Raw genomic sequence first — 72,089 nt, 5'->3', positions numbered from 1 at the left:
TCTCATAATCGTCAGGAAGAGATGGAGACTGGAGATCAAAATACTTGAGGATGTACCCTCAAACTCATGAAACCTGTGTGCAACTCGATCTTGATTTCACTGAGACTATGCATGCAAAACTGAGGGTAAAACAAGGCCCTGGAAGTTCTGCTCAGCCTTATGTAGCTGTGAGGCCTCTCTCTGAGAGGAATTGCTGTAAGAAGCAGAAACTGGTGACCAAAAAGAATCCTTTTGGATGATGATTCAAATGCAGTCCGATTTTATATGAAACTGATTCGAAAAAGGTTGATCAGCACCCTGCAGGTGTTTCGCTCTGTATTCTGACAGATAGGCACCGCTTATGAAGTGAGACATGTTTTTTTACAAGCTATGGATGGTTAAAATAGGTATGTAACATTTTCTTGTTTAATAGGACTGGCCTGTGGAAAGAAACGTGCGGTAGGATAAGCAAACTGGAAATTAATTTTAAACCTCAACAGCAGAGAGGTTCACTTGCTACAAAAGAGAAGCACAGTGATAAATGATTTGGAGAAATGGGAAACCCGGGCAGCTAAGTGGCTTATGCAATTCATTTGTAGAGAAATGTAAGGCAAGCTTAGGGACAAAAGGAGCAGAGCAAAGCAAAGAAAAAGAAATAGACCCTGAGCGTTATACAATACAAAACAATTTTGCTGGGATTTAAGAGCAGGTAAAACTTTGTCTCTGACAGCTTTGGCATGGTGTTTAATGCAGTGGAAAGAGCAAACAACAGTCTGGCACGAGCAAGTAAAAAGGTATCAAAAAGAAGCCAGTGAACTGGGTTGCTACAGCACTGGAAATGTTGGCAAGCGACACCACATTTAAGAGATAAGCTAGCTGCATCAATTTCTAGTCAGCCTTTGTGTGGCCTTTTGACAAAACAAGATATTCTCAAAGTTGAGGATAAAATTATAAAGAAGCGGTTGTGAATGACCACTCCAGGGTATAGGTGAGCAAAAGCCAGTGTAACCAGGCTTCTGTGTGAGGAGGGAGATTCTGATTAGATTTCAGTGGAATAAACAGAGAGGAGCTGAAGGGGAAGCAAGCCCCAGGCTGAGTTAGTGACTTGTAGTCACAAAGGAAAGGACAGTTGTGGGTTCCTTGGCACTTAAAAGGAAAATTGACTTTTATCAAAAGCCTAGTAGAAGAAATGAAATGGTACAAACATGCACCTGAGTTGTGTCTCTACCGCTCTTGGTCTCATTGCTTTCAGTACAAGTTAGATAGATGAGCATGGCTTTGTTATTAATCTGAATTTGCTCCAAGCTAACTTAAAATTGACTGACTCTCAAACAGAGGCCAAAGAAAGCACAAGACAAGTAGGCTTTATTGAACTTTTTTTCCTTTTTTTTGGTTGTTAACTTGAAAAGTAGCTTTTTTGCTACAGTATGTGTATTCTTTGAAATGGGTCAGAATTTTAGGGACTGCTTTGCTCAGATTGTTAAAAGTTCTCTTCAGTAACTGACTGTTATTAAAGATTAAAATATACGAATGAAAATAGTGTGCTGATTCTGACACCTGGATATCAAGTAGGTCCAATCTTACTTTGCTTTGGAGATCTAACAAAACATAGGTCCAAAAGTAACATAGGTCTACAAAGTATCTGTAGGTGAAATATTCCATTTACCTAATAGGTTTCAGAATTCAGTCTCATTGTGATGATCCCTTAAAAGAATACTTCATTTCTAGCATTTTTGGCTACATTAAGTCATTTTTGTCTCTTATTTCTTTTTCCTCTGTATCACCCAACAGTTAGCTTTTCAGGTCTGCTGCACAGCAATGTAAGCAAGTGTACTAAAAAAACCCAGCTGTTGTCCCAGATGCCTATATTTTTGCTTTCACATTATCTAGCATCAGAAACAAGGATGTGATCCTATGTTGACATAACTAAGAGCATAAAGGGACCAATAATATGGTATTTACTCATGCATTTGTGTTCCGTAACATTCATTTGGTTCCAGTGCCTTACCTGGATCTCTTCCCATGAGATGAAGCTTGGCTGTGAAGAAAGCAAAGGGAGGTAATCCTATTTCCTCTGCTTACTTTTAAATATTTCTCTACCACTAATAATATTTTAGCTACTGTATATCTAAAAGGCCTGTAGTCTTGGGAGCGTAAGGGTAGGCTACATGATGGTTATCTTGGTGGAACAGAAACATGGTCCAGCGAAGAAGGCGAGAGGGGCATGGGCAGAAATCCTGGCCCATTTGCTTTCTCTCTCCCTTGCCTGCCCTGGCGTTGTGCCGGGCCGTACGTCCTGGCAGTAGCTGCCGGGGTGCAGCTGAGGGCTGGTTTGTGCGTGGCTCCTCCACCACATCGCGTTGCGCGCTGAGCTGTGATAAATTCATACCAACACGGGCCCCACAGAGTGCACGGACAGCGCCAGGCTCGTGGTGTTGCTGCTGCTTTGCTTGCTCACTGCTCATGTTGCTCCGCAGGGGAACATTAGAACTATTCACAGTCTGTATCGTCGTCTTTTCTGCTGATGATTATCCATTTTTGAGAATATGAACATGCAGAGGGAACAAAACCAAACAAAATCGTAGTATGAAATGCTAATTTACAAGCTAATCTGAATCTACCTTGTGGGGTCCCCTGCCTCTGCAGAAACCCACTCAAGAGCCTATTTTATTGTTTCTGAGAATAAGTCACTTTCTCACAACTCAAAATTGCGAAGGAAAAGGACTCAACCTGGGCTGCCTTCTGCTTCTGGATGCTGCATAATACTCTGTAAATGAGGTCTGAGAGCCAGCTTAAAAAAAAAAAAAAAACATTGGCCAGGCTTTCCAAGATGTAGAGAATGTCAAGTCGTGTTTATTCTGGGGAAGTTGGATGGCTGATACCACCCAAGTTGCTGTTGTTGTTTTTCCAGTGGAGCACCCAGAACTGCTGCCTTTTACAGAGTCCGGTTCCAGAAGTTAAGCTGTCGTTTGCATCTGCATATCATCCGTTGGATATTTCTCTGTACTCATGCTCACTATGGAGAGTGCAAAACCCTGCACTGAACTCCTATTTAAAGTTTGGCTTGTAATGTATTGTGGCAGTATTTCAGGGAAATCTACAACAGCAATCTATCCGTTAGTAGTAAACTGATTTCTGTGGCTGTGCCATCTGCTGTATTTTAGCTGCAACTGCCAGCATGTGGTGAATGTGGTGAATGAACAGTTAAAAAGATCAAGTTTAGCTGGTGTGCAAGTAAATGTAAATCCCATTGTGTCCAGATTAAGTCATTTATACCATGGTGGACGTTGGCATTTTATATGTAATAAATTCATTTGTGTGTAGGTCTTTTAAGTAATATCTGTTCATGGGCAAAATGCAGATAACAGATTTTATTTAGTACAAAAGTAAGAGTCAAGACGAAAACAAAATAGCTATTAAACCCTACCATTGAAAAAGTATATGTATATATATACATATAAAAGTATATTTATATGCATATGTATTTATAAAATAATGATTCTGTTCACTGATTTACTACCAGATTTTGAGATAACCACTATAGAGATCATTGTAGTAGCACATTCTACCATCATAAAAATTGGTTATAAATTCCCAAGGTTTAGGAAGGAAAGAGAACATGCAGATTTTGAACTTCTTGATTTATTTGCTGTCCTGACAAGGAAAATGCATTGTTTGCCTTGTAAATACAACAAACGTTAATAACAGAGAAAGAATAAATATGGAGACTGCAATGTCGGTTTATCTAGCCAGTTTCCTGACTATGACCACGCTAAAATGGAAGAACATGTCTCCACTCTGCTATGAAATGTCATATTAAATTGACAAAGATATTCCCATGATAACAGTCTCAGAAAATAGCTAGTATCACCACTTTACTGCTGTCTTTTGTTGATTTACTGTTATTGCGGCAACATGTTACAAGGTACATATTTCCAGAAGCCAATGTCCGCTGACACACATGTGCATCTGGCATGGAAAATACTGATATGAAGATAACTGATAAGTCTTGACATGTAAATCAAAATTTAAAAATCTCTGTGAATATATGTGGACTGTCTCTGAGAAAGAAGAAAGCTAGGAAGAGAGTTGGTGCATGCTATAAAAAGATAGGAAGCCCTTGTTTATGTTTTTATATGTGAAGACAGCATTCCTTGCAGTGACAACGGTAGCAGAGTGATTGTAGTTGTTGCTTGTCCACTCTCCGTGTGCATCCAGCTGGGAAGTAACCATGCTGCCGACTACAACTCCGTTGTTGCCCAGAGTCCAATGGGGAAGCCAAGCCTCCACACGCTGCAGTGTCAGTGGAGCATGAAGGCCCTTGTTTCCCTAAGTACTCCCAGCTCCCTGAGATTTAGTTTGAGCCCCAGGAAGAGTAAAGATGGAACAGTGGAAGCACAATGAAATTTTTGTGCATCAATGATTGCTTCTCATGGGTGCAAGTACTTATGACTTCACTGAAGTCTTGAATACTATGTAAGCATGCTGACCGTGAAACTACAGAATTTATTCTAAAAAAAAAAAGAAAAAAAAGAAATGGTCATGTATTCAAAAAAAAAAAAAAACCTCACTAGGGAAATGCATTATTTAGCACACTGCCTCATGATGGTGTTTAGTCTGAAGCTAAATATAGCTTCAGTTGTAATTATATATGTGCTTTACCAGTGGGGCTCCCTAAATGGATTTCAAAGCTTTGCTGAGGACAATGTTTAATATTAGACTGTTTTTCTATTACTTTCAAAATCACTTTGTTTCTGACAATGTGAACTGACAGCAAAATGAAAATATGTCCCACCCACTTAGGGTATTTTGTTCTTTCTTTTCCCTTTAGTTTCCCCTTGATTACAGAAGTGTCTTGTGTGAGGGACTTGATGTAGATGTTACGCTTAATAGGAACCAATATCCAACTGCATTTAAATTATTGCAGATGTAAGCCTGTGGGGCAGGAGCGCCAGGATGACAGCAGGGAAAGAAGAGCACTCCTTTTATTGTTAGACAGGGGTTAGTGCTGCCGTCAAGATATTCATTTACAGAGTCTGTCTACACTGAAGTGGCTGTTAGGAAGGCTGTACATGAACTTGGATTTGGAAACTGCATGGTGCTTCCCTAGAAGGTCTTGTAATCTGCATGGATGAGATGGGGATGAGAAATACGGTAACCCAGGGAAACTGAGCATGTCAGTGCTGTTATTTACGTGGGCTTGCATGCAAAATTAGAAGCTTACATGAGTTACAATAAAAGTATACCTGTACTTTTGACATGTAATGTTTCAAGTTTTATCAAGTGAAGACAGCAAAATGATGCTAATTCAGTCACAAATTCTTCTCAGAGTGGTGAGTTTATCAAAATTATCTTCCTGCCATTGAATGGAATTAATAACCAGTGCAAAAAAAAAGTTTTTAACACAAGATACGTCATCACCAAAATGTTATGTGTATACTGTATTTTTACTATATTTTTCCAGGTTACATGAGATTTAAGGGATCAGAACTCATTTATTCCTTTGAGAAATATAGGTCAATAGTCATTACCCGTATTTTAGAACCCCTTATTCAAAAACAAGCAATTAGGTGATCAAATAATCTACCATTATATGACAGCTCATTAGTCTGTTACTTGAAAAGCAGGATTACTAATAAGAAAAAGCAGAAGTTTAGGGAAGCTGTAACTAGAGATGGGATTAAGCAAAATGTCTTAATATTTAAACATGGTATTAGAGGCTGAAGATAAATGACAGACAATTCACAGTAACTTTTGTACACAGATTGCCTTATATCATGTCATGGCATTGAAGATGAGTCAATCTGAACCTTAAAGCTGATTGACACTGAACCGATTTGCTCTTCGCAGGTCAAATTTATGCTGTGGTGCTCTGTTCTTTTCCCATAGGTACTACTGTGACTGACATTTATAAATTTTTTTATAGACAAAGTGGGCTCTATTTCCCTGTGGGCTCCATTGCCTTAAGTTGGAGAAAGGGTCTCTTTCTTGAGTTAGATGACATGAAGTAAAATTGTAGCAAAACGAGGCAGATGGGATTTAATGAATTTAGGTAGGAACCTCACAGTTTTATCTGTAAAGAAGTGGACAAGTGTGTGTGAGAGTATTATTTGGACAGGTAGAGGTTTGACAGGAAGATGGATTTGGGATCTTGGTTGGAGAAGTTGGGACATAAGGGCAGAGAGAAGGTGTGCAGGGGGGAAATGGAGGGGATGATTTGGACCTGGGTGTGGGGCAGTACGATGTGTGGGAAGATGACTGTAAAGCCTAAATCTAAACTGTGCTAGAAGTAGAAAGGCCTCTAGTTCTTTTTCGGCCTCTCACTATCTAGTATCAGGTCTGGGAAGAGTGTGTCTCTAGATGAGCCCAGCTCATACTGTCTTAGTCCTTCCTTTCGCTATTTTTGTAGAAATATCTAGCGAGTATGGAATTTTCTCAGGCTTCTTGGTAGGGTAAGTGTTGCCACTCTTTATTACCTAGCAGAAAAGAGTTACCTAGGTGCCGCATAATCACATGGTCTGGATTCAGGAAGAACCCTTCAGGTCCCTCATATAAAATGAGATATGTAACAAAGATATGCTGATTTTAGATTGAGTGAAGCTCCTCTAAGCTGAACCTGAAAGTCATAACTAGCAGCAAATGGCAGGAAAATGGCAATTGTGCTGTCTGGAGATAAGAGCAACTGGTAGGTGGAGCAGCAAAAAAAAAAACTATTAAAATGAGTGCATTGGAAGGAATAAGATCAACTGCTATAATGTTTTCTGTGTAGGAAGCGTGCTTAGTTGCTCTTGCAGACTGAACTGTTCCCATTACAGCAAAACATTATTGAAAGGGCTTGAATAGCTTGCCTAGCAGAGCAGCCTATAATAGTATCAGTGTAATTAAACTTCCACCAGCATTTCTGTGATAAACTTATCTTCAGAGTCCTATAACAGCTTTCACGTCTTTATTCTGAGTCTGCAGTATACCATGCCATCACTTACCTTTCATCCAAAGACTACAGTGTGAAACTGTGCTCTCGTAGTGGTGGAACCTCATAGCGCTTAGAGTGAAATATAGATTCCAGTGTCCTTTGGACTACACTGAATCTTTGCAGACTGCCTTGCCTGTTTGGAAATGGGCAGCTGAGCATGTGGGTACAGTGAAATCACAGAGTTCGTGTTCAGTAAGAGCCTTATCCCTGCATGATTAAGTAGTTAATGCTCAGAAGAGGACAGGAAAATCACAGTGGTCTGACAGTCACCATCTGATTCCCATTTCAATCTCTTCTGCTTGAGGAGGAATGTAATTCATGTCAGCCCCCTTCTCTCCAAGTGCTGCATTGGAAAGTCTCTTGGGGTTAAGAGGGTTGAACTGCCTCTGAACACGCATCTGCACATGTGGGTGGGCTCTGCACTCCTCATACTTCATCTGATAAAGGACGTGCAGAAGGTTGCTAATTCATAGCTGTGACAAGACAAAACTCAGTAAACTTCCATTTCTGCACACTCTGAGTGCTTAAAAATGACTCAGTCCTCCTTTTTATGAATGTCCTATCTTTTTTTGAGAAAGCAAGGAAGCCTTAGGAAGACTTTAGCTTCTGAAGGCAGAACATTAACTGCAGGCAGTACTCTTTTACCTGGTGTGTGAATGCAAGGATGCTTTCCTGTGCTGTTGAAGGTGTTAAGCATTTAGAGCTGTCTCTGAGAGTCAAAGGATGTACAGCTAAGTTCCCTTTAGGAACTAGGCTCTATCAGCTTAGCTGCTCTGGTGTTCAGTCTCTCCCATCTCTTTTGGGATTATTGTACCTATTTCAGAGCCCCAACAATAAATAAAATAAATAAAATGTTCATTCAGGGTCTTTGCTAGCCATGAGTACAAAGGCTTAAACTAAACTAAAACTAATCTTAAGACTACAGCAATTAGGGACTAGAAATTCCTTATAACTTGGCTGTATATGAATGCTGTTGTGTGAAGGCCTATCCTTTCCTAGCAGAATTAGTGAATGCAGAAAAGAAGTTTTTGAGATATTCCCTCTTTAATACTGCCCGACATAAACAATTCTTATCTGTTTGAGATGAGTACCCTGTGTTACCATGCATTAAGGGCATACCATAGTGACTCTTTTCACTAGCTTTTGTGGCTACAGCTCCTAATTCTTCAGTGAGGACTAGAGGTAGGTCCTAGTTATAATGATGCAATTCTAGGCACCTTTGAGAAGCGTCAAAATAAAATGCACTGCATGAACGCATATAGTGTAACACCTTGGTTGTGCATGTTACTTTTCTTTCTCTACCTTACTGGAGTCCAGTTTAGCCCCATTTAAAGTGTGTTGGCACCTAAGCTTAAATTCTGCTTGCTAATGCTTCCAAGGTTGATCCCTTGGATGTTAGCCAAAACAGCTGCTGCCATGTAAATGAAGGCTTGTTCAGCTGTTCAGCTGTTCTTCGTGGTCTTCAGAGCTGTCTTGGGATGAGCTTTCTGTGATCAGAGGAAATATTAACTAGAGATGAGTGTGTTTCATGAGTCCTGCTCTGTGCTGTAAAGGATTTGAATTAGAGGGCTTTTGAATCTGATGACTAAAAACATCAGAGGTGGGTAGAAATTTAAGCAGGTTGGTCATACATTTAGCATGTCATAAAACAAAAATAAAATCTGTGCATTAGTTTTCACCAGTGTTTTCTGTATGTAATATTCCATGGGGCTATGCCATTTATTTTTAGTGCCTAATATGTAATTTTAATTTCCAAAGGTGTACTGCCTTGCTCTAACCCTTCCTTTCATTCTCATTCCCCTGTTATACCACCACCCTTGCTCACAGCAACCTCTGAAACGTAAGCTCTACTCCTCACTTATGCTACCGGTGCTTTGTTAATGCAATGGGAGGAATACCCTGCACCCTGCAGAGCTGTAAATGTTTGCAGGGGAGGGTGTTTTAATTATAAATCTTTGGGGATCTCTTGTTCGTGAAAGTGTGCCGTAAATTAATAAATAGTATTAGAGCTTTTATCCTTAATCTGTACAACCATTAATATTTAGAGAATGTTAGTTATTCAGGATGCTTTTATGGGCCTTGTGATGATGTAGGGAAGTATGTGTGTGTGATTGTTATGGCAGAGGAAGAGGAAAGCAAAGGCCAGATAACCTGTCAGAAGTGCTCCTACTTTTGAGCATTTCAGGTTTGAAATCAAAGATCTGGACCTATCTGATGTGTCTAGATGAAAATAGAAATCTGTGTCACAGTCAGGATATGAGCTCAGGGTCCTGCTCTTGCAGATAGGCTTTGTTACTACATGCTCTTTGTAAGTCACAAACATTTCCTCCTGCAATAAGGCCACATCAAATGCAGTCAGCTTTGTATAGGTGTGTTTGGGGACCATTTGGTGTCCTGGCAGGTATCATTCTCTTTGAGAGATTAAGTTAGAAGCCAAGGTACTGAACTGTTGCAGCAGCAATAGCACATAGATGATGTGGAAGAAGGAACAAATAAGAAGAATATTCCTGTATTGTACTTGATGTGGATTTTCTTTTTAATTTTTTCCCCTCTGAATCTACAAAAAGCAATAAGAACTTGACTGTGTGGGACTGCTGTTCATTTGAAAGAGATGTATGTGACAACAGATGAATTATACAGTTATGCTCATGGCATGCGTGTGTCTGCTTGCCAAGTACTTGCATCAACATCAAAAAAAATCCTAATGTTGCATCAAAATCCAAGAAACCCAAGTCTGCTTGGGGTTGGTACTTAATTATCTATTTATAGGAAGGAATTCACTGTGGAGATTGTTTTACTGGGATTTACTGGGATCACTTAAGTTTTCTGGATAAGAACTGAAAGTTCATCTAGTAAAGGATGTAATTTTTTCCACCCTTTTCGATAAGGGTGTAATCTTTTTCACATGTTCAAAGCGGTCACTCTGTGCTTGGCTTGGTGAGCGGTTTTGCCAGATCTTTGCAGTACTGAGAGATAGACCTGAGTCGGTACAAGATGTGATTACTCGGTGAGGTGACAAGTAGTCACTGCCAAAGAAGCAGAAGGAGATAATGATTTTGTGTCAGCATGCACTGTGTCTAGCCCTCTGCTTGCTTTCTAGGTGTGTTCCTGGATGTGAGCTCTTTTGCATAGTTGGCTTTCTTGGCGGATCCCTGCTAGCCTTGCCTTCTGCTTCTGATGTCCGTTGCTGCTGAGTACTAGAAGGCAGCATCCTAGGCATGGTCGTCACACGTTTCTGACTCCTGTTGGGCAGCAGCGGTCACCAAGGCTGTAGTCTTTGCTGTTCTGATCCTTACCTGGCTGGGATTGCAGCGCTTGTGTCATTCTCCAACACAGCAGTGCTGGGAGGGAAGCGTGCTGCTTGGGTGTGTTGCCCATGATGTTTGCAATGGCAAAATACTCCCAGTTGGGGAAGCTGGCAGCCACTCCAAGCTGAACTAGTTAGCAGTGACATTCAGGAAGTTTCAGTATCCATGTGGGTTACTCTCTCACCCAGCATTACCTCTGAGTGATAGTTATGGAGAAGAGGTCTATAGGCTCCCCAGCTGCATTACATACTCATTTACTCTCTATCTCTCCTCCCACCTCTTCAAACAATTATTCCTCATCCAGGAGGCCACCACCTCTGGTGTACACCAAGGAACAGTAAATCCCAGTGGCAACTTTGCTGATGTTCATGCGAGCCGGTCTGGAAAGGTGCGCAAAACTTTCCCCTTGTGCCCCTGCAGCCTGGCCGAGGCTGTGCAAGCCGATCCACTTTCAAGTGGTGCGGGACGTGCTGCCATCAGTGGTGTTTTTGTCTTGCCACTTCTGCTTGGTGATCGGCCAGGAATGTAATGTTTTCAGTTTGTGTCAGCGGTACGTATTTGTGACATGCGCTCTGGTTCTCCGAAGGAGAAAGGAGCCTTTTGGGAGGACCTGAGGCCAGTCTGTGGTGCGCTCACAGAGCCCTGACTACCGGGCACTTTCTTCGTGGCATCTGTGAGAGCAAAGAGCAACAGATGGGTTCTGCGTGCTTGCAGGGAGCAGATGTGTGAGCTCAGTCGGCTGAGGGGATTCAGCTGCAGCCGAAGGAACGAGGAAGCCTTATCCATGGGAGAGGCTCAGGATACTCTCTACTTACAGAGAATTTGCTACAGTATTCTACTTGTATATAACATAATTTTTTTGTGAATGGAGGGAGGAGAAATGACTTTTTTTTTCTGTCCTGTTTTTGGCCCACACTTTCACTTGCTGACTTTCTCTTTCCTTCTCTCTCACCATCCTGGTAAGCTTTGCTTGCTTCCAAGGAGCTGTGTTGGGGCACATTCTTTACGCACAAGCATGCAATGAGTAAGAACAGCCCTCTCTTTTATTTAAACTGAAGCACAGACAGACTGTGTGAACTATTAAAAAATGTACAAGTTATGCAAATTATTATATTGTCACCAGGCATTCAATGGGAAGGGTGCTAGTGGGCAGGGAGCTACCTGAGTGTGGTGTCTCTGCTGGAGTCCGGCCAACCCCTGTGGAGCGAGTGCATTACAAACTGTTCCTGCTCCTGGTGGTGACAGAGCATGGGGCACATGTTGTTGGTGGGTATCGCTTACAACACAGATGGGAGAGCTCAGTGTGTAGCATGGGGAGCTAGTCACTGAGGAGTGTCCAGGGAGTGACTGGAGAGGCAGTGGCTGCTGCAAAGTCCTTTGTCACGGTGCTGCCAACACCACTGACACACAGGTGCTCGGAAAGGAATATGCTTTTCACGTGGGTCATTCTGCGTGTTCCTCAGGAAGGATTGCTGTGCCGTGGTTCTGAAGCAGCGTGCTGTCAGTGTAGTTCAGGACAGGTTGTATGCAGTTGTGTGGCACTGGGTGACCTGGAGTGATGAGCATGTGGCTTTTGGTGGACCTGCTTCTGGCTCTGGATCTTTTGCTTAGAGAACAGGAGTAGTAGGGCACCACAGTTGTGTCATGCAGAGAGAGGAAGAGAGCGAGGTTTGAGCTGACTCTTAGTGTGTGAACAGTGGCCAAGGCATGGAGTGAACCAAGAAGCACTTCTGTGGGTTGCTGTGGGAGGTCCAGCACAACTCCAGTGTGCACAGTCTCTTAAGCTGCCATAAACCTTTTGTCACGAACTTAGCCCAGTAAAATATCTTGAACAATTTTTAACTGGTGTAGGTGTTTGCTCCTATTGCTTTGTGACTAGCTCGATTTTATCCTGCAGTTCTGCAAACAGCATTGCTTTGGGCCACCGGGGCAGAGCCTGCATGTCCTACCTTACCCCGCACTGAGTTTTGCAGAGCTGGTGTTTTTGCAGAGTTACAGTGATGTGTCTAGAGGAGTAACAGTAGGAGAGAGGATGAAGGCTGATTAAAGTATTGTTTACGAAAAGTGAATTTAATCCACTTGGAAGGAGTCTTTGACCTATTAAGCAATTCATCTGTAACTGCGTGACAAGTGGTTTCTGTAAATACTTTCAACTTTTAGGTTGTCACGGAAAGGTTCTGGGTAATTCTTTTTCCCTGTTTGTTTGTGTGACTTGGGAGGGTTTTGCTACATGGCTACCTCGTGGTTAACATAAAAATAAGGAACAAATAATGACTAGTGGGTAATGCTTATACCTGTTCATCCACAAATACATTCATTCAAGGCAAAACCAACTGTTTTATAAAATTCACTGATAATAAAAATGATTTGGGAATACTTGAGAAAGTTCTGATTAGTAGTTGCAGTTCGGTTTGGTTTGGAAAGATATTCTAAAGAAGTAGGTTTGGACAACATCCTTATCATCAGAAAAAGAGGGCAGATTTCAATGTCTGGGGACCAACTAGTAGGATTTAGTATTGGCCCCTTCTTGCGAACAGGCAGACATGCCCTAAGTAGTGTGATTTGGACTGACAGGGAAAGATGACACTTGAATAAAGCAGACATCTAGAGCTCATATCCTTTCCCCAAAGCTATTTCCCTGCCCTTTATGCCCTTCAAAACTCCTGCTTGAAGGAGATTGCTACTTTTTTATTTACAGAATGTAACAATTCATTTTGTTCCCTCAGTAGATACTGAAGTCTAAAAGAAGATAAACGTCCCATAAAATCCAAGCTTAGTAGCCTTTCCAACTTGAACAGGTCTGAATATTTTTTTGAAGTCAGTATTAAGACATGAAACTGATTAAATTAACTTTCTGGAATCATTAATTCTATTGAGCATGAATAAGATGTTCATGTGAGCTGCCAGGACAGAGAACTGTGAGAGTCATTAGGAAAAACAGATCCGTGAGTATGAAACGGGGGACTGGAGGGGGAGAGGGAATAGCTGCCTCTTGCCGGTCGTGCTGGCATCGAGTGCCACCCCGTGTTCGCATGTGGGCATGACAGAGAGTGCTACGTGTGTTGGAGTCTGCATTTTGCCGTGTTTCAGTTTATTAAATGACACAGTAGTGACAGCATTAACAGATTCCAAATTCGTGTGTGCTATTCCGCTAGGGTGCATTTTAAATATGTGTGGTGTGGAGCACGTGTGCAGTACCAGTGGCTGTGTCAGATCTGACTTTTCAGGCTCTTTCCGTTTTTTTAGGTTCTTCAGCTTTACTCTTTAAATTGGGTGAGGGGAGCGTAGAAAGTTGTTCAGAAAGAACATTTTGAAATTTTGGGGTTTGGACTCATAGTCCAGCTGTGTTCTGGGTTCTCTGCACTGCCCCAGTTGTGTAGAAGTACTTTGAAATGGCTAGATCTTGTCCCAAGGAACATCTGCAACAGAGGTTTTCTGCGGGCCTGAGTAGCAAACAGCTACATGACGCCTCCTTGATTGATGTCTGGTCTGAGAACGTGCTGGTTTATAGCGGGCATTGGCGGTCCAGCCCTGAGCATTAGAGAGACTCCCAGAAGGGCTCTTTGGACCATTTGCAGCCCAACTGTCACAGACTTTCTAAAGATCTGTGATGCTTAATTGGCTTATTTTTCAGATGTGTTTCTCTGTGAACTCTGCCTTGCTTTGGTCTGCTTTTTTTGCTAACTACATTTGGAGCAGTGGCTTTCAGTAAAGGTTAATTTTTAATGGGAATGAAAGAATTGCAGAGGTTTATAATTGATTGTGGCGTTGACAAAGGGGTTAACTAGAATGAGTTAAAAGAGTCTGGTGAGAAAGCAGGTGGGCAGCCCTTGGCTGCAGATAAGTAGAAGGAAATGCGATTTCTCCCTTTTCTGTCAGGTCACGGAGGAACAAAGTCAGGAAACTAAGAGAGGTCAGGAAAAATCCATGCTTTATTATTGCTCACAAAAGAGTTTTGCTGTTGTTGTTTTCTTTTCCCACTTTTGATGCAGACTAAAAGGGTATCTTTGCCTGCAGTTTTGTTTTCTGTGTTGCTTTTTCTACGGACCAGATTGAGGCTAAATCATGCACTTTGATCTTTGTAACACTTGCTCAATTCCTGGTGAGATTTGATGACTTGTGCTACAGTAAAATTGTGATAACTCCTTTACATGGGAAAGATGTGGCTTGGGTGATTTCTTTCGTTCCAGGAAGCATGATTCCACAGTAGCTTTATTTTTTACTCCTCAAGTTTTGAAATATCTATAAAAAATTATGAAAGGGAAATAGGTCAGGAAAGATGACAATTTTTCTTTTTTTCTGTCCTAGCCCCACCTGAAATATAATGGAAATAAGTAAAACTGTTATTTCTAGCCAAATAATATATCTGCATGTGTACTACTACCATGAGCACTTCCCTCCAAGTGACGTGCGTAGGAGCATCAAGAGTGACAAAATTTGAAATAGTTATAGGTGGATCTATACTCCAAGCTCTAAGCTCCAAAAGGCCAATGCTGCTTTCCATGACGTGCTCACTGTGATTTGGCCTGGCTGGAAGGTGGTACCTATGTCCGGGCAGGTCTGAAGACAAGGGTGGCTGGGTCCCCTCTGGAGCTCCCCTTGTTGCTGAAGGGAAGAAAGGGAAGAATCCACTAATAGAAGAAAGAAAACAAGAACTCAACAAGAACAGTTCATTTTTTTTCTCCTTTTATAATGAATCTTAATTTTTGCAGTTTTTGCCGTTATGTTCTTCCTAACGGCGTATCAGTGGTGCTGGACTGTAATAGCTGATATAACTCTTTTTTCTCCGAGTAGTGGAAATTCATTTTGATAAAGGGAACTTAGCTCCCCTGACTTATTTGGGAAGTATGGCAGGGTGCCAGGTGTTAATATTCAAACAGCTTTCCCTTGCTACTGTGCTACTTATCAAGGATTCCAATCACAAGTCATTATTTCAGAAAAAATTCTAATGGGATGGGAGTAAAAAACCTTTATTAAATGGCATGGACTTCTCTGAATGTAGTAAAATAATAATTTATGATATACTTTTAGGGATAAGAGATTAAAATGCATATTAATTAAATGAATAATGAAAACCTTTATGAAAATCTGTGGTACAAGTTACAAACAACTGTTTAATCAAATCTTTGGAAAAATGCATTTCATTATAACATAATTAGCACATCTATTGTGTTTTTCATACAACTTGTGCTAACGTGTGTTTGATTCTGAGTTTGCTCATGGCAATTAGAACTTAAGGAATTGAACTTTTTTGCTTTATTCCAAGCTTTGTAAACTGTGAGTGCCGTATCTGGGGAAAATTGATGGGATTTTTTTAAAGCATTAGCATATCTTGGGAGTATATTGGGGTAGTCATTATTAGTAGAGAAAGGAGATATTAAAGAACCATGCTATCTAAAACTGCAAATGTAGGGATCATTTTTTATTTCCCTGTCAGAGGTGTCTACTATTTTTGGGTCAGATCTAATTCCTGGATTGTGAGAAAGTTGGAGCTTTTTGTGTAACACAGTTTAATCCTGCTTGCTTATATCTGTAGCAGCAGGTAGGAGAATAAGATGAAGGTAGCAGGCCGGTCTGCTGGGGCTTGGTGTTTCCCCCTGCCACGAGACGGGGAACTGACCGCGGTGGCGGTGGCATCGGTGTAGCCCCCACACGTGGGGGTAGATGCTGACCCGAGGCTCTAGGACTTTGGCTCCTGCCCGGATCCCTTTCCATTTGAGCAAAGTACGTTTGCAGTAAGGACAAAGGGCAGGATGTCAGTGAAAATGGTGCTTCCAAGTCCCTGTGGTGCCCGGCTGCTAAAATACCAAACACGTGGGAAGGGATATAATGTGTCCTGTAGGGCTGGCCAACACTCGGCCTCCAAAGGCAGAGGATTCAACCTCTGCAGCTGCTCAGGCCAGACTGCACTGTTGGGCTTTTGCTCTTCCCCACCTCATGAGCCTTCCTGACAGCTTTCCAAAGAGCGGGACAAAATGTCTTTTGTGGTAAATCCGTTTATGAATTTGTGTCTAATTTCAGTTTGATTTGAGTGTAGATTCCAGTGTTTTTGTGGTTGAATTCACTCTGACACAAAGCCTGGTAGTGTCTTTGTGGAACTCACTAATACACAGGACACCCAAACTTGAAATTCACTTTTATGTAGTTAAAAAAAAAAAAATACAGTACAGCAACATAAAAAGAAAATATCCAGTGTAAACTCTTTATACAGTGGAAATCGATACAGTGTTTCTTAAAATAGCTTTATAAAACAGATTTAAAAATAGCGATTACAGATAATACTATCAAGATGATGCTTACTGAAGTACTTTATTTACTGCACTAAATAATTTCATAACTAACTTTACCTGTTGATTGCCAATATCTTAATTACTGATGAAAACCTTAAACTGTAAGTATAATTAGTCAGAGTTCTTTATAACATACTAACATGTGGAACCTCAATAGCATACACTGTTGACTGGATTAAGCAAAATAAAAGTGAATGAACACAATAAAAATAAACCAAGACTGTCATCCCAACATGTGCTTCTTTTATAAAGGGTCTGATCCAAAGCTGATTTGATTGATGGGCAGGATGCTACTTATTTTTCCTTAAGTTTATATTTGAAAATTTGAGTGATTTGAATTATTGATGATAGTATGCATTAGTGTCCTGCTAAATGTTGTGTTAGACAACTTTTTTATAGTAATGGAGGACTAATGTGAGACCATATTATAATGCATTGCTATTTCCTGCTGAGAAAGCCTTTTTTGGGAAGGGAGTGTAAATTAGAGATGTCATGGATAACTGAAAAGCAAATTTGTGAGGTTCCACTACTCTGGTTTAGAAAAAAAGAAAAAGATTTAGTGTTATCTGGTTAGCTACCAAATTTAAATAATCAAATCAACTAGACTGATACATACAGCTCCAGCACAGATTCTGCAAAACTGGGTATCTGCGTGGTTGGGTTCTGTTCCTATCGAAGGCAATGGGAGGCTGCATTGCCAGGAGCCAGGGACAGGCCATTGTCCTAAGACACACGCTTTTTTACAAAATGTATATGGCTGGATAACTTCACGCACGGGAAGTTTCATCCTTTTCATTGTGTGGCTCTTCATCAGGTGAGAAACTAAGCACATGCTTACCAGGGACATAGTGACTGCAGCTCCAAAACCTTTCTTACATTTGTGGTTCTTTCATGCATGCAAATGCATAGGTGTATAGCATTCCGGTTTGGAAGTCTACAATATTTTCCTAGATGGAAAATACCCGTTTTACAGTACCTGCTTAGGAAAAATCAAAACAGTTTCACAGTAATGAGGCCCTTTATTTGTTTGTCCCTGAAATAATAAAATTCCTTTAATAAGGTTGAATAGAAAACTTACTCAACCCTTTTAGAGATCTAGAGACACCTATGTTGCAATCTGGAGAAATCTACAGTATTGGAGTCTTAACATTCCCCTGATCTCCAGGTTTCCTGCCCTGCAGGAAGGATACCATTGAATAACACTGAGGTCCTATTTACAGCCAGAAGAAATAATTTTGCTGATAGCTAGAGGAATTCTAGCACTCCAGAAAGGTGCCTGAAATCATCATCAGGCTGTTAAAAATGACAGATGAAACCAGATTGTGCATCTAAAAATCCTCTCTAATTTTATCTTTAACTCAGATTTGTAGTAGAAGACTATAAAGCAAGAATAATTAATAGATTGGAAAGAAGAAAAAATCATGCCTCTTTTTGAATGTGATGGAATAATTTCTAATATTAAGTGATAGACCATATGTTCCTCCTTGCCTCTGCTGGGTAAGTGTAAGCATGGAATATAAATGCAAGATGTTACAAGAGGGCCAGGCAAACCAGTGGGCCCGAGATCCAGGAGGTTATACAAAACATGCCTTCCCAACACCACCGAGCCTCTCCATTTCAACGGATGCTGATCCTGAACGCATGTTGATTAAAAGAATACAGGAGAAGGAATGAAGGAGAAACTGGAAACAGAGCCACTTTTTAAGGAGAAGTGTTCATCTGGATGGGGAGTTGTGTCCTAGAAGACTCAAGCAGGTCCCCAAGCAGCAATTTGGGGGAAAGAGCAGAATGCTAGGAAGGATGGCAATGCTAGGAGAAGTCAATATATTTAACTTGTGTGTTTCTTTTTATCCCTACTGCTGTCAGGATTTTTTCTTGTCTGTCTGAAATCCTAGTACTGCTTGGGTAAAAAGCTGTGAATCCTTCTTTGGCCACTGAAAGGCTCTTGATGTCTATCTGTAGCAGGAGGGAGAAAATTGGCTAATTAGAAAATGGCTAATTTGAACTCAATACACAAAATCTTCATTTGGTTCTGACCCATAAAGCTCAGCTAACATTTTAAACCTTGGTCCCCAGTCATTTAGAAAGTCATAATCAATATCTGAGTCTGAGGAGCCTGATGCCAAAGAACTGAGAGACTCTGCAATGGACTCAGCACCTTCGTAGCCGTAAATGTGAAGTGTGTCATATGGTAGCAAATCCCTGTCATTGTCGGCTTCATCCTTCTTAACTTCAATCATAATTTCCATTTCTCCAGCACCAGAAGTTATATTTCCAGAAGGTTTTTGGATTTGTGCATACGGAGAGGGCACTGCTTCTGGCTTTATACCATTCTTACGGACAGAGTTGAGTACAGACACGTCATAGCTCGTGGTATCCATTTCACCACCACCTTCTTCATCGTAAGTGACAAGTTGCTCATGAATCTCTGCCACGTTCCTCCCAAGACCACTCAAATCCTTCTTGTGTCTCTTTCTTAGCAGAATTAGCAATACAATTACTGCAAAGAAAATATACATCGGCAAATGTAAATAGAGATGTAAGGAAGCAGAGTAAAACAAGTTGCATTTCAGATACGTAAAATATGAAGGTTTGTTTTTTTCTTGAGGGGAAGAGATTATTAGACATTGTAGGTTTTGTGTGTTCTCAAAGCAGTTCAGTCTGTACAGAAATTGTGACTCTTGAACTAGAGTCACAAATTCATTGAATAGCTCTATCAACTATTGCCTTGAATTGGCAAATCTTTTCATGGCAGGCATTAAATGCTACTTATATTGTGATATTTGTGATGGGGACCTCTTCTCAAGCAACAAAAACCCCAACAGTTGCCCATTCTCTGGTAGATTCCAAATACAGCAAATAGATGATCTATCAACTTGTTACAGATGTATTTATATAAATATGTTCACTGGACTGTTTAAAGGGTGTCGGGACTAGTTTAGCCTTTGGAAACAGGAATTTGTTGTTTGTTGTTGCTGCGTTGGCACAAATTTCCTGATTTATAGCTCCATGTGAGCCTAGTAACAATGAGTCAAGTATATTATGTAGACCTGCAATAACCTTTCCAATGGCTTAACCTCTCCAATAGAACAAATACAGTTTAATAGTTGAAAATATGCTAACAGGCCAGGTAAAAAGAGCAAATTAAATGACTCAAATAGTTAGAGTATTTCTGCTTTCATGACCATTTTATAGGCACAAAGTTTTTGTGGACTCAGTTAAGAAAAAAACAAAAATTCCCCACATTTTAAGTCAGAGAACATTACAAAAGTCAAATACTTACCAATGATTGTGAAGATGCAGATGAAAATTGCCACCAGTGCTTGAATACTAACTCCAACTTGTTGAACTTTTTCCTCACAAAAAGTGAAGTTGCCTTTTTCATTACACTTGCAGACACTGATGACAAGCGTATTTGTGCTGCTGAGGTCAGGATCACCATTGTCTGAGATGATGACAGGCAGGTAGTGGATTTTTGCAAGTTCACGATTAAACTGTCCATATTTGACAGTGATATTAGCTGTGTTATCTGGAAGAAGTAACAACATATAATTAAGTGATAATCTCTACCTGATTTTCCTTATAGATTGTTGGTACATCTTCTGCTGAGACAGAGCAAGCCGTTAGGAAAGCCAGTCAAACTTGGGTGGCAACAAACAACATTTCTGTAGTAGGTTAAGACTTTCTAAATAACAATACCTCAACTGGACCAAACTTGGGTTATTGCTACACCTTTTCTCCCCTGTGTCCTAGTGTCTCACTTAGGCTATCTGAGAAAATCCACTGCAGAGATACACTACCATAGTTCTCAATCAAAGAGAAGTTGCTATCTTCTGTGGCCAGGGAGTATTTGAAGAAACCTCTAGGTGATACTTCATCCTTGTCAGTAGCTGAAATCCTGACGATTACCTATAAAGAAGGAAGAGGTCATAATTTTCAGTATGCATTGCCTCTAGTGGTAAAAAGGCTTAGAGTATCTAAGTTAAAGCTGGGCTGTGTATCCTGTGTAACAATTTCAGTAAAGGGCAGGGCAAAGAAGTTTCATGATGCTCCTCTTCCAGTTCTTCCAAGGGAAGTAATTTCCTTATAACTCTTCAAAAAGAGCACTGTCTTTCTCCTAAAATAGTGATTCAACTTCACTGACAGGTGGGAGACAAAAGATAAAGTCTTGGGTAATTAAAGCATAAAAAATGTCTTATGCTAAAAGACATAATGAATGTTCATTGAAATACATAAGATGGATATCTTCTGAAGTGTTCAACTTATTTAGAGATGAGTCTCAGTCATTGAATGTCATTGAGACTTCCACTCCTGAATGACCTGCTTGTTTTTGAAAACCTCAACCTGCAGTACAGTAGATGTATAATACATACAAGATGTGTATAATTATATCCCAAAGGTAGTTTAAACATTAAGTTAAAGGTGAAATAGTACCTTGTGTGTTCTAACAGATTCCTTCAAAGAGTCCAATCTGTTCCAAAGATTGTAAATTAATCAAACATTATATATATATACGCTAAATATGTGTATCTGAGGCCGAACATCTAAAACCACAAATGCTAATACTACTTGTGTATGCAAATAATTGCCCACTCATAAATACTACAGTAACATTGCATGTGGCAGTGTGGCAACTGAATTGCTAATTTTTGCTTTGCAAGTATTGTCTTTACTTCCCAGTTCAATTGCTAATGCATGTACATACTTACAAACCTGGAGGGGAGGCACTGTGCAGTCCATGTGTGTAAGCAGATAAATGCCTATAACCTATCAGTATAAAGTCCTAAAGAGAGATTTCTGACCTCTGACAGTTTGGAAATTGCTGAAAATAATTTCAGATCAGGTGTTTGGCTGTGAAAACTGAGACTAACTTTTTAATAAAAGACATGTTTGCTTAGACTTGGAAGTAGATAATTCAGGATTAAGGAAAAAACCTCCTGTCTCACCTTTCCTGGTGCAGCATTTTCACACACTCTGGGTTCCTCGAGATAAACAAGTTCTGGAGCATTATCATTTACATCCATAACTATGACATGAACTTGGGCATGTGATTCTCTGTCAGAAAGCTGGCCTGAAAAAAACCACCAACAACACATGTCACTTAGATGTTGGGAATCTCAGTGGTGTATTGCTCCCTTTTTCCCTTGCTTGTGTCCATCTTTGTGTCTCCTGCATGATGAATAAAGAGAGTTCCTAGCTCCATCATTCATACTGACTTTTCCTTTGATAGATTCAGAGTTTTTTCTAACAACTTTCATATTGGACTAAATTATCCAGGCTCTGTGAGGAAGAAGAGAGGAAAATGGTAATTGCTTATGGCTTCTTGGTTCTTCAGACTCTGTGACTGTGGTGTCCAAGATCATCCTCTGGCATTAAGGCCACTGGCACAGAGGCAGGGTTGTGATGGTGAGGCCAGTGCAGGGCCTGGCCCTGACACAGACATTGTCACTCAACAGTTGGAAACCCCAGGACAACGTTTGCTATGGGAGTCGGGCTTTAGTTTTACTGCTGTGCTGGAGTAAGAGAAAGCGATAAAGGCAACGGCAGCTGTGCTTGGGCAGCTGGAGCGCGGGGCGGGAGGCGAGCTGCACGGAGGTGCCGGTGCAGCCGCGGTCCCCCTGCCCTCGCTCGGCAGCGACGTTTGTAACTGGGCGAGGGCGGGAGGCAGCTGGGATGTCTCTGCTCTAACCATGAGGCTTATCCATTCATCCCGAGCTTCTTCCTCTCCCCGTGCCCTTTTTATTCCTTTAACACACTGAATGTGTGAATGAATCTTTTTTAGGTATTTATTTGATTTGGAAGATTATTGTGCAGAGCCTGTGAGCATCTGCTTCATTTGTAGCTCAGTGTGAACAAGCTGTCAGGTTGAGGCTTTCCTTTTTGATAAGCTATAGTCTTGCTGTACGGTCATATTCTGATTTCTTTCAAAAAAGAAAATAGATAGCACTTACCATCTTCAAGGACTTCCTGGGCTGCTACTGTTATGTTGTAAGAGGCACTGAATTCTCTGTCCAGAGGTTTAGGAATTTGAATAATTCCAGTATCGGATATTCTAATGTAGTCTCCATTAGGACTGGCTCTTCGGCGACTAAATCTGGTTTTTGTTTAAAAAGAGATATGTTAATACAAGGGTGATAATACTGTGTTTCACTTCTGTTCTTCATAGTAGAAGGCTAGAGAGGAGTTGTATGACAAATTGCATTAATATGATGATCAGACTCTTCCAGAATATTCCCCTAAAATTATGCAAGCTGTGAGAGTGTAATATATCATCAGAAAAGGTCCCAAATTATAGTCCTTTGCTGGTTAAGAAGTCTGTTTTATTTTCCTTTCAAAGCTCATGCTCAAGAAAGTTATTACAATAAAAATTACAACAATAAATTATAGCCACATAAAGGTATCCAGAATTATACATTTTCCCATAAATGTGCAAATGTTTTATAAGTGATTCTATGTGGTAATTACATGGGTAAATGTAACTTATGTTCATATTTGTTGGTTCCAGTATATGTCCATGGTTGAAGTGACTGAAAAATTAAATTGGATTTTTTTTTCAGCTTGTGGATTTCTGAAAAATTGGGCAAAATTCTCTTAGTTACTTATCAAATTCTGGGGATCATTAACAAATTCTCAATTTTCAAATAGAATTACTAGAGCTAGTGTCATGTTACCTGATTTTCCGTTTAGCTGCGTCAGGGTCATGTGCCCAAACTGAGCCAAGTGTTCGTTTTTCTGGATCATTTTCTCTTACTTTAAAATCATATGGCAGTTTAGTGAAGACAGGAGGCTCATCAACATCGGTAACTTCAATGGTAACAGTCGAGATGCTCCTAGAACCACCAGATTTAAAATAGCGAAGATCAACTGTGGGATCTGTTGCTTCAATGTCAAACTTGTATTCTGCTACTTTTTCGAAGTCCAGGGGCTAGAAAAAAGATAAACAGATATTCTTCTTTTGTTGATGTCTAAGTAAACTTTGCATTGGCTATCTATGCAAATTAAAGCTCTGTGCTGGCATTTTTCTTTGGAAATACTAGCAAATTTCAAATTAACTACATTCTTGGGAAAGCACTTCCTCACTGAACTTCTCTTTTTCACAGGTAGGGTGGCTTGAGCAACTTCTGGTTTTGAATAAATTTTTTCAGTATTCAAAGTTCAGCAAAACTTCTCAGTTTAAATAATTTTCTTTTTACAGTTCTGTAGCTGTAGGCTTCTGTCGGAGGCTGTGCTCTCTCCCCCTAGGCTACATCAGAGCTCGTCCAAGCTTGTTTAGCTCCTTTTTCTCAAAGGTGAGGGCCAGATTCTCCTCCTCCTGGCCAGGCTTTCTGTTCTGCAGTCATTCAAGGCTGATTTCCTAGCTGCACTGACCGATAGCTGGGACAGGTAGTGATAAACAACATCCACTTGCTTGTTTTTCTCATTGCCTGATTGTAAAAGGCATCCCGTAATGGAAAGAAGGCCAGGAACTAGGGCAGTGAGAAAAAACCCAGCTATCTCTTATTTCAAAGTTTGGGTCCATATGCACTGTTGTCTGAGATTGTATATGTACTGTGAAATATACAGTAGTTAACAGTAGTGACTGTTTTTTTATTTGAGTGAACACAGTAAATGGAAATGATAGTGCTTATCTAGCAGTTGAAATTTTATCTCAAATGGTTGTATATTTATAATTATGGAGTACGCATGCGGCCCCTTGCATAACATTGGGGTGAATTTTGCCCACTGTGTGTTAAAAGATGAGCTGGTTCTTAGCAGCACAAACTCCAAAGGAGCCCGCTACGCTGGGGGGTCTCCTGGTGCTGGTCCTCGCGGCGCAGGCTGCCGGCAATGCAGCCTGCAAAGAACTGGCACTCCTCAGGGTCCTGAAAGGATCGGGGAAGGGCTGCGTTTGGGGAGGAAAGGCTGCTCACACCTAATGTTATCACATCTCCAGACTTCACTGGAAGTACTGTAACATTTGGTGCTTTTTTTCCTTAAAGTTTTCTCCTCTTCTTGACGACATTGCTAGTCTTAATAGTTAGAGGGAGGCTTGGAAGTAAAAAGCACATTCATGTCAATCTGAGTATTCCAGGAGATAATTTATAGTCAACGCCCTTTTTTTTACTGTAAGTCAATGAAATCAATGCATGCTTGGCAACACTCCATGTAATGCAGGAATGTCCCTTGGTACAAATTAAGTTGCTCTGAGAATTAAAAAACAAAGAGCAAACTATGATAAAAGCTTTGAAGAGTCTGGGCCCTCTTACAGAGCTACCAGTAAGTAACTGGGAAGCTCTGAAAATGCGTTGAGGAAGGTAAGAAGGCTTTCACTAGGACTGGACCAAGTGCCAAATTCTAAAGAGCACTTTCAGAAGAGCGTTCAGGTGGACTCGTTCGTGTTTTCTGCTTTGTTTTCACTTTGACTGCAGAAGAGAAAGATTCTTTGACTTGGTTGGGAGCCTAAACTGCTAAAATCATTGACTTTTTAAAACATGTGAATATCTGAAGCTTGAGAGGAGCCTGACATGCAAACCTGAACATCTGACTTAGTCTCCAGTGCACTCTTTGCAATAATTCAAGGTTTTCCCAGTACTGGTGGCTGAAATGGGCTAGTACATCACCAGCTGTTCTCATCACAGAGCTCACAGTTCAGGCTTCTCTGGATAAGCACATTTCATGTTGCGACTTCCACACATTTCCATTTTTTCCTACTCCTAGTCCTGTGCGGAATCACTCTTGTTACAAATGGAAAAATAAGATAGTCATCTTTGTCTGTTACTAGGGAAAGTACCTTCTTTGGCCTAATGATTCCTTCGTTTGTGAATGGATTTGCTACAATTTCAAAGGTGTCCCTGTAATCTCCTCTGACAAAACTGTATTTCGTATTTCTATGTTGTGGTTCATCAACATCTTCCACTTTGACTCTGCCAACTTCTCCTCCTACTGAAACGTTTTCAGGAACTTTAAAGTGAAACGACGCTGTTAAAGAAAAAAAAACAGCAAAAAAGAGAGTGTGCTCATGAAAGCTAGAACTTAGTTAAAAATTGTTCTTAGTTTTTAGACATACAGAACAATATTTCCTTGAGAATTCAGTTATCTGTCTCTACAGACAGTACTTTTGATGTATTTTTTATAAAAGTTTAATTAATTCTCAACATTGTCAAGATTTTGTAGAAAGTGATGAAGTTAGTATCAATCTTTTTCTGTTCTAGGTGTGCATCAGCTGGGTAATGTAGCTAGGGCTGAAATACAGAAGACCCTCTGAATATGTGAGATTCTTTTGTCCATTTTAAAGAAATGTTAAATTGTGATGAATTCTGATATAAATCTGTTTTAATCATGCCAACCCTTGCTTTCCAACTGATACACCACTTGCATTATACTTACGGTGTTTGAATACTGGGAAGTTGTCATTGATGTCAGTTAAAGTGATAATGACTGTAGCAGTGCTTGAATCCCCAGAAGACCCTGGAGCATCTTTTGCTTTAACAATAATTTCATATGTTGATTGATTCTCTCTGTCTAAATCAGCCCTGGTTGTAAAAATCACACCTTTAAAAAAATAACATTGAATATGATTAGATTTTGTAGCATGTCTGACATCTCTTAATTTTGACAGCTCATTTTTGCCTTATGCCATGCATTTGGCTTTAAGTAGCATTTTAACAGTGGTGTTTTTCTAATGTTAGAAATGCTAGAAATCTTTCTATATGATGGCGTATTTGAGAGGTTTTTGTACAATACATTCCTTTAAACTGATCTTTGCTGCTTACAAGCATAGTTAATTCTAACAATGCCTAAGCTTGATCCCTATAGCACTTAGAGAGTTTGTCTGACCACTGCTTTGTCTGAGCTTCAGAGAACCAATATGCTTTCTGCTTACAAGAGAGATTCACATTATTTGTAAGCTTAAAGAAGAAAATTTAGGGACAAAAAGTGTTAAATTATTGATTATAAAACTGGAAACCACATTTCAAAATCAAAATCAAACCAATAAAATGCACTTCAGTTCGTATGTAATGAGCTGCTCCAGGTCTCAACTAATTGGGGAAGCTGGTTACCCAGCCCTCCTAACTCCAGAGCTGCGAAGCTGTAGGGAATTCTCTAGGCATGGAATCACCATCTACCTCTTGCTTATTTTTTCATAGCATTTCTGTGAGTTTTTCTTGAGCAATGCAATTTCTGGATTTATGTATTCACCTTTTTCTGTTTGGTCACAGGAATGATATCCATGCCAAACTGAAAACATAAACTTAAATTAGCTCCTAGTCAGTCTCTTCCTCAGTGGGAAAAAAGGACTTGTTATCTTGTCATTTAGTTCATGGCACCCAATATCCTGACTTTAATAGTTCATTTTCAGATGCAGACAGTGGCACTGTGCCATTATGAATGAAAAATCTTTCAAAATTACAATCAATAATTGTATTTGTAACTTATTCTCCACCTTGTCCAGAAAGAAAAAGGCTTAAAACTGTGTTTCTTAAAAGCATAAGATAGAAGTTTGACATTTGCATAGCTGACCTACCGGAATCATCAACTGTGAAATATTCGTCTCCTTTAATGACTTGGTAGGTAACCGTGGCATGACCTGTAACTGTTGGGTCGTCAGCATCTACAGCTGTCACTTTGGTGACCGAGGTTCCTAGAAAAGGATTATCCAGCAGTACGTTTAGCACAAATTCTGCTCTTTAGTCAGGGTCATGAAGGGAAATGAGTGAATGAAGAACGTACCTACTGGTGACATTTCTGGGACAGATCCATTGAATACCTTTTGTACAAACACGGGGACATTGTCATTAATGTCATAAACCTTGATAATAAATTTAGATGGTGGTTCCAGCGATTGGTTGTTTCTTCTGTCAATAATGAGAGCTGTCAGCTCATACTCTGCTTTTTTTTCTCTATCTAGCCTCTCAAATGCATATACATCACCGCTGTCTTCTTCCACTTTGAAGATGATGTTGGCATATTCACCCTCAAGAATATACTTAGCATTGTTGTTCCTTACACTCGACATGATCTAGAAGGCATAATTCAAAGAGATAAAAGTGAGCTTTGGCATCTGGATGCAAAACAGTTTTACCAGATGTTGCACATAATCATAACCTCCATCAGATTCAATCTGAGAGCAGAATAGTCATCAAGAATTTTGGTGGCTGCTGGAGTATTGCTGAACAAACAGCACCACAGTAGCTACTTTACTACATCCTATATCCAGGCCTGTAGGATGAAACTCGGATTTAGACTGAAATTTGCTTGCTTATATACCAAGAATTTTTTTTTTGATTAAATCTCACAGTTTCTAAAAATATAAATTGCTCATGCAGTTACAGATACAAATTGTTAACCTCATTATGACATTCAAGCGCCGCCCTGTTCCATTCGAGCTATTCTTGTTTGCGAGTAACCTTCCGAACATAGCAGAGAGTCTGCCTAGGTTTCACTGAATTATGGTATCATATCCGTATTCACAGCTATTGACATTATTCAGCTTTATTATTTATTACTTAGCATTTAGCAGAACTCCTACCATAGCTGACAGCTTTCTTGTGAGTAGTCACATGTAGTTCCTTTATGATCAGTCTTTTAGGCTTATGCTTATGACAATAAGATTAAATTTTCACCTCCTAGGGTTTAAAAGTTAAGATTATATGCAATGAGAAAGGTATGGGGAAAAAAAGAATAAACATTAATCAGTTTTTAAATGTAATTTAATCCAATTCCAAATGGTCTTGCACATTATTTTATTTAATCTGGAGGTAATCTGATGATTCTTCCATTTCTGTACTTTCACCCATCTCAGTACACTGATAGCAGGTTTAAACCACAATTTTCTGTGCACTATATTAGCATTCTTACTTCATCAGGCTATTTATCAATAATTGCTGGGTTTGACCAAGAATTTCTAGTCTTTTGTTACTGATGTTATCATAAATTGCAGCTGTTTGTTATTCAGGATTTGATTTATCCTGTAGTTGTCATTTACTGCTGAACATCCTTTCATTTAGGCTTTCTATTTTGAAATGTGTCTTTAACATTTTCTTCCGTCATTTCACATAGTTAATCATGCTTTTGGGCTGCTGGGGCTGCTGAAGAACAGCTTACAACTCTGGAGATGTAACATGAAAAATAACCCCACCTTCATCTCAAAGATGGGAGTATGGTCTGTGCCTTCTCTCTCAATTTTTATTTACTTATTCAGTGTAAAAGAGGCAAACTTTGAAGACTGCCTTTGCTAAAACTGAGGATGAACCTACAAAGGAAAGCATCCAAGGTTGCGAAAGATAAAATCAAAACGTATCAGCATATTCCTGCAGCTGTCACTCAGTTCTGCCATGCTGCTGCTGTGGCCTTTTTAAAGGGTTTATCAAGTGTTCAATCCTGCAAATGCAATGCACTGAACACAGACATTGCAAAAGTAATCAGAAGCATTCCTCTGCTGAAAGGCCACAGAGCACAGTACAAAGTGAATTACTCTTATTTAGGGCAGCTCCAGGAATAGAAGCGTTCTCCTCAATCTCCTACTGAATTGGTCTGAGAAGAAACAGAGATACCCTGTGTTAGCTGAGAGTACCCTATGGCCTCTTCTCTCTCTCGTGCTTTCTGCCAGTAAACAGCCCTGATCCAGAAAGGTCTGTTTCGCTTTACCAAGACAGTCTTGACAGATGCTGATTGTTGTACGTGGGAGGAAAATGTGCAACTGCGTTTATCTGAAAAGTGTCAAACTAGTTCGATTTGAAAGACTAGACTGGAAGAACTTTGTCTGGGTGATGTGCAGTTAATCATAGGATTCTATGAGTGCCGCCCTGGAGAAAATGAGTTTGCAAGCAGGTCAATGCTCATTACATTTTTTTAACAGTTAATTGCTTTCACTTTGTGAAACAAAGTTATTTGATTGTGTAAGACATTTCCTAAACGTAGCATTTTTGGTTTGTATCTAAGCTGGGAGATATAAGCTATGTTTTTTAAAGCAAACAAACCAGCAAACAAACAAATACTCCAAGTACACCAAAGATCGAATTTTCAGAACCAGAGAATGCCTCATTCCTTGAAAGCAGTGGGAAAACTGACAGTAATTCTGGTAGGAGTAAAGATAGGCCAGTTCTAAAATTTTTTACCCACTACTTATTTTTGCATATATAAAATACACTACACTTTCGTTGTTTTATTTAACATCTGTATTTTCATCATTACAGTTTGACAGCTTGATGAGTAAAGGAACAAAACAAACTGAAAACCTTGTTGTAGGTTTAGATAGCCAACAGACAGTTTCAAGAGAGGCTGTAACATTAGAACTATATCTCTTAAATTCATACAATATTTTTAATGTTCATAAAACAAATTAATGTACTTGAAAGGTCATGATGAATGATACTTTCTAGTAGAAACAGACATCACAGCCATCAGTCTGTGGATATGTACAACAGCTGTTCATCACGACAATCCTGTTGGAGGGAACTGCCCCGCTGATCTGTCAGACAACCTGCCTGTGTGATCATTTCTGAATCTGATTCAGTAAAACTGAGTCAGATCAAGTTAAAATATTAAATACCATGTTTTTCCTAATGAGATTCTTACTGATTGATAAGGGTTGGGAAATTTTCGCTGGTGGAATTTAAGGAGATGGCCATTTCCAACATGTGGTGCTAATGGGAAGTTTGGAGTTCAGTGATTTCTCGAACTGGAATAGGATATATCTTTGCAACCTTTTACTACTTACAGTATCTGTGTGTTCTTTAGGTGATGCATATAGGCACAGATTATAACATATTAGATTAAATAATCAAATAAAAGCTCTTCTTTTATATCCACTCTGGTTTGAGTATCTTGAATTTCAACATTTACAAAAAAGTCCACAAATAAAGCATCTTTCATTCAAATTACTTCTCATTTTTTTAATCTGCAGAGATTTATACCTGCTACTTCTAATGAAATGCAGAAACACGAAACTGCAATTATACATTAAGCGTTTCAGAGCTTTATTGTTGTTAGAAATGAGGTACAAGTTCAGTAATTGTATATGACATTTTAAGGGGCAACTGTGGCACGATGGACAGATTTTGGGGGGAAGACAGTGTTTTCTGGAAATATACAATAGTGCTTCTTGGTAGAGAAAAAGTGCCCTAAATACCATGTGGGAGGAGTTTTATTGTAGTTGTTGTGTCAGTCTACTCAGGTTACAGGTTGTAAGTGTTTTAAACAGAACTGCTTTTGATTCTGAATAAAATATAAACTAGATTATCTACTAAAGGGCATTAATTGAGGAACTACTTCCTATTGCTAACTTTTCCAGTAAAAGGAAGCATTAAATCAAAATTTATTTTTATTTATTTATTATTACTGATCTCCCAAATTCTTGAAAGACAGAATCTTGAGCTGCCTGAAAATTATTGACATACATCAGCTTCCAGATTTCCTTCTAACTTTACACCAGCAGGCAATGCAACTGTTCCTTCACTTTGGATGCTCCATGCTTGCCATTCTCTAAAATTTATTTGTATTCTTCCAAAGAATTCTAATCCCTTTGACATCACTCTTGATTTATTCTATCTCCACGTTCTTAAGAATATAGCATGTTATTAAGTCCCATTTTTATTTCCTTGTTTTCCTTCTATTCTGCCTAAAATGCAAACAAGTGGCACTGTTCAAGACGCTCATTTGCTGTCTGCATTTCTAACTATTCATTGCCAAAAGACTGTTATTTACCTTTCCAACGTGGTGTGGTAATGGTGTATCAATCTCTTCTTTGATATGCATTTGGTTCCATATCCAGGCTCTTTTAAGTCGTTTATGACTGGTATCGTTTGAAGAAGAAAAGTTTTGTTCTGTTTTCTGACCTTCTTTATAAGCAAATGCTGGAGCCAAGAACAATGAGAAAAGTAGAATAAGATGCTTCATCTTCTGTAGCCTAGAAAGTATAATAAAATATGAAAGCTATGTAAATAACAACAGAATCACATTAATCAGAGAGAGCACACATAGAAGTGCAAATGGACTTTCCTAGAGGGATGGATTTTTCTAGAGGAAATTTGATTATTTTCTATACTTTTCATCTGATCAAATTGGAAATATGAAGCTTCTTCCTTGCACAAAACCATTTTAACCAGATGACATGACAACTGTAAAAAAACAAACAGACTAAGAAACTTTGAATTAAACAAAAAAATTGCAAGTTATTAAAACTGGCATCAAACCCAGCTTCTACGTGAGCTACCATAGTTAATGAGAAGAGAAGATTCAGTAGCAAAGATGGCCATTGTGTGCCATGGAAAACACTACAGAGCAAGGCCGTGGCGGGGAGTAGCCATAGGCAGCAACTCTGTGGCTGAGCCAGATCAAAGTTTATGTTAACTCAGCTTGAAATCATATGTTCCGGCCTGACAGACCAAAATGCAATGTTTTGACTTTCCCTGACACAGAATATGCTTTAATCAATATCTTCATATGGAAAATATTGATTTAGAATAAAACCTGTTTTTGGATGGAAAAAATGATTCATGTGAAATTTTCAATCAATTCCAAGTACAATGTAGAAAATTATCTTGCTCAGAGAGCTCATTTATTGATTCAGTTCCTTCTCATTTGAAAAGTGTGAAGACACATATAAAGTTCCTTTATCCCTTATTCTCAGGTTTTACCATATATAAAATGATCATTCCTGAAATTATGCTCAGGTAAAACCATTTTTTAAATCATATGTTAATATTAGCAAACTTTAGACCTGACTTTCGTATCAGATTGAGAAGTTCATTTAATGTAGCAAAGCTGATTAATTTTCTTTCTAAATTTCCCCTTTGCAATGTAAAGCACTGTGAAGGAACTTTAACACTCAGATAATCAGACTTTAAATTACACATAAATGACTTTTCATTAGCTCTTAGGAGCTGTCAGCATGTACATCAAAAATGAAACAGTTAATTGCGATAGAGCTAAGTTGACATCACACAGTTTGCTAAATGCAAGATTAAATTAATATTTTGGGCAGGAAGGCGGTGAGATATTTCCAAAATTGCTCTTTGGTAACGAGGCAATCAATGTTATCCTGTGGTGCAGCATCATTAACAGTAAAAAGATTTTATTACAACGTGAAATTTTGCTTTCCTGTACATTTCTCTTGTATACATTGTACAGAAGCTGTAGAACATTCCTTATTTGTGAATGTGTAGGAAATAGCTAAGTAAAAGAGTTTTGAAGCTGCTTTTTAGTACCTGAGCTGTGTTTTATGCAGTTTTTTGGATTTATATAAATCTTTTTGATTCAGATAGTTCTTTTGTATTCCATGTAGTTACTTGGGCTTTGAATTTTTTGCAGGAAAATGAGTGAGATTTAATTGTTTTGCATTGTTTTGTTTGGGTATGTGGGCCTTTTACAACTGGAGAGTGTGAGGCATTGAGTATGATTCTGTGTTGTGATCACTTCAGTCTGTCTTTTATCCATAAAATTATGAAGCATGGTAACCAAAGAAAAAGCCAGTTGGTTAATGTCAGCTAGTACAGACTATAGTTTTTGAAAATGTGTTCAAAAAGTCATTTCTTCTTGTTGCAGTGGTACAATGGGGATCTCATGTATTGCTGTAGTGAAGTGATTAGCTGGGAAAACGGAGGGCAATACTGCACACTTAAATTGCAGTTAATTTCACCGTAACTGATACATTTAAAAACACCCTTGCAGAAAGCATTATTAACTTAAAAAGTCAAATCTTCATTAAAGCATGCTGGTGTCGATATGGATCTGCTTTGTAAAGAGAAGTTTTGTGTCTTCCAGGTAGTCTGTTTGCAGGAACGGCTCTCTTGTCTTTAATGCTCAGTTCAGGGCCTGTCGCGGCCTCCGTCCGCCTCCCTGGGGGAGTTCTGCCGCTGATGCTGAGAATGAGTATGAGAAACGGCAACTCCAGGGCTCTGGTATGCTCATAGAGGGGAACTGCTTATTAGAAATGGAAGGCTCAAATTCCTAAGGAGCATACAATTATCTGTCTAGGAGCTCTGGGACTGAGGTAACATCCTGATTATTCCTAAGGATCCACTGAGCAAACACAAACTCTCCTTTTGAGTAGGTGGCCTGTATGTGTTTCACAGTTCAGGCCTTGTTTGAAAGGCTGGCTATTAATATAGAAAGCATTTGTGAGAAGACTAAGATGTCCCTTGGACATACATGTGATACTGCTGGGTATTATAGTAATATCCCCAACCCCCCTGTTTTAATTGAAAGCCTTTTTTATGCCCTCTTCACTAGTCTGAATCTTCTTAAATAGAGGTACATTTCTGCTGAAACTTAAGGAAGCCCTTTCAGTCAGCAGATCCATCATGTTCTCAGATTTTAAGGTGGTTTCACTTCCTTCAAGCACTCATTAATGAATTCTCTGTTGATGCTTTTCCGGTCTCTTTGGGAAGTTAAAAGTCCCTTTACGAACAATTTGTTTGGTGGAGTTTGGGTCTGCCCCCGGTATGCCTTGCAGGTCAAACATAGACTAAGACAGAAGAGCCCGTTGCAAAAAATGCCGTCTACTTCATCTTCGGCATTTTTCAGAATTTTTCATTTTGGTAGAAGTGCCACTGCACACCAGAGGGCTTTGCATGCCAGCCTTTTTAGGAATATTTGATTAGCATGGCTCCACAGGACAGTCTGACTCTGAGAAGAGTTACTGCATGATACTGTGAGTTTTCCATTCTGCAGTGGGGAGTCTCCATAACTGTTGAATCAGTAGTTGAATTTGTCATGGTGTTTAAGAATGCCCTTCTTCGGCAACATGTACGAACACTTCAGAAGCAGGACCCTGCAGAGCAGTAACTGGATAAGGGCACTGCCTTGGTGTGAAGGCCACGTTCCATGGATGCTACCTCCTGACAGGCTGTACTAAATGTCTGTCTTTTTCTGGCCATGATAGTTTTCTCTTCCAGCAGGTCTCATTTGAAATGCCAGAGGTAGTAGCAGAAGAGAGATATTCGTGTGCCTGAGCAGGGGGATGAATTCCTGCGGAGTCGGGAGCGAGAAAACTCGCTTTATGATGGATGGCAGGTGAATGACATGCAGGGGGTGGCTTTTCAATTCGTTTCATGCCCGCTGGGGGCAGCCAGGACTGAGAAGAGGAAATCAGATGCACCTTTTCAAGTAATGACTCCCGCGGCCATACGCAGAAGAGGACAGCCGAGTGCGTGCTGCGGCTGACGCACGGTTCCTTCCCGTGCGTGGCTGTCCCTGGTGTGCCCCCGTGATGTCCCATCGCTGGTCTGCCTCGACGTACATGCTCCAGCTACCTTGCTGGCTCTGATTAGCCCAATAGCTCAAACCTCCTTTTTGATTCAAGCAGGGGCCACAATGTTCCTTAAAGACAGCAGGGGAACCGTTTATTCAAATAGCTAAGTTTCATGCTAAGCTCTTAAATTTTCTTTCAGCAGGTGATGATTTTTCCACCAACATTATTCATTTTATGTGTTGAGTTATTTTAGCAAATAACTCTTGGTCTTCAGGGTACCACAGACAGTTAACTGAGAGATTTTGGTATTCAAACTGATTTATGGGGCACATGACTCATATCGTATAGGTTCTTCTTGCAGATAGGGAGTAATTATTAGAATTGTTTGAGAGAGCGGTACAGACAACGTGGTACTAATGAACAGTTTGCATTTCACAAGTTCTTTTGGTAAGTAATCAACTGTAACACTGATGAGCAGCAAATGTAAATAAGGAGTCCATGGAGTGAAAACCCATTTGATGACAAATTCATATGAACTTTTGTTAACTTTTTTGTGGCGTTTGCCCCATATCTCGTGGACTTCTCACTTCAAAAATACATATCAATGCTTATGTGAGGTTAATTTAGTTAGTAATGACACTTTTTCTATGCTTGCATGTTAAATAGAAGTGTAAACCAGGTTTCTGTATGGAGACTTTGGAAAATGAGTAGACAGTTGTAGCTGAAATGATGTATTTTTCTGGTTGATCAGACTAAAATCTTACATTAATCCTAGAAATTATTTTTCCAATATCTGAAACTGATTCCAGGCAAGCTAGAAATAGTGATAAGGAAGATCCTAAGAGAGAAATTTACTTAGAAGTAAATATTATACATCAGAAAAACAATAGATATTTCCTGATACATTTTAAAAGATTTTTGTCGGTATTATTCAGGTAATTTGCATGCCTGATTGTCAGAAAAGCTGGAAATTAAAATGATTATTTTTGCTTATGGTTTCTTGGTTGGAATCTGAATGAATGTGAAGGAAAATTAAAAACTCCATGCAAAAAATTGTGTTTCATCAAAGCAGAAGAAATTAACAAAATTACTGATAAATGAATAATACAGACTAGAATATATTCCATTCCAAAATGCTGGAAATTCTGCCGTTTCTAGTTGTTAATCAAAACTCAGCTGAAACCCCGACAGCGGTGTCAGTGTGGGGAAGAGTAAATACTGGAAACAGTATGTTCCGTGCATTGGGAGACACGTAGGGCCTGTGGGGAAGCGTTTGGCCGGGCTCCCCGCACCCTCGGTGGGGCGGGGGTGCCCCGGGCCGGGGCGGGCGGGCGGCCGGCAGGCTCTGCGCGGCAGGACTGGGCTGGCGGTTTTGTGAACCTCGTCCCCGTGGGGTCCGGGCCGAGGGGCGCTGCTGTCGGGTCGGCTCTGCCCGGCGGCACGGCGTAGCCCGGCGCGCGGCTCCTGCCCCGCACGGCCTCGCTGCCCTGGCAGGGCTCTGCGCAGTCCCTGCGTGCCGAACGCAGGCGCAGGGCTGGCAAGAACTGCCTTGCAAAAACCGCAGAGATGTTCATTTTAGCGCCTGTCAGGATGAATGCAATAGAGTATGCATCCATGTGTGTTGCTGCTTCGATGTTTCCTGAGAAAGCAAAGACTCGCTGGAAAATGATGACCTTTTTTCACTAAACTGAAGGCAGATGTCCAAGGGATCTGCACTGAGTATCTTCTGGTGGCTTGACACTTTCAAGCCTAAGAAAACTTTCTTGTCAAAATCTTGGTCAGAAAAGTGGAATTTGTAGAGCTTTAGTTTAGATTAATAAGTATTTTCTGACTATCTTCCCCCCTTCTCTCTGCTGCTCTCACTCCAATATTCCTAAGTAGCTCCATGCAAAGAATCCTGTTGAATTTGCACTGGATTAAACCCTATGATACAGAGTAGCTAACACTTCTAAATTTGATATCTTTTCAGAAACAGATAAATTTTACTTTGATACACAGTCTAAACTCCTCCAAAATTGCTATGCCTAATGAAGCCATGCTAGATTTAATCCGAGAGGAGAATCTGACCTAGTGTCAACTAACCGAACAACACTGCCTTATAGAACCCTCCGGTTTCTAATTAAATCATCATCTCTACCATGTTTAACACCAAGGGTGAATGTGTGAATATAATAAGCAGTGAGAAATAGAAAGGTAACCTACCAAGCACATGAGAAGGATAAATTACCTTTTTCTTTGCAATGCGTATAGCTTAATGCACGTTTAGCTTGCTTTGCAGCGGCGGCATGTTAGTACAGTTCTTTGGTAAGCAGGCAAAAAACATTATTAGGAGAAAGTAGTCATAGCAATCCTTTATGCTGCCTTTCAGGGACCTTGGATGGCTGTACAAACATGAATTGATAAAGCCTCCTCAGTTCTCGGTGGAAAGTACTGCAGTTAGATAAAAAGCTATATTCCCTTCAAATAGTACATGTGAAGCACAGAGGACTTGAATGTATTTGCCATCTCCGGACAGCAGACCAGGGGCAGGTGTCACAACAGAGTCTCAGATTTTGTTCGCCCAGTTTCTTCATCTGATAATTAGACAACATTGCTCTAACCAGCTTCTAACAAACCCCGAGGAAAAAGGCAGCAAAGTACTAGAGTAGGTAAAATTGTTACCTGCACTGCAGTTTCTAGTTGGCATCTAAGTTGCAAAAATGTGATCCTTCTTTGCTCCCTTGAGCTACATGTGTCCGAATAGTTGAGGCCATACAGTGAGTTCAGTGAGAAATGTGACCTAGGGTAGATCTTCAAACTCTAGTAACTTCACTTAAAAAAAGTTCTCCAAGTAAATTGTGCAACATTTGATTTGGAGCAATTGTATTTTTTGTTGCATTCTCAGATATAACATTTTTTCGGATGGTTACTCAGTGTTTCTCTCATTTTTTATTAAAGCTGTCCTGTCACGTGTTCTCAACAATGTTCAACAATTCGTTTTAAAATAGATCTTTCCTAAGAACAGTGTGCTGCTTTGTGTTTTCCAGATTATTGAATTGATTTAAATGTGCATTGTGCCTGGCTACCTGGTATTATATTTTTGATTGTCCTTATGTCAACTTTATGCATTTGAGAAGTGGTTTCCACTGATAAACTAAACAGTCTGGAGTGCAAATGTCTACCTGAAAACTGATTATAAAATGACTTTTTATATGCATGATAGTACTTTTGAGTAAATAGCCACTTTAATAATTAAACAGTCTGGAGTGCAAAGGCCTACCTGAAAACTGATTATAAAATGACTTTTTCTATTCATGATAGTAGCTTAGAATAAATAGCCACTTCTATAGTATCTTAACTATATTTGTTACTTAAAAAAAAGTCACTCAGTATTGCGAGAGCACTGCTCTGTGCACTGGGTGCTGTTCAGATGTTGGTGGTGCAGCACTGTGTATCAGCACAGCTGAGGAGATAATTCTGATTCTGGCTCCTGTTTTGGCTCCTTATATTTTTCTGTTGTCTAAAATACGGAACTGGTTAAAAATTGAGGGGAGGCAAGCACTGTTTTGGCTTTTGGCTTTTTTTTAAAAAAGGAAACAAAACCACCCTCCAATCTACTGAGTGAATGTCCATGCACTAAGGACAGGTGAGAAGCAGTAGTAAAAACTACACAAACGACCTCCTACAGCTTCCAGGACACCCCCCCCCCCCCCCCCCCCCGCTTGCATTTTAGGAACTGTCTTGCTGAATCCAGGATTAAGGAACTGCAGTAAATAGTAAGAGAAGGGCATATGAAATGGCCGAATGAGTCATACAGGCAAATGTGAACTGAAAGTACCAGCTGTATGGTTGAAGAGGACATTATCTGCACACAGAATGATCTTAGAGAAATGAGTGAGGAAGAAAGTTATAAGAGGTCACGAAGATTTTTTTTTGTTCCTTGCCGAGAAGCTTTTATGGAAAAGGAAAGTACAGATTTGCAAACAGACTGTTTTTTAGAAGATGCTTCATCATAGATCTGAAGGAAAAACAAGACAAGGCCAAAGTCAGGTGTAGGATCTGATCTTGTATCAGTGAGTTCTCCTGACTTCACGGGAGCTTGTTTTACATCAGTGGTGTGCCTGATAATATTATAGCTGTGTAGATTAACAAAAAAAAAAATGTTAGCATGAGTGCAAAGAGAATAGCCTACAGCAGGCTTTGCTTATTTTGATTTATGAACAGTGCAGTGCTACTGATGCAGTCAGCTGTCATTGTAAGCCAGAAAGATTGTGTTTCATGTTCTTATCCACCTTGGCTGCACTTTCTTTTTAGGCATATGAGAGTCTGTTTAGACAGTTCACATCTGTCTCTCTGCGGACACCGTCGCTGCATAGCTGCTACAGTGAAGGAGCAGTGGGTGCTCCCCACTGGGACGGGGCCTCGTTCGGTTTGTCTGTAGCTCTTTACTGTGATGAGGTGAGGAATATGCCGCTGTGAACAAACAGTTGATGGCAGATAGAGCAAACCATAAGGGAATCTTTACCGTAAGGTATCTCTTACTGATACTTAGGCCATAATCCCTAATATTTCTAAAATCCAGAGAAGCCTTTTTTTTTAAATTGAGATCCCAAGGGTTTTGAACAGGAGCTTGAAAATTCCTTGCATTGCTCTGAATCTGACCCGTTATTTAGAGGCATGACCTCCAGGAGAAACAGCAAAATGGTTTTGGTGTTGGTGCTACTTCAACTCAAATACTGTTTCTTTCAGAAATAACCTTTAAAAGGAGCCTGATAACCATATCAGTAGAATTATAACATTTACTGTTACATACTGCAGTATGCAAGACTTAATCAAATTGGTCTCTGTCTCACCCCGGCTCACAAAAATCCTTCACTGACGAATGCAGATTTTGTTGAGAGAGTTCAGAGCCAGGTCTCTTGGACAGTCAAGCACCAAGGCCCAGAATCTCAAAGGCAGGAGGACATTTAACTTCTGTTGATTTCTCTTTGTTTCTAGTTAATATTGTCTTAATGCATATTTTCAAAATACATAGAAAAACATGTTTGCAGTTTAGAGTGCTGTCTATATTCCTACATGAGTCTTATCTGATAAAGTAGGAATTAGTTATACAGCTATTGAATGTGTTTTGCTGGTGTAGACTCGGACTCAGTTTCCTGTTAACAAATAGGCATTTGTTCAGCTTAGATCTTGATTTACCTATCTATATAACACACACATACCTGCTGGCAAGCTGATTTGAAGCTCTTATGCTCTGAGAAGCCTAGTAGCTGAAGTCTAGCATAGGTGGGGTGTTCTTTGTATAAGCAAGAATAAAGCATTGGTGATCCCTTTAGACTAGCAGACTGCATAATTTCTCTCTCGGTATAGTAGGTCAAATTCACCTTTGCCTAATTCCATCCATGAATATATGTTTCAATCAGTTCTGAATTTGGCATCTATTAAAATGCAACAAAATCTTATCCAGCAATACATTTTTCTGGGAAAATTTGGAAGAAATGAGCTGATAGATGGTGTGTTGTTTTGCATGCTTTAGGGAATCCCAGTGCTGCTGTTAGAGCGAGCGTACACCTCCTGCAGCTCCAGTGACACATTTGCCAGCCTTGTGTGGATGTCTGGTGCCATTTTAGATACCTCAGGGGATCTGAAACACTTCTGTTTGTGGAAATGAATCCCATACATGATCTCATCAAACGTGAGCATATTTCTATGTATCTGTATAGTATGTATGAAAATATGCAATGTCCATGTAGATCAGAGGGAGCCTAGGGTTTTTTTGTGGGGCACACCAAAAATCTTACATAGGAAAGTTAGCAAACCAAAAGATGAATACTATTTCTGAGACTCATATACACAAACTATGATTCCTAATCAGCCTTTAATTAAATCTTTTTTCTATCTATCTATCTGTGGTAGCCTGTTTTTTTTCTGAGTTTCTTTCTTGAAAATCTGATAACTGAGAAGCAAATTCAATACGTGCTTTAGCTACTAAGCTGATCTCTTTGTGGACTTAGAGGAAGCCTCATATTTGGACAAGATAAACTGATATTTCTTGAATCATTTCTGCTGTTGAAATGACAGTACAGTTATTTAAACTAGGGTTTACTGTGGTGAGGATGACATATATGTGATGCAGTCACTTATGCATACAGTACACATACAATACTTTGAAATCATTTAAATAAGCAGTAAGAGCACTGACTAGTTTTTCTTCTTCTCACTAGATCAGTTATGCACTGTAATTGTTGCTTTAATGGATTACTAGTTTCCTTTTATGAGCACCCTGGTATGCATAGCAAGTAATCCACCAGTCTTTGTGAAACTGTTGGCCTTTTGCCTCTCCCAGGAGACAAATACTCATGAAGGTCTATTAGAGCCATACTGCGTCGTTAGGTGAGTTTGAGGAATCTTCCTCGTTTCACACTCTCAGCATGCAGATCATGTATCATGGCAGGTGCAGAGTCAAGGTCTTTACTCAGTTTTCACGATAATGTTATTTGTCATCACCGAGGCTGTAGCGATACTCGAGAGCTGATGATAACCAGTTTGAAACTGAACAGATACAGTATGTGAAGCAATCAAATACTTCTGTTCTGGTTCTGAGTAAGAGTTCTCACTCTGTACATGCTACTGCAGTGATAAAATGCCTTACTACAGATGCCTTCTCTGAAATGACCCCAAATTGGGTTAGAATGCTCTAAAGAAGGAGCAAGTGTTATTATCCAGTCTCTCCATGCACAAAGCCTTTAACTTCAGATACAAATATGTTAGCGCAAAATATAAGAAGGGATAAGATGGACTTAAGCACAGGGCCTAGTTTAAGCATTCAGTGCAAGTCCAGCTGCTGAAATCTTTTGAAGCTTGTTTGTGATTAAACAGAAAATTATTAAGCCAATTTGAGGCACTGTTTCATAGCAAACATATATTATTATAAACAGAAGATTTTGGCTTTCTCTGAGGAGCTGACAGCATGGCCAGTGTTGAGTTCAAGGTCATATGCTACCCTCCTCTATCTCCACACAGCTTCTGAGACTTGGTTGCACATATGTGAGGGTTGAACAACTGAGGAGCAGAACTGTTCTGGTATTTAATGAGAATGGTCAGACACACAAGTAGAGTTTGGGTTTTCGTATAGAATATTCTCATATCATCATCATCATCATCATCATCATGTCACATAGATCTCTGTGCTTTGCTGATTTAGAGAATTCCTTTTTTTTTAAATCAGCCAGCTTGTAGGACCTATGACTAATACAATTTTTTTGCTTTCCAGGTGTTTTAGGGATGAAACTAACCACCAGAGAAAATTTGCTCTTGGCCACACGTGTTTTGATGGCAGTTGCCAGATGCTGTTAAAATGTGAGCTATGTTGTTAGGTTTACTTTGCATTAAATACAACCCTTCTGTTCTGAAGTGATCTAATAAGATGGGTGGAATAAACCCAGAAAACACAGTTTGGAACAGCAGACATTCATTTCAGTGATGATCTTGCATTTAGATGCACTCATTCCTAAGAACGGTCTAACTGATGCTGGGGAATGACTGAGTCTCTGTCGGTCTCCATAACCCTCAAAAGATTTTGCGTCTTCCACTCACGCCCTGAGTGCTGGCATTAGACTGCTAGATGACTTTCCAAGCCTTGGAACGGCTTGAGGATTTTCTGTTGCTTCCAATGACTTTTGTGTCAGAAAACCAGCAGTTTTGTGGATCCTTTTAAAATCTCTTTCTTTTGGTGATAATGGGAGAAAAAGCCCAGATGTTGCCATCATTTGATAGGAGAGGGTTTTCGTCTGACAGTCTTCTCTTACCTAGTATTCCCTATGCAATGCATATTAGCTGACTGTGGAATTTTTGTAAACATTACGTGGTTGGACATACGTGCGCATGTACATCTAAACATGTCATAGCTGGCTAAGCTGCTAATGACAAGGACCCCAGCCAAAATACTGCAAGGATTTCTTTCCTGTGAGAGGTATGTGTAGGTGTATGCACACAGTGTGCTTTTTGTTTTTTTAAATATGATTTTTTTCTTCTGTTTTTATATTAATGCCTGTTCACCCTAATTTAGCCCCCCACCCTCCAGGAGCATACTGGGTCGCCTTTATCACACTTTTCCTTGGGGAAGGTTTCTCAGCCACAGGATGGTGTTTCTCAGCAAAATCAAAGAGACAGAACGCTCCTTCAGAAAGAGCAATAGCTTAATGCTCTGCGAGCTCAGCCCTGTCTGTCAGGTTGATAAATATTGGGGGTTTGGTCTCTCTCAGTTGTTTCTGTTGGAGCTGTTTTGCTTTACAAATATAGCTAAATACTCATTTTGGACAGTGAATCTTGAGTCCTTGGTGCTATCTGAAGTGGATGTAGATCCAGCCTCTTTCTCTCTCTCTCTTTTTTTTTTTTTTAGGCATTTAACATTTGTTTCGCCCAAAGTGTGGTAGCTCCAGCAGGAGAGACTAGGCAGAGATGCTGGTGTCTCAGCACTGAGTTTCCCCCGTCCTCAGCAAGGGGTGGGGGTTAGAGTGAGAAGGGGACAAGGGAATTCTCCAAAAGTTATTTGGCTCACCCCAGTGCAGAAGTGGGACAATTCTGGTGTATTGGAGGTGTTGGCTAAAAGATTTCTCAAGCATCTCTGATCAGAAACCTTGTTTCCTACAATAAATTTTGTGCACATTTCAGAATTGATCTGTTTTGATACTGTCCCCTGGTTAGCTGTGCTGTACATAGAGAGATTAGCTAAGGCTGCCACTGAACGTTTAAGAGGTTGTTCAAGCTGAAACAAAATAAGGTGCACTATGAGAATAATGTATTATAGAGCTTTTTCCACTCCTCCTCTGTTTCCAAATAAAGCCTTAGTATTGGAGAGGCTTCCTAGCACAGAGCTCTGACTGAGTAGCTTTGATTAAGGAAAAGTCTCCATCCTTTGAGGAACTGCATGCAATAAATATAATATCAAAAAAAATTACAATGAAGCTGTGTTTACAGCAGATAAGATTTTTTTGTCATTTTCCTTCAACAAAAGCCTAGGGAGCAAAAGTACAATCTGTCTCTAACACAAGCATCATGCATAGGTCACATTAATTGATATTTATTGCACTAATAGTAATCTGAGTCAGAGAAAACATGTTTAACTGTATGTGTGTGCTAATTCCTTTGTCCAGATTATTCTACTGGGTAACTGAATGCTTTAGTGTTTCTCTGAAAATTAATTTTATGGTAGATAAAGAAAACACACACACACACACACACATAAATCTCTTGTTTTCTGGCTGACCAAGAGGTTAAAAAGCAGGGTGTGTCTGGATGTATTTTGCTGCATATTTAGTATTCAGTATTTTTCTCCCTTTTTAAATGTCTAATTCAAATGTCAGTTCATTCTTCTCTATTTCCTGCCCTTGTTCAGCTAGACTTCCAGACCAGGCTTAATTAACTTTAAGACCTTTTTTGCCCACCCCTATAGTTAGAGTCTTTTCATGGAACGTTTCCATTGTTATAATGTCCATGTGTTTGAGATGATACAAATGATATTATTATTATTACTGCTCTTATGAATTTAGCATGAGCCTTTCAATATTTTTACTTAGAGCTTAGCTCCTGGGGTCAGGAAAATCTCAGCTTCAAATCAAAATAAAACTAGAGAGGCAAATTTCCAGCTTACAGTGCTGATAAAGAGAAGCTGAAAAGCCTGAAAATTCAAGCCTCAAAAAAGGGGAGGCCTAAAAAGAGGAGGAAAGGTGTTTTAGAGTTAGACTTTTTTCCTGTACGCTCTTGTTTCCATGTTGGAATGACTATAATTTAACACGGTGTTGTGTTTTGCTCCATGGTTGTGCATTGGCTTAAGCTGGTCATTAGTCTAATGAATTTTACAACCCCAATCCCCAATCCTAATGCAATGGGGGGAAAAAAAAACATTTAGGGAGAGCTTGGTTCTTGGAACAGATTACAACCACAGTAGGTGCTAGTGCAAAATATAAGAAATGACTGTAGGAGTGACCTTGTCTCAGGGCAGGCTGTGCTGTTGTACCCACGAGGTAAGGAGTCGTTCCAAGTGACGGAAGCGAGTGCTGGGCTTTCAGCTGCCTGACCTGGGAAGAATCCTGCTCGCGGTCTGGCTTCTCTCGCAAGCGCCCAGGGGAGGCGGGCAGCAGCCCCGGCCCTCCTGGCATTCGACGCGGTGGCAGTGCCGCGAGTGGTCAGCACCGGGAGCAGCCCCGCGGGATTGCCCCCTGATGCCAGCCTCCCGCTGGGCCACATCAGAAGGTAACGACTTTAAAGTAACCTGACTGTCAGGGAAGTTCTTATCTCCAGAAGATCTGCACTTTGTGGGTTTGCTGCCCATATCTGAAACGCAGCTGGAGATATTTGCTAAGCTGAGATAGAAATTTTTATTCTCCTTAGTTAGTGGCTGTGTGAATGGAACATTTATTTGTCCCATAGCTCATATTTTCATTTCAACCACTGAAAACCCATTTCTTGTGCAAATGAAGCCTTTCTCTTCATTTAAAGAAGCCCAAAATCAATCCATTTAAGGTGAGTAATGTAGTTCACCATTTCCTAGCAGGAAAATGATGCAATATATTTCAAAGAGAAATGTGCCCCTTTCTTCCTGTTAGAAACTTAAGTCTCTTCAAGTGCTGTTACTGGAGGATGCAACTATACTAACCCTAAAGTTTTACCAAGACCTCTGCTAGCAAATCTAGTATACAAAGCAAGTGCGTTTGTTAAATGGCACTGCAGATGACAGACCTCTGTAGTAGCTTTGTCACTGTCTAGTTCCCATTATTGCCTTTGTAAAATGAACCCACCCCTGCTTTTTGTGCTTTCTGCTTTCTGCCCTTGCTTCTCAGTTTCCATGCTGGATATGTATTTTGGTTGAGATGCATTTGTGATCTGGATGACCCTAAAATACACAAGGAATAAACAAAAATATTTGTTTATTCCCTAATGGGAGCATAAAAATCCCCAACTTTAAATGAACTGAACAAATAGACAATATATACTATTTCATTTTAGGCTTTGATTCATAGATTCTGTGATGAAAAAGAGTCTGGCACCTTATTAGGAATATTGATTAGTTAGTAAGATAGCCGTTAAGTAAGTAAATAAGATTAGTTAGTTGATCAGTAGTAGTGAATATTTGCCCTAACATGAGTAAACTGACTCTACTGCAGACAAATCTTGTATATCTGAAAGATAATGACAATAAAGGGCAATAAGGTACTGCAGATATCCCCTGAATTCAGGTCTAGGACTGGGGTGGGGCAGGGAGGAGAATATTCCACAAAAAGATTGGAGAAGCTAACCTAAAACTGTGCCAGCGGAGAATCTGCCTGTGAAGCTGAACCTAATGCAGGAACAATTCCAGTCAATGGCAGGATTTCCTATCATTTGCATCAGAGCAGCATTAGGCCCTTAGTCACTTTAAGCAGTAGGTGTTAAGGTAGACTTTGCACTCCTAAAGGATTTCGAGAGCACGAGTTCGTAACAGATAGCGTCATGACAGGAAATGAAAAGGAAGACGGATCCTACCAAAGCTTCTCCTTACTTGGAAACATGGACAAAGGCAGCAGAAGTAATTCAACTATATTCTCCAGACATACCGTGGGAGTCAAATTTCCCTTTATACTGTCGTACATGATGAGGACATGGGCCTGCGTGTGCTATGCAGATGACTCACCTCTGCACCCTGTGAACTTCTCCAGGTGTGAGGGGAACCACTCTAGATGTTGCAGTGGACTTGGGACGCGAGGAGGGTGCAGAGAGCATGATGGGGGATGAATGCAGCGGGGACAAAGCCAGATGGGCTACTGTTAATTTGTGTAGACTGATAGTGGGCTTTTTAAAAGAATGTGTAATAGAAATAAAGGGCTCTTACTCCTAAAGTTTTGGCACAGGATGGTGGTGAAATCCCACAGGAACAGGAGGATTTTGATGACAACTAGACTGGGACAAGAAAACTGACCTCTTTGGATTTTGGAACATGAAGAAAAACCTTGCTGAATTTGAAAAGTTTCTGCTTTTTTTCTACCTCTAACTGATGCTGCTCTTTAACTCCCTGCACTTCAGATAATAATGTTGGGGCAGAAGAATATTCTTTCCTTTCCACTGGCCTTTGGGAAAGCTGCCCTTATGACTTCTGAAGCGTGTCCCAGGTGACCCTGCTTGTCTCTCCTCTGAAAGATCAGGCATTTTTCACTATAGATTCTGGACCCTTTCATGGATGACAGTTGGTAACACTTTTACATGCAGGCCCTAGTTTTTAAAAGAAAGTTTTGCTGTCTCACTCATGCCAAAATACTTGTCTGGAGAAAAGTCTACCAAAGCGTCCATCCTCCTGCTTGCCTCTTTCTTGTTTATTGATTTTAAGTCTAGTTCTAGTTTATTGATTATACTTGGATATGCTTAGAGTACCAAAACTGAAGCAGATAGTGTGAACACCTAAAATAGATGGAGAAGTTTCTCCTCTGCCCTGCACCTCTCTTTGTCCAGCCCTGGAAGACACAGAGCGCTTGAAATTTTCCAGTTCTTGTGAATGTCTGCAGGTTTTAACTAAATGCCTAAGAGCACCGGGCCCCAGATCATCGCTTTGCCAGCCCAACAGATACGTATGGCAGTGTATATACAGAATAGACTCCAGGCACATAGCATCTGTCTCAGAAGTATGTTACAGAGTGGGCTTACATAAAATATTCAGCAAAAGCTTACATTCAGAATATAAGTAAGTTTCATGTTTCTTGACAAATTTGAAATTCAGATCAAGATGAGTGAAGCTCAGGTTCTTATTGAATGAAAAGGCTAATTTATATCCTTCTATTTAAGAACCTTAAATATGATCTTGGCAATTTTTTAGTCAACCACTTGTTTTGAAACCAGACTCCTTGCAGAATTGAGGAGGAAGGTGGAGCACATATGGATGACTGCTGTACATTAATTTTGCACATCCTTACTGCCAGCACTGGTGGTGTTGGTGGGGTCTGTGGGATTACAGTGGGGCCCATAGTGGATTCCACGTGACACAACGTGGCACGGCAGAGAGCGGGCCTAGGAGCAGGATGCCGCCCGGTTCTTGGCTGTTGCAGAGGTGGCTCCTGGTCATGCCTCTCCGTGGCACCTTGGTGTCTGCCTGCTGCCTGTGTGCGCAGTGGGAAGGAACCTGAGGCAGCCCCTCCAGCAGAGCAGGGTACTGAACTGAAGGCAGCAGCTCAATCAGGCAAACTCCTTCTCATCATGGGCCAAACTAACACCCGCCTCTGGATTTTACTAAGGTCTGTTCTCGTAATTCAAGTCCTGATCAGCTTTTCAGAGGCACTTGTGGGGAATTATGTGTACAACTTCTCCTTGGTTATCGTGAGCTGGGCATCTCTCTCTTTTGGTCCTAGCAAATCTCCATCTCCTGGGGGCTGGATATATCTCCAGTTTACACAAATAATCACTCTCTGCTATGTTCTAGGGTAGAAGGGAAACAGCCTGATGAATTCTAAACTCTGAGGGATTTTTTGTTTTTTAAACCCCCAAGGATAACAAAGGGCAAGGTTTTTTTGTTTAAAAAAAATGCACTGAAACATTTTCATATCCAACAAATTTCTCACAAAGAAAGAACAACTTTTTTTTTTTACTTTGTGCTAACATTTGAACCTCTGATTAAACTTCTAGAACTCATAGAATTATGAGCACATGGCAAAAATATCCATGAAGATACCTTATAAAAAGCTCAGCTGCTAGAAATAATCAATTATCCCTATCCTGTGAACCTCTGCTTTTTTAGAAAATATAGGGCCTTAGCTGGCCTGATTTAAGCCTGTAGTTCTGTAGACATGTAACCTGATAAAAGATTTTTTTTTAATTTTTTTAAATTTTTGTTTGAAATATTAATTGAAATATGGATTTATGGATACATAGTGCAGTTCTTTGTTCCGTAAGAGCTGTAAATCAGATGAGCTTCTAAACCATAACCAGCAATTTTTACCTATATCCTGTTTTCAGTTCTGTTTCACTCAACAAAGGCAGGATATGAAACAAGCCTGTTCTTTCTTTTGGCAATAAAACTGTTAACTGTTTAAGTGGAACTTTCTCTGCCTAAGCTCTCTCTTTAGCTTTGAACCCTGTATCTAGCCCTGTGCAAGCTACAGATCACTGAATGACATGGAGCTAAATTATGGCATAATTTCAGTGTTAGCATGTGTTTAGGAATGTTTAGGAAACAGTTCTTATAGTTTTTATATTACCTTATCTTACAGAGCTGAGCACTGGGAAATATTTCTTGTTACAATGCTGTAGCCTTCCCCAAAATAAACCCCAGTTTTGTGGACAGAGCAGGAATGATTTGTTAATTGACTTCATCTCTTGCTTTCCAATTCATTTGTTTTATTGTTTCTAACTTCACATACTATAAGGTTTTCACATACTGAATTAATCTTGTGTCCTCTTCTCCTGCTGGTCACCTTTTATTTAAGGATAGAAAACAACTTCTGGCAGTACCTCAGATAAACTGCAAGTCAGCATTTCTGTGATTTGTTTCTGGTATATTGGTTGTTGTGACAAGGCACGAATTAACCTAAGATGAGAAGCTTTTTTAAATCACTGGAGTATCCTTGCTTTTGTCTCATATTTTTTGCTATCATGAACATCTATAATACCAAATGCTTTTACAAATGCGAATATAATGATTTACAATCAGAGGAGGCAGGAATACACTGATTAACTATACTTTGTTAACTGCAGTAGCAACCAACTTTTAATGTTTTCAGTAGCTGAGAATAGAACAGATTTTCTCACAGAAATTCATCTTCCATATCTTTTTTCCTTGCATTTCTTTCTTTCCTTTATCTTTATTATAGCATGACAACCAGCACAGTAAGGTGCTGTGCACACTGACAGTCCCACTACTGGAGAATAGAGTTCTAACAGAAGAAGCACTATCAGTTCATCTCTTATGCATAAATGCTTTGTCTTTGCAAGCTGTACAGCAAACTTGTTAGCTCAGGGACTTGCTACACTATATTTAGGGCAAGATAAAAGCCTTTTCAACCAACTTCTTGCATCAAGCCACTGCTCATAAAATACCTTGTCAGAAAAAAATGGGGTTTTTTGGACTACTGAGAATGAGAAAGTTCTAAAATAGATATTGCTGGTCTTTTAGAACAGGGGCTGTGAAAGCTGGCGTCGGGTTTAGACTCCAGGGTATCTGAGCCATTTTGAATGTGAGACTTAGGAGACCAAGTCACTGAGGTGTTTTCGAAAGCTCTACCTCTAAGACTTAAACAATTCTCTTAGCAAGTGAGATATGCCACAGGTGGCTAGTGTATATGAGGAGTTTCTCCTCTTCTTGGCATTGGTCACAATAAGGCCATAGCACCTTTGAGAAGAATATCAATGGCCTACGCAACCCTTCCTTTTCTTGAACATATAGCATCAAATCTTGGCATAGCATACACCTGCTCCCTAAAAATAATGCTATGCCTGTTACTGTCCACACTGCAAGTGAAATCATTGTATAAAGGGTTTACAGGTGCAATTTGCAATATCATTTCTGCCCTTTTTCCACTGTGAATGTACACTGGCAACATAATATGAATATTATAAACCAGAACTGAAAAAAAGAACAGTTATTAAAGCATAAAATGTCCCTTGTTTGAAACAATCTGGGAGCATTGTGCTATAGCCCAAGAGAGCCAGGGATTTTCCTCCTCTAGAATAAATTGTGAGCAGTTCTGCTGTTGTCTACACTTAATTTGGTTTAAGTGCCAGCAATATTGAACCCAACTGATGCCGTGGATATGTCTAAAATTCATAGCCTGCCCATTGGTATTTCTGAAGTTAAGATATCAGAAGAGATTTTTGGTGGAGGTAAAAATCTTTGAAATTAACTTCACAGCTGAAGAACAGCAAATACCGTCTATCGCTTACCTGGGTCAGAGCTGGTGGAGCTTCAGCTTGTTCCAGATTTGGCAAACTAAAATCAACAGTATCCCGAAATGTTAAGCAGTACACAGAAAATGAAGAACAAATAGAAAAATCCACTTCTTTCTTCATTAAGCAATACTGGGAGTGTTCAGCTGTCCAGTCTCCAAGGTTTTCCAGCTGGGAGTCAGCCTTTTCCCATCCTGCATCCCGGCATCCTGTTATTGTTCCAAGTTTTAGTAATACAGTGAGAAAAGGGAGTGGAGGAAACAAGATAAACTTAGCCTTATTATTGCTCTACCTACTTATTTGTTGTTCACTCTAATGAGATAGCTGAATAAAAGGAAGCTGACTCTAAGAGAAACACAGAAGTTGGTATGTTATTTAGCATCTTTTTTATAAAGAGTCTAAGTTTTAGGAAGTATCAAAAATCTGAAGCTGGTACTTTAAATAGTGTTTGATACTTGCTCAGCACAGACTTTGCCTGTTTTGCACAAACAGGAATTTTTTAAAGCAGGTTGGAGATATCCTATCTATAAGAACTTTATACCAGCAAGCAAAAAAGCTAGAGCTCTCAGGTGAATGAGATTGGAGTTCCAAGCTCTATCAGTGCTGAATAAGAAAATTAAATTTAACTGTGTTTTTCATAGATAAAATTATGACTCCCCAAACAAGGCAGTGGAGGTGGGCCTTCTAAAAGAAACCAGTGCTGGAAACATCTGGGTTACAGTTGGTTCGAAGCCTTGAGACTGCTCAGGGCAGATGGAAGGGAAAGGTTCAGTGTTTGCCTAACATTACGGAGGCTGACTTGCTCTGCTGTTGCAGTCTGCGGGAAGCTCACCAAAGTAGGCCTCAGTCACTCTAATATTGTCACCCTAATAATCCTGCTTTCATGACTTAAGTCAGGATATTGTTCAGTGGGTCCACCCAGTCTGCTACCCACAGGGCTTTCTCACAGCCCAGCCTGAATGCCCAAAATCTTCCGAGGGGCTGGGAGGCACCTTCAGTCCCACCCACCGCTGTCTAATGCCTGTCTGCGCATTAAAACTGAGCACAAAGGTGTTCTGACATCTTCCAGTGTAATCTGCGGGGGAATTTCTGCACTAAATAATGCAGGAGGAAATCTGAGAAGTGTGGGACTTAACTCAAAACTCACTTTTTTTCAAACAGTTATAATAAATGTAGACAAATGTTCAACATATCTTAAGTAGGACTTTAAATAATAATGATCCACAGTTAAATATTCTCTTGCCCCTATTTGTCATCACAGTCCAGCACAGGCGATGGGATTGATTTCCTAGCTTTCTAGAAGGCTGAGCTTGGTTAGATTATTTCACATTTTTATGACATGTAGCAGCAAAGATGAATGACTCTTTTAAAATTTTGATACATTAATTATTCAGGAAGGTTAAGCAACTAATGAGCAGGCATTTTTCAAAGTCTTATTTAAGCAGACCAACTAGAATTAAGCTTCCTTACAAGAAAATAAGCAGTTCCTATCTCACTGCTGAGAGAAGAGCAGGGAGGATGTTGATGGGAGTTTTCCAGGGAACTGCAACTATCTGTTCAGGATATAGCGCAATGATAAACTGGTACCCACAGCAGACAACAGTCGCAGATATGATTTACTTTTGCAAATGACTTCAACTGTATTTACAACCATTGCATGGCCTTTGATGTTCATATCTGTGGAGTTGGGAGTAAGCATGCTATTTAGCTAATCTAAACAAAGGATGAGGATAAGAGAGCCCTTCATGTCCATTACTTAGAAAACGAAAAGAAAAAAGCTCTGTGTTCTCTGTGTATGTCCTGAGGCAACAGGCCTACATTATCAAGGTCTGTTTTGATGCCTGCTAAATAAGCTTTGTATTAGGTGACTTGTTTTATCTCTACTGAGAAGTTCAAGGAAAGAAATGAGAATGTTTCTAAAGGCATTTTCAACACACTGTGTTTTAGAGCTCAATAGAATAGTTGAAAACCATTTATAAGCTTTGAGAAAGAGGCTTTCATTTAAACTTTTTAAACCTACTTAATATCTCAAAACCTTTCACGTTCTGTTTTATAGATTTCATTTCTACTGAAGAGATTCTTTAGGTCTTCTCCCTAAGTACTGGCTATGAGGAAATGTGCACTGAGTTATTATCAGATAAACAACTTATCTTTGCATACTTATCCAATAGGAGGCAAAGCTCCTAATCATTCAGACCGTCTCACTCCCTCTGTTTAATCCCAGACATTTTCCCTGGTATTCCTTCTAAGCAAAGAATTTGGTCAGGTTCTCAAAGCTGCCAACCCCAGATGCTAGCAAGCAGGTTTTCTTGTAGTCCTTAGACTTTCAGGCTTCTTTCTCTTTATCATCAAGGCCAAATTGTAAGACTTTGGAAAAATCCCTTGCTGATTGGCTACTTTGGCAGGCAAGGGGGTAATGTTTTAAACAGAAAATGTAATAAATTTACATCAAATTTTGGTAATGGAAAATGTCCTGTGCCTGACCAGACAGCATTGGCAGGTATACTTACCTTCTAGGGGCCTGATTTTATTAGTGAAATCTTACTTAAATAGTAAAAATTTTGGAAGTAAAAGGAATAGCTAAAAAATGAATAGATTCTTAGCATGTAACAAATTCCCACTGCTCTTTGTGACTCCTGTTACAGAACAGAGAGCTCTGATGGAGCTGGTGGCACGAGCAACAGGAGCAATAGTTATTTAGTTGGCATTTCGTAGTGTTTGCTGTTGTAAAGTTCCTTATTCCAAATGACCCCAAGCCTCTTCCATCGGTCTGTTCAGCACTGCTGTGCACTGAGTTTTCTTCCCTGCTGTCCAGCTGTTCTGACTGGATCGCTTACTTTTCTCCCAGAGGTTTTCCCACAGATGTTCATTAGCTGCTGTTTTTGAGCTTACGGCACCTTGCTTAGATGCATCTGGTTTGGATCAGCCTCTCTTCCTATGAAACTTCTTAATTTTACCCTGTATTACTTAAATGCTGATGTCTGAGAAATCTTCCATATTACTACTTATGCTAGTGAAGTTTAACATAGTCTTGGATAAAACTCAACTTTGCTTTGAAGGTGCTTGTTGTATAGCTTGAATCTGACATTTCTCTGAATCTATGCTATTAACTGTCAACTTGCTACTGCGAAAAGGAGCAATGTGTTATAATGGGCAGAAACAGAGCCTTCATTTACCATGCTAAATCTGTTAAATTCATCTCTGTTCTCACTGTACACTGATACCTCTGAGTGGGTTAGTGTAAGTTAATGGCATTGATAACTGCATAGAACAAATGTGAGATTAAAGCTTGCATCAGAATTATATTTTATTTATTGCTGAGGAGATTGGTCAGGTGATTTGAAACTCAAATTTCATTACTTTCAGTGTAACCAGCAAAGCAGGATGACACTTAAGAAAATAGCTTTTGGTTGCATCTTGTTTCAGTTTTTCACTGTAATACTTGTTCACTGTCCCATCTGATTAGTGGTCTGTGATGTTCTCCTCGAAAAATTCTGTGGTTTTAGGAACAAATTCAATGCTTTCCTAACCAGCAAGAATTCTAGTAAAGTTGATAGAACAGCCCATGCCTTTCACTAAGTAAGCATGGATTTTTTTTCTTTGCAAGTAATTCTAGTTCCAGTGAAATTACATAGGATAAATAAGCCCTTCTTAATAAGCATAGTCATCAAAACCAAAGACAGCTATTGACACAGCTGCAACTAATGATATTTTAATTTCTCATAAGCAATTGTTCTAATACTCGACTCTCACTGGAGAAGGGCTTTACGCTTGGCAATACAGCTGAAGAATGCTTTTGTAACATAATTTATAAAGGTTAGACCTCGTAGTCTGTCTTCCCCAAACCTGCATGTTACAGGCACTGTGCAAGTGAAGCTCTGCCAAGATTTGAAATTTAATCACAGTAGTAATACTTGTGTCAGTATTTTTATTACTAGCTAAGAATTATGGTAGAGGAGAGAGCAAGCTTTACATCAGTTGTAAAAATAAACCTGAAATGCTAATTTTGAACAGCTTGGATAATTATTGTAAAATTCCCTCCCATTTTAAATGTGCAATTGTATCTGACAGTTGTCTGAGTCCTCTCTGGAAATACTGTTACTTAGAGTTTAAAAAATAACAATTACCACTCCGTGTGGAAGGCTTAATCTCTGCAGAAAGTTCTGTTGTTATTTCTGGGACTTTTAATCAAGGCAGTGCAGTGCTCTTAGTCATTTCCATTTAGTAACCGTTTTCCTTTTTGTCACAGGCCGAGGTGCGTATCCTGGAGGGGGTCTGACTCAACTTCCTTTTGTCAGATTTTTAAACAAAAGAATGTAGCTCTGAACATTTTTTGTAATGTAAGGTGTGATGAAAAAAAACTGCTGAGAAATTTCAGTTCCAGCTGATGGAACTAGGTGTTTGCTGGGGACACATGATAGCATTTCTCTAATGTTTTCCACAGTTGCATTGCTGTGGCTGTGCCACATGCATTTCTTTAAACCGCATCTCTCTTGGAAGGTCAGATCTGATGCTCCTTCATCAGGCAAATCTCATTATATGAGAGACCTGTGGCTGCAGAAAGACTAAGGACTTCAGGATTTGAGTCTAAACGGTCAGCAGAATGGTCAGAGAATGATACCAAAACTATCTTATTTCCTTGTTTGGAAATGACACGAAAAAATAGCTAGTAGAAAATGGATCTATATTCTACTAAAACTCTTACTAGCACTCTGTGCAGGAACTGTAAAATGAAACTCTGCCTCACCACTCAGCTGATAGAAAGAAATGATAAATCCCTTTGGTTTGTTCATTGAAAACATGGTCCGGAGGGATTCGAGCAAGCAAGCCTGCAGGCTGGCGCAGGCCCACAGACCTCCGTGTGTGGCTGGAGTCTGAAGAGCAGCTCCAACGCAGAGGTGCGAAGCTGATCAACATTTTTCTAGAAATGTTTTTGATAGACAATCTTCATTTCAGTGAAACTTTTAAATCAAAAAACCATACCTGCTTCTACTAGAAATGTCCCTGTAAAAAAAAAACCTGAACTTTTCTTCCCCAACTTTAACAAAATGATGGAAAATGTTACCTTTGATTCATTATCACAGCTAATCGTTTATAGAACCAGGTCAGCTTTCACCTTTGACTGCTGATGTAAATGAGAAACTCATGATACTGTTTTGGTGATGAAGAATTTCTCTCCCTCAGTTCTGCCAAGTCTGAAACGAGGGTGATAATGTCCATCTTATTTTTTTGTAAAGCTTTCAGTGCAAAGTGTCATTATGTCCATGGCGTTCATTAAAGAAAAGCCAAACAGAGCAACACACAGTCTCTGGCAGGCGATGGCGAGGCAGTGCCATGGAGCTGCCAGGGCCGGAGGACAGTGGCGGTTCCTCCGTTTAAGCCCTGCCTTGTGTTTCTGCAGACCTTGCGCTCATGTCCCGCCTGCGTGCCGTGACTCCTCTCGCGTAAGGGTTGTAGCATATCAGGTGTAGGGAGCTGAAGAGAAATGCGGATATGGTCTCCCTTTTTTTCTTCCTCCACTATTTACATAACTGATATATCCATCCCAATACTGGTTTTAATATGACATAATATGACATAAACCCCAGCATGGGTCAAATGTTGCCAGCTGAGAGGTTTAGCAGCAAGCTCCTGACTTCAGGGGTGGAGTGATCAAGGGTAGCGGATCTCCATCCATGCACTCAGCAACACTGGCTGCATTTGACTTGCTCTGAAGTTATGTATCTGCTAGGAAGCTCTAAAACAAAAGATTTTAAATAAACTTTTTAAAACATTGAAATTGTGTTGATTTTTCTTTCAGGAAAGACTGAAATCTAACTTTTCTGTCTCTTTGTTCTGTGAGAGCCTCGGAGGAGGTAAGAAAGTCAGATTACTGCTTGACGTGCAACCGATAAACTGAATAAAAGCCCACAAACATTGGAGAGATGCCATCCTAAAAGCAGCACCACACAAATAGCTCTGTGACTCTGGGTTTTAATGAGGCTAATCAAGTGCAGAAGAAGGTTTATCCTGAGAGTAAGTTTTTATAGTATTAAGGGTGAAAACAGCAGGCTTCCAAGAAGAGTAGGTCCCAGACTCGGGTTTGCTTGCAGGTTGGCCTTCGGGTGCCATTCACCTTGGCGTCTTTCCTGACCTTGATCCACCTTATCCACTTGTAAAGTTTCCAGAGAAAGAATGAGTCTCACTAGGGCTTGGTTCAGTGCCACATGAGTCTTTGGGAATAAACAGTTCCTGGAAGGGAAGCGACACTGTGTGTTTACAGGACATCAAATGACCCATATATTGAATGCTTTCCTTGATGCCCCTTGAAGTCTAGATTTTCCTTTTATCTTGTTAGATTGAACTTCTGGCACTCCTGTAGGCCCCGTGCGTGAAGCCACGCCGCGGACATCAGCGGCTGCTGCAGCCGGTCCCAGCCGACGCCAGCCTTCGTCCTGGGCTGGCTGCCGAGGGCCTCGGCAGGAGCGCTCTGCCGCTGCCATCGGGGCGTCTTCCAGCGGCACTCGGCCATGCGCTGTGACGGAGACACGCAGGCGTGTGCCGCCGCTGAGCAGGGCCCCTGTCCGAGCACGGCGCGCCAGGCCCAGCTGGGTGGCACATCGCAGTTCAGGCTGGCTGCGTATCGCTGGCGTTTCGTTTTGTGGAGGGGAATGAGGCTGCGACACCCCGCTCTCGATCCTGGGTGCCAGCAGCGGAGCTGAGAAGCGAGAAGCGTGGCGTCCAGATGCGATGTGCGTGAGGCTTCACGGCCTTCTGTGACAGAGATCAGATGGGCCCGGATCATGAATTTCTGCTGCCCTATTTCCAAGGACATTTCAGGTCTGGGGTTTTGTTTTGCTAAGATAGCACATGGGAAAAGGGGAGCAGATACATGTGCTTTATATAAAAGCTGTTCATGAGTCTGTCCACTGGGCTGAGCGTGTCTGAGCATTTGCCAAAAGGAGGGTGGAGAGAGCTGCTCTGAAAGAATTCCTGCTAAGGGGTTTAAGTCTGGGAGCCAGCGCACTAATGCCTTGTAAATTGGTTCAGTGACTTTTACTCATTTATATGCATTCCCTTTACTATACCCCCAGACCCAGGCTGCCTTTTTTTTTTTTGCTTTTGCTGCCAAACACTGTGCAAATGCAGATGGTTTAAGTGTCTCGCTGACAATCCCCCATGTATTGTTCCTGTTCTGCAGTCTGCATTGTGCCTCTTTTAGCCAGCCAGTGTATGTGTAAGAACTCCTAATGGCTTGGAAATCACTCAGTATGGATTTTTTCCCCCATCCTGTAGAAACTGATCCATCTGTGTGGTGCCATCAGCTGCTAGTATTTTCCTTTATTTAAACACCGGAGGCCATTTTCAGTTGTGATGTTAGTCTTCTCTGCAGTGAAGCTGCTCTGATTACACTAGTTTGAATTTAGCCACTGGAAAGGAACGTGGAATATCTGGATGGTCTGCGGTAACAAAAGTTTCAGTCTTAGCATAGTTTCAGTCTCAAGCATAGTTTTAAAACACTTTATTTAAAAAAACCCTTTATATATTATTTGCCCACTCAAAGCAATATTTGTAAATGTGCTCCAAGTATCTATGAGATAAAATGCCTAATAATTAAAATTATTTGTGTTACAGAAGTACAGGACTCATAGCTGTCAGCTGAAGGCTGCCTGAGGTTAAATCTGCGAGTAATCGTTCCCTAAAGACCGCTTGGCAGCTGAGGGCAGAAGCCAGCCCACAGCAGTCTGCCAGGCCTTCTTCTGGCGGCTGTGGCAGTTTAGTCAGAGCAGGTCTGACCCAGACCTTGACCCTGAAATTCTCCCAAATGACGATATTGGGGCTGTTTTGTGTTCCTGTTCTGAAGCACAGAAACCTCTGTGCAAGTCAGGATCTGGCCCATTAAAATATTTTGACTGAAATTGCCAGATGTTAGCACATTTATTTCTTCAAAGCTTTATTTGGTTTCTACAAGACTGGGCTAAGATGTCATTAGAAAAACTTTCTTATGATGCTTCCAGTTTTTCCTGCCTGGTTCAGCTGCCAAAGGAACTGGCTTTCCTGAAGAACTGGTTGTTTCCGCTCCTGACCTTGGCCTGGCCTGCAGGTGCAGGACAGCACCGCAACGAAACTGCCTTGGGCGCGCTTCCTTCAAATCCTCAGAAGGGTTGCGCTGGTGGCGGCCTGGATGACACACCAGCCATTCGTAGTCATCCCTGTGCAGCGCGGCCACGCAGGAGGTGAGCGCAGAAGCGTCCCGAAACGTAAGCGTCAAATAAGATCTGCCTTTAAAAATCCAGATCTTCAGAAGCCAAAATGCACGCGCACGAATAGCAGAGAAATGCAGTGAGTCAACAGCCTGCAAGGGGCCGCGGGCCACAGCGCGGCTCCCTGGGGCCTTGGGTCTGCGGCGGGAGGCCGGGGCGCCGGGCAGGGCAGGCGGCACGAGCCCTGGCCAGCACCTGGCTGCTTCGGGGCAGCGCGGCCCGGCCTGGGGACGCCTGGCAGACACACAAATGGAGAAGCACATTCGTGGGGTGCGGAATATTCACTTAAACACTGACTGTTGCAGCGAAGGTTTTCTGTGCTGTGTTATTGTGGGGGGGAGCGGAAATATAAAGTGTTACAGCTATCATTGCAAAAAGTAAATTTGTTTAAAGATACAGGTCAAATGAAGACTGAAATGATGGGCATTTCAGAGGCATGATTTGATAGTGATGCTGTGTCTACGGGCAGGCTGAGATATTTAATACACTACGTGAGAGCCTGTAGCAAAATGTTTTTTGTGATAAGTCAATTTACAGGAGCACACTCAATCTCTGTAATACAGTTGTAACAAGTGTAAATGCAAAGGGGTTCTACTGAGGTTGCGAACAACAGCTTTTTAAAGTCTTACTTTTTACAGTAACTTGAATAACAGTTGAAACTGTGGATTTGCTTCTTTAGTAGTGATTGGCTAGGTGGGGTGTCTCGGGGTACATTTGAAAAAGAAGATTTCCTTTATTTTGACTTGACAGTGTGGTGGTACAGAAGAAAATGAAGAGCAACTCTAGTCATGCGATTTAACTATTCAGTAAGAGCTTAATGCATCACAAATCAGGAAGCAGAGAAATCCACCCTTTGGTCTGGCTTTACAGAGCAAGATGCAATTAGCATATAAGAAACTGCACACCTACATTAATAAATATGAACAAGTGTGGTTTGCAGGGTAAAACTATAATGTTTGTGCAACCAAAAGAGTTTAGTGATGGAACAGTCTTTGCTTCATTCTGCTTATTGCTAGAGGGTCAGGGACTTTCTTGCTTCTGTAGAAAAAGTTGTGTAAATTAGACAGAGCACTTATTAACATGCTGCCTTTCTTGATAAGGTGCAGCCAAGAGCCTTTGGTGCTGGAGAGATGCTTCAGCTTGTGGCGGTGCCATGTGCTGGTGTGCAGGGAACTGTTGGGACTAAACGGGTCAGGTGGTGGCTGGATGGTTGCAGATATCTCTGTCACCAAGCTGAGAATCATTTTTTCTTTTGCTGTTTAGGTGATCCCTTCTCACTCCCTCCCTTTCCAGCCAGCACATTGCACGTCCTTTCCCTGCCGCTCCACATGCGCTCAGCAGCCAGGTCCCTTCCCCCTGCCTGCGAGGGAGGGCAGAGGTGCCTGGCCCAGCCTTTGCTGCACATCCCGCTCCTGCCCCCTCCTCGCGCCTGCTGCCTCCTCGAGCTTTGTTTTCCACTTTAGACCCTGCTTTCTTCTTTAGGGACTCCAGATGGTTTTCCTGTACTGCAAATGAAACTGCCCCCTGAAATCTCTGAGCAGCAGAAGAAATTCTCCTGCCTATAGTACTAGGGAATCTATTATTATTTTACTCTAAATCTGTTTTTTTCTGTTTTTCTGCTTTTTCCCATCAGCAATAGATATGGCCTAGTCAATGTTCAAAGTATTTTCTGGGATGACTGGGTATGTGTTGCATAAGCCACAATATTGCAGCATAATGTAGGAGCTTGCACTGTAGCTACATATTTCAGTGCTAGAACACCTCTTTGTGCATGCACTGATACCTCACCTACAAAAATGTGCCCATGTCACAAAGCAAAGGGTAGACCTGGGACGTTTTGCTGATCGTGTTTATTATGAAGTCTGGAATAAAATAGGGCCCTGTTGTGCTGGGCATTGTGCAAATGGTTTATTGGTTTGAAATCTTCAGTTCACACTTGTGCTCTTTTCTCCACTCCTGCAAGGAGTCGAAGGCACTAGGGTAACGTTTTTATCGACTTACCCAGCTGTAGCTTAATTAAGTTTTAAAAGAGAGCTTACTTTAAATTGTATGACTCAATATAGATTAAGCTGCTTGAAACAAATTTGTTTGTGAATTACTCAAATAGCTTATTGATTTCTTACAGTTTTTGCAGATCATATCTTTTTAAGGATAGCTTAGATTTTTCACTCTAGATTCTGATCTATGAACAACAATTTTATTATAATACAACTAACTGCATACCCCATGTTAGAGAGAGTTGTCCCATTTCCCTTACTACTAGCACAAGTCAGGTGAACTGAATTTTGGCTTTGCTACTGCAGGCTGATAAAACTTTGAAGTGTCTCTTTTTAAAGTACTAAGAAATACAGTGGTGTTTCTAAAGACTTTTATTACCCTGTAAAATCCAATACTGTGTTCATTTTCTTGAAAGCAGAAGTTGACTTCTGGTTTTAATTGGATTGGTAACATTTATCTGCATTTTGTTACATGCATAATATAACTCTGTAGTGCTAGCTACTTCCAATTATATAAATGATGCAAATGCTCACAAAGCATTTCATCAGCAATAAAAGCCTAAATTGATGATGCTGCAAAGATGTGTGCTAGGGAAAGGCATGGGTTGTACTCTTGCCACGTCTTCGAAGGAAACCTGTTTGCTGTCAAGGCTTTGTCTTCACTCTCTTGCTTAGGTAATATTCTGGCTTAATGATTGCTGTAGGGACATGTTGGAGAATGATTCGGAGTTTCTTGCTAGAATTGTGCCTGCTAATTGAAGCACAACTGCTGAGGTGATTTCTTTCCCTTCTGGAATTTGCCCCGTCTCTGCTGCCCTTAATCCCCCTGCCAAAGGATCCCTATTTCTGTTTTTCGGGAGCCAGGTGTGGATGTACCGGTGGGCTCTGTCTCTGCCTCCTTCCATCCTCCCCAAGGGGAACTGGTTGATATTGCCAGGATGTGCTGTGGAGTCAAAGTAGCCCAAGCTAATATTTCCCATTACAATCAGTACATGTGCTTACTTACCAAATGTCTCCCCTCCTTGGTCACAGGAGGAGATTTCTATTCAAGAGAAAAGAAGCAACTGATTCCTTGGCCTTTTGAAGGCATTCAACTGGAGATACTTATCATGGTGTAAGGGGAAGATGAAATTTGGATCCCCACTGTTTGAAAGAATGACGTTATACACACACACACACACACACACACACACGTTTAGAGAAGAGTCCCTTTCACATTTCCACATATCACGAAAAAAGAGGAAATCTGTTGTTTCTGGAAGGAGAGAAAGAAGTAGGAGGGCTATATTTATGGGAAGGGCATAATCAAAGGCTAAAAATTGGTTGACATATGAATAATAGTATGAACAGAACTGCAGCAGTGAAGAACACGTAGTTGAAGCAACATGCCACAATCCAGTTCTGAAGGATTCATCTGTAGCGGTAAAGATTTTTCTTAAGATGAGTCTAAGGCTCGTGGCCAGGGTGTGGGCTTGGAGCAGTGCCAAGGTGCAGCCCCAGTGGAGAGCGCGCTGGCCTGGGGAGGCCCCACTGCTGCTGCTGAGCTAGTCGTGAAGCTGGGGGTCATCTCCTGCACTTACCTGTTACATCTACTGCATCTACTCATATTTTGTATCAGGCTGATCTTTCAAGGTTCAGATTTTTCTTCCCCTTTTAAATTTGTTAGGGTTGTGTGTCATTTAGGGACTACAGCATTTCAATAAATGCTAACAAATACACTTTGAATATGTGGGAATGGGAACTTTTTTCTTCATGCTGAATACAGTAACTCTAGCTTTTTTTCACCCATCTATGCTTCTATCTAAAGGATTTCCGTTGTATAACAAAGCTTGGGACAGGAAGCACATTGTATTTGGACTTTTGCTGAAGTAGGCTATAGGCTGTTGTAAAATGTTAATCTCATACCTTTAAAGTGTGCCTCTCTGTTTGAATTGTTTTTTTACGCTTTAGTTCCTGGGAAAACAAAGCAAAATATAAGGCAAAGGAGAAAAGCATTTTTCTCTGTTGGAATAGTATTTTTATGCTAATAGGTTTTAGAGATGGGAGATCTTGGAGGAAGGAAAAAGAAGAGTCTCATTTTAAAAATAAAACATGCTCCCTTTGCTGTATATATTGGCTTCCTACAACAGATAAGGCTTGTGTCTCACCTTGCCTGCACCTGAAATTCCCTCCTGAAGAGCTGTTGTGGCCCAAGACATGGTGATGACCTTGCATGCTAATACAATGGAAGAAGATAAGCATCTTCTGACCTGTCAGTGTCTCTTCTGTGGCTATGACATCTGTCTGTCTCTTTTCTATATTTAAGGACAACTTAAAAAGAAAAAGACCTTAGCATTGCCCTATTAAAATCAATGATAGCATTGGTAGATTAAATGTCAGATCATACAAATTAGTGATACATCTACAAATCTACAATCTACAAATCTACAATCAAGTAGAGAGAGTTCACCTTTAAGTTATATTTTTCTCTCTATACAAATCGTGCAACAGTGTTTTTAGCTCTGAATTCAAAATATGTTTGCAACCTGTGTTCTGATATTTTGCATATACAAGCAACATGAGTATTAAAACAAATCAATTTGCTTATGTATACATGATGCAATAGTAACTACCACTATATAAGAAAATTACATTCCTTCTAAGTATTTTGTGATCTGTCCCAAACTTATAGCTTATAACAGGCAAAACTTCCATGACTGAGACCTTTTTAGTAAGTATGAATATCTGTACTCCGGTTTATAATGTAGGCAGCATTAATCTAGACTGCATATTGAACAGTTTGCTTTCAGTGTCTTCCCTGAATAGATCTCAAAGCTGAGAGAAAATTTAGAGGTTTTTTTGGTGATATTCTAAGTTAATGTTAATGATTGTTAATGCTTCATAATAGAACCTTAGTTGAGACTTGCAGACTTTTTGAGAGAGAGGCAGAAGGAGCTGCGTGGTGCGAGGTATCTGTGGCTGGCAGGAGAGGTTCATGTGCACTTCTCGTGACTCTTCCTCAATACTGACCCAGGTCTGTTTTCGCCACGGTTTTATCTTGCATTTCCACTGTCTTGTGCCAGCCAGCTCTCATTCCAATGCTTAAAAAATGTACCCTACCTATTGTGAATGAATAAACTTTTAAAAACAAGAGGAAAAACACATTGTATCAATAACTGGTCTGAATCTCCTGGGAAACCCAAAGTTCAGGAAGGATGCAAGAATGTGAACTGAAAGCCAGAGTAATTTTAAACACATTTTTTTTAACCCTGAGAGGATAACATTTAAGGTTTTTTAGTGGATGGTTATCTGTGGCCAGAGGCTACTGAATTTCTCAGCAGACCACCATGGCCATACAACTTCTTATTGGGAGAGGTCAGTACTGAAGATAGAAATATGGGTTTCAGCTTCCCTTGCAAAAGCTTTCGCAGAGCACACAGAGCACAAATGTATGCTGCCTAAAGCAGCTAATTGTAAGCCAACTTGCTTTCATGTATAATCTTCAGGGGCTTCTGATCTGAAATGATCAAATAGCTCAGGATGTTTGTAATGGACTGTAGAGCTTTTCACTTGTTCTAGCATGTGGCTGAAGAACGATGTCCAGTGCCGGAGGGAAAAATTGTTTCCCGTGTAGCATCTGCTAAACCTGTATTGGCAGCTGTTTCAATGAATTGAGAGACTAATAGGGCATGGTAGACCTCAACCTGTTGTCTTTTCTTAAAGAGGAAGACGCTTGGACAATTGCCATTTTCCTTGGTGAGTGAAGAGAGCTTGGGGCTGATGTTTGTGAAACATACAGAAGTTCAGTGAAGGTTCAAACGCCATGCACTGGCACAGGCAAGTCGTTATCAGTACCTGCAGCCAGCAGCTGATAGGGGCTGAAGGGAAACTTAAACTGATCCTCAGCAGTGCCTGCTCTGAGGATGCAGCTCCATGGCAGCCTAAACTGATCTAAGTCTGGGCCGCTCTGGTCCCTTGTCCTTCTGCCCCCTCTCATCTCCGGCCCTTGTAGGACACTCAGTGAGCTGGTTCAGGAAGCTGCTCCAGCTGACAGCACTCCATTTCTTCTGCTGTGTGCAGGTCAAAGGAAATCCTGTCTGATGATCCAGAAGAGTTTCTGTCTTTAGGCACTGGGAAAGTAACACAGATCATTCAGGCGTTGCATAAAGGTCACATCAGAGGTATCCCATTAAAACTGCATCTACGACGTGCCTGTAAAAGAGGGTAATGTTTTATACTTACTAGATTCCCATTTTAACTGGTCCCATTTAGTTGAGACTGCTCAGGAATTTCAAGGGACTGATTCTGCATATAAGCAAAGGTCCCATAATGTTGTCCATTTGAATCACTCATAAAGCTCAAGTGATCTGGATTGTCAACTGATAAATCAGTGTAATTCCATCAACTTTACTGATAGATTTACTATTAATGTGACAGTTAAATGGCACATTAAATATTACAGCCATTATTTCATCTTCTTTTTAAAATATAGCCTAGCTTATTAAGAGTAATTTGACTTCAGCTATACTGGTATAATGCATTATGCCAATACAAATGGCTCTACTGCAGGTGAAACTGAACTCTTAGTGAGGTCAAGATATATAAAGTTTATCTAGCTGTCAATTTTTATGAATCTTATTCTGAAATACTTACATCCACAGAAAGACAGCCGTTCAACAGAGAACAGAATTTACAGACTGTAAAAATCTGTGACCAGAATATGGTGATCCTATCCATAATATTGGAAACTTAATGAATCCAAAACTTAAAATGGGGTAGGTTTGCAAAGGTATGAACAAAGTGGTGTTGCTGATAAGAAACCAAATGTAGTAGCATTCTTATCCTTAGAAGTAATACTAATACTAAAGGAGCATTCATGTTGTTTCTCACATTCTGAAATGGCGTGAGGTATCGAAGGTGATGCCAAAAACAGCCCCTTGCCTTCGCAGCTTCTGTGGGGGAGACAGCGTAGTTGCTATGGCAAATGCTACTTCGTATCTAAGTAGAAGATAGTAAGTATGACTCTAACCCTCTGAGGCCTGGGTAGTTGTGCATTACAACCATTTGGAATTAATTCTTGGCATCTTTTAGTGATGTCGTCACAGTAACTCTAAGTGCGTTGAGTGCACCAACTGATCATGCCTCAGAATGCGCTAAGGAGATGGTTAAACAGCAGCACTCATGAAATACCCATTTGGGCTGGAGTATCAACCACAAAATGGCTTGGGAATGACCATACTGAAAATGATTAGAGAATGGGCTGCTTTCAAGCTTCTGAAATAGGATGAATTTGTGTGTTTGGTTATGATTAAAAAAATCAAACAAATCCAAAGCCCTTCTAGAAGGAGAGAAGGTGAAATGAGCCAATAAAGAGATTATTTTGATGAAACTGTTTTTTCAAAATTAGTGTCAAAATATAAAAAGCATTACATGTTGTTACTTATTTCTCTAAGAAACCATGTATACTTTTTGTGCAACTGTATTTTGCATGAATCACTTATTCCATTTTGAGGTCAGGCTTCTTTTATATTATCATCACCTCTAAAAACATAATGTGATATACAAGACAGTCATAAATTGCTGCGTGTGACAAGAGAAATAAAAATGTAATGGATTCCCATTGGATTATAAATGGCAGTAGTAGGAAGACCTTCATAATTTTGTGGCTTTGCCGCACATGAATTATAGGCTTGATCTTTCACTAGCAGGATGCATATAAATATCTATAATCATTGTGCATTCATTTATGTATTCTCCATTATGCTTGCAATGTGTCTAAAGGTAAAAAATATAGCAATGTAAATGCCAGCAGAGTTCAGCAAAAAAATACTTTTGACGTTTGTGCTGCAGTGATTTGTGCCAGAGGGAGAAGCCTTTCACTAGCATCGTGCTTCAGTCTTGGAGGGTTACCCTGACCGGAGAGGTACTGTGGCATGGTCAGAAACATTGCCTGCTCCTCACAGGTGGAAATGGGAGTGTGAAGATTAACGAGCAGTCTGCAGGCACTGATTTACTGGCCCCGCCATTTCCACCTCTCAGCTTAAGGTTGTTTAAAGGATGTTGTCAAAGCCCTCCATCCCTTTGCTTTTTCCATTCAGGTTTTCATTACTCTTATGTAGAAAGAAGTGAAATGGTTGCAACAGTAACAAAAGATAAACAGACAGAGGTGATCATATTGCAGGACATTGATTATTGTTCAGTCTGAAAAGTGATAAATTATCAAAGTGATAAAATCTATAAAGTTGAACAAAATCCATGACTGTTATTGAAAGCTCAGTTTGGACTTGATCTCTTTGCTGCATGCTGATGTTCAGTGAGCACTAAATAAAAGTTAGTTAGGCATCAGGCTTTCTTTGTGGTGCAACGCAAGATTGACATAACGTTTCATTGAAAGTAGAGAGACACAAGATTATGCAGTGTTTATAAGCTTGCCCGTGTTTTGCAAAATGTCACCCACTGTAATTCAAACAAAGCGGTGTCCCTATAACTGTCAGTACTCACAAAGACCACCAAAATGTATGAAGCAGGAGTTTCTGTACCAAATAATTTTGACACGTTCCAGTGCTTCCTTTATAATATCATTCAGGGAAAATGTGCTTGCCACTCCTGTCCTTCCTGCATTTGGTATGTTCATAGATAATTCCTGCCACATATGTTATAACTACTGATTAAAATACAGGATACTTCTCTTTCCTTTTTTCCTCTTTTGTGCATATACCTCATTATCGTCAGCTTTGTATGTTTTAGTTATTTTACCTTGAGAGAAAAGATTGCTGATCTAAAAGCTAACAAAAACACCTATGAGAAAATACATTATCACAACCCAGAATGGGGCAGGAAAAGGTATTCTGCAATAGGCAGATACACTGTCAGGTATTACGGGGTTTTCCTGGGGTTTCCTCGCTGTGGCTGAAGACCTGCTGTTCCCCGAGGTGGCTGATAGGATTCCTGCAGCCCCAAACCCGACATAACCTCTTCCACATGCAGAGAAGGTTGAGTTTCTCGGTCCAATACAACAGTTGTCTACAGAAACATGGTATTTTCAGTTTATTTCCTAATCTTGTTTAATGAGCTTCCCTTTACACCTTTGTGAAGGCTTCAACATTTTTGTTACCATTGAGAGATTTGGATGAAATGACAGTGCAGACTGTGTTGTATTTCCAGTCCATTAAAGGTTTGCTCCAATATGAAAATCTGGAATTAATCTAGTTATAAGTAGAAGAAAGTGATTTTTCTTTTTGTACTTACAAAAGCCCTAGAACAAAATAGTGTGCAGTGAACACTGCTGGTCTGAAAACTTACAAAAGCTGCGACAAGAAAGTACCTACCCTTTTTCAAAAGGGGGCTGCTATTTTTTCCCAAGTTCTTTGTTAAATCTCCACTGTCTGAGAATTTATTTTAATGCAGTTACCTGTGGAGTTATTTAAAAGGAATTTCTCTTGCAAATCCCCTCAATAGGATTCTGCAATGCTATACTTAATTATTTCAAAGAATGAAAATGACCTTTAATATGTTCTCCTGCATTAGCCTTCTTTCTTATAGTAAATAAGATGGTGCACAGTATAATTTTCATGTGCTGGAAATTGCATTAGGCAAATAGGTAAGTGAATATTTCCACAGGTTATTCTATATAAACATATTACAGCAGGTTGCCACTTTAGTAATTTGGATAATGATATTTTCTAACTTTTGTGCATACTACTGGCAATTGTTTGGATCATATAAGCTGTATGTCCTTCGCAGCTAACATAGGCAAACATTTATTGCTGCCATTTACAACTAGTTTATTGTCTGGATTTGATGGAAGGGATAACATGGTGCCATGATCCGGTCTTCACTTCGTAAATTTTTTTTTAAAGAAATGCATTGCTGCTATTTATAGTCTCAAAAGAAATATGTTTTTATACACCAGAGATCATAAAGTGCAATCTGGTTTTAGAGGGAGACATGTAAAGGCTTATTTTTTGAAAACTGAGCCTACAGGCTACAAGACTTTCTCAAAACAGCTTCATCCCAACAGCTTCTCCACTGGAGTTTTCAACTAATACAAATTCTGCTATTTACCTAAGTGCTGTTTCCACAGATTCTAATACTCTACTACTTCACTACAGTCAAATGTGGTACCCGAGAACGTGCTAACAAGACCAGACTTCTCTTTCTTTATGATGGTGAATATGTGCTCATTAAGCAGCAAAGTCGCTTTTTGACCCTAAGGCCAAATGCCCAGGAACTGTAGACCAGCGTGTTTCCTTGAAGCGACAAGCTTTGCTGTAAGCCTTGTGTCATTTAGCAATTTTAATTCATTTCATTACTTAGACCTTAAATAGTGTAGAAATGCTTTTACAATTCATCTTTTTTTCATAGAATAACTGTTTTTAAAACTATATCTAAGTCTAGAAGACAGGCTTTGGAAAGCTGTCCTCTGTAACAGCAACCGGGGATTTGCGGGCACGAAAGGCCAAGCGCACAGGCAGCGTTTGCACGGGCTGAGCGCAGGCCTGCGTGAGCGCTTTGCCTGAGGCCTCGCGCTGCCCTGCTTACTGGAACTGCCCTGCCTGGCTGCATGCGGCGAGCTGGGCTGCGCCAGGCTGAGGGGTGGGCAGCCAAGTGCAGGGATTAAGCAATGTGCAGTTTTAAGCATAAAAGTTAGAAGCTGTGGGTAAAACTATCTGGAAATATGATCATTAGTAACTCATACAGTTAATAAAATCCATAGATATGCAGTCATTCAGCCATTGGATTGGCTGTCTGACTACATGCACAAAGTCCTCCCCAAAGTATAGGATACAATACTCTCTCAAAATCTGTATTGTTAAAGATATTGGGATGTTTGTAAAGCCATTCCACTTTTTATTCAATGCCTTCCTAAATAAGACCAGTTAGCTCTGTGGCAAGTATAAGGAGAAGTCATTTTGTGATGGTGGAATTGAACCAAGCCCATTGCTTTTTGGACTGTGTGGACTCTCCTGCGCAGGATCGTGTTCCCCTGCAGTCTGTTATCGGTGTGCATCAGTGCAGCTGCGTGCAGCCGGAAACATTGCTTCCAAGATGAGGAATCAATTCCCCTCAAAGCTGACTCGCGGTGAGATTTTGAAGTAGGTGGAAGAAGGCAGAACTTGGAGCGCTAGTTCCCCCTCATAGAGATCATTTATGTGAATCACTTCCTCAACCCTAGAAAACCCTGGTAGCTCTTAATAAGGGCCAGCTAAATCATAATGAGTGAACGCAGGCAAGTGTGTGTGCCTGTTAATTTTGTATGAGCACAGTTGCTGATATTTTATGAATTTATGAATGTAAATGCATGCAAATCCATCCAATGCATTCAGCTGATAGTTTTTGGCATTCGAATTTCAGAAATAGCTTTGGGAGGGAAATAAAAGGGAATTCAGAGACAGTTTTCCTCTACTGTAGCTATAACTCATGACCTTTTTTTTAAACTATCATTGTCATTCTCCTATTAGCTAAAAAAGAGAAATCAGGTACCCAAAAAGTAAATTTAAAACACACATAAAATAATTACTTTCTGAAACATCTGTTAAAATGTTGTAAAGTTAAAAGTTGAGAAATAAAGCTGACAAGTCAGCCAGCCCACTTGCATCATGATATAGTCTTTGCTGATTTGAATACAGAGGTTTTGCTGTCTGCTTTGCATTTTTAGAGTTGAAAAATTCACTTCCCTCCTTTTCCCTTCAACTTCCTTGAAAGTTCATATTTTCTACTTGAAAACTTCTGACTTGAAAACTTTCCTTCTTTCTTTTTTCCCCTCAAATTATAAGGCTTAGCATTCAGCTGATCAGAAGACTGAGAGAAAATTAGACATAATTCTTATAAGAAATTGGATTTATGCTAATTAAGTGTATGAGTCTTGAAGAGTTTTTGGACAAATTGTCTGCCACAATTTCATAGCCACCTGCTAAAAATATCTGAAAAAGAAGGTAAAATTTCTATTTGAGCTGTTAGGTTGCTAATGCAAATTGCTATTTCAACATGTTTCATAGTAACCTTGCAATGTCTCAGGTTGCACATAATGCAAGGAAGTTATCAAAAATTGAGCAGAAATATTTTCTTGAAGAAGCCCTCTCTTTGAACATGGGACATGGAGGCCTGTTGAACTTGAATGATTTGTATTTTATGTCCTAAAAGAACTCATCTGGCTTAACTGAACTTTTTTTTTTTTCTTAAATGAATGTTGTGACTTTAAAAACAAATTTCTGGGCTATATCCTAGAATTGAAGATGCTGTTTGGGCACGTCTAAAACATGCCGGCAGCAAACGGAATACACAGCTCCATTGCCATCCCTCTGTCAGGCGTAATGGGAGGTCTGCCACGTTACTGCCTCCTTGCTGCAGGACGGAGGTGCTGATGCGCAGATTTAAATGCAATTATACATCTGCCTGCACTGTTCCTGCTGTAGAGGATGATATAGAAGTGATGATTTGCAACCCAATGGACTCTCTCTGAACAGTTACACCATTGCCAGAATATCATGGACTCAAAAGCACTTACTGTTTGTTGAAATTTGTTTCAATTACATCATGGTTTCTATAATCACAATGTAAATATGAATATCTGGACTGAACAGTTTGTCTTGGTGTCTTTAAGCACTCTAAGAATATCAGGATGATATTCTGACATTGTCTGCTAATAAAATACCAGGAACTGATCTAGTCTCCCCACTATAAGGCATATTTTCAGGTTGATCTACGTACTGACCTTGAAACAAAAATATAGCAATCTAGTGTGATACTAGTTCATGTTACTTTGCATACTACCTCTATTTTTATTTCTTCTCTTCGCTTACCCCCAACATGCACTGTGTGCTTTTTAAAATTATCAACAGCTTTATTTTGAAAGAAGGAGGCATGTTTTTCCTCAATTTTGTCTCAAGCCTTTTTCCAATTAGAAGTGAGACAGGATAAGGACTTCATCTGTCTGCTTAATCAGAAGTAGTTTGCACCTAAAACTTGTGCAACAGGAGAAACAAAGCATCTGTCAGTAGCTCAGAATAATGGAGCCACTGAAAATCATCAAAGCAGGATGAGCAGGAGGAATGGCCTTGTTTTCCTAACTTACTCACTGGCAAAGACTTAAGCTGTGATTGATGAGGTGTCTTAGAAATGCTAACAGTATCAGTCAACTGGCATTTTGTTACTGCTGCAAGCAATTGCTAAGACAGCTCACAACTATACCCCAAGGAGCCGAGCACTTGGTGGAAGCATGCTTTCTTTCTGCATAATTCAGCCATGTTTTTGGTGGTTTCATTTT

The 72,089-nt window shown here is 40.2% G+C and overlaps 1 protein-coding gene across 2 annotated transcripts; it reads right to left on the bottom strand.

Annotated features, from left to right (window-relative positions):
- Positions 1-16,384: 16,384 nt before the first annotated feature.
- Positions 16,385-50,678, bottom strand: CDH5 (cadherin 5). Of its 2 annotated transcripts, XM_013941135.2 has the most exons (12): positions 50,602-50,678; positions 31,236-31,437; positions 27,261-27,549; positions 27,055-27,171; positions 25,917-26,081; positions 25,321-25,508; positions 23,222-23,475; positions 22,502-22,644; positions 21,497-21,621; positions 20,351-20,459; positions 19,834-20,079; positions 16,385-19,050 (listed from the first exon to the last, which is right to left on the bottom strand). In XM_013941135.2, exons 2-12 carry the CDS (start codon positions 31,425-31,427, stop codon positions 18,557-18,559), a joined length of 2,322 nt encoding a protein of 773 aa, XP_013796589.1. In that variant the 5' UTR covers positions 31,428-31,437; positions 50,602-50,678; the 3' UTR covers positions 16,385-18,556. The 2 variants fall into 2 exon arrangements, with proteins under 2 accessions (XP_013796589.1, XP_013796588.1); XM_013941134.2 differs by lacking the exons at positions 31,236-31,437; positions 50,602-50,678 and adding an exon at positions 28,060-28,138.
- Between the last annotated feature and the right edge of the window lie 21,411 nt (positions 50,679-72,089).

This window comes from Apteryx mantelli, chromosome 10 (genome assembly GCF_036417845.1).
Source record: "Apteryx mantelli isolate bAptMan1 chromosome 10, bAptMan1.hap1, whole genome shotgun sequence".
Classification (NCBI taxonomy): domain Eukaryota; kingdom Metazoa; phylum Chordata; class Aves; order Apterygiformes; family Apterygidae; genus Apteryx; species Apteryx mantelli.
Note: the sequence above shows the minus strand (reverse complement) of the source record. Positions and strands in the feature narration are given on the sequence as shown.

Bases quoted from the DNA above. Each gene is read 5' to 3' on its own strand.
- CDH5 (XM_013941135.2), bottom strand. From the start codon at position 31,427: ATGAAGCATCTTATTCTACTTTTCTCATTGTTCTTGGCTCCAGCATTT. The intron at 25,509-25,916 runs GTAAGTATAATG...TTTCTTTAACAG, and splicing joins CTTCCCAGTATTCAAACACC to CGTCGTTTCACTTTAAAGTT. The intron at 22,645-23,221 runs GTAACATGACAC...AACAAAAACCAG, and splicing joins GCAGCTAAACGGAAAATCAG to ATTTAGTCGCCGAAGAGCCA.